We start from the raw sequence: 72089 nt of genomic DNA, 5'->3' as shown, positions 1-72089 counted from the left end.
CACTACTAGATCAAGGGAAGTGATCTCACATGGTTGCTTTGTGTCAAAGATTGAACCTAGGAATGTCAAGGAAGCCTTGACTGATGAGTTCTGGATCAATGCCATGCAGGAGGAGTTAGGTCAATTCAAGAGGAATGAAGTATGGGAACTGGTTCCTAGACCTGAAGGAGTAAATATCATAGGTACAAAGTGGGTATATAAGAATAAATCTGATGAACAAGGGGATGTTACTAAGAACAAAGCAAGATTAGTAGCTCAAGGATATACTCAAGTTGAAGGGGTGGACTTTGATGAAACATTTGCTCTTGTAGCTCGCCTTGAGTCCATTAGATTATTGCTTAGAGTGGCGTGTATTCTGAAATTCAAACTGTTCCAAATGGATGTAAAAAGTGCCTTCTTGAATGGCTACTTAAATGAAGAAGTATATGTTGAACAACCTAAAGGATTCACAGATCCAAATCTTCCACAACATGTGTACAGATTGAAGAAAGCCCTCTATGGGTTGAAGCAAGCTCCCAGGGCTTGGTATGAGAGACTCACAGTGTTCCTCACTAACAATGGATACAGGAAATGAGGTATTGACAAAACTCTATTTGTGAAGAATGAAGGAGGGAAGCTTATGGTGGCACAAATATATGTAGATGACATTGTTTTTGGTGGGATGTCAGATCAGATGGTTGAACATTTTGTTAGACAAATGCAATCTGAGTTTAAGATGAGCCTTGTTGGAGAACTGACCTACTTTCTTAGGCTACAAGTCAAATAGATGGAAGACTCTATCTTTCTATCTCAAAGCAAGTATTCCAAGAACATTGTGAAGAAGTTTGGCATGGAAAATGCAAGCCATAAAAGGACACCTGCTCCTACACATGTGAAAATCTCCAAAGATGAAAATGATGTCAGTGTAGATCAGAGTCTATACAGAAGCATGATAGGTAGTCTGCTATATCTCACAACAAGCAGATCTGAAATTGCATTTGCTGTAGGTGTTTGTGCTAGGTATCAAGCTGAACCAAAAGTCAGTCACATAAACCAAGTGAAGAGAATACTGAAATATGTCAATGGCACCAGTGACTATGGGATATTGTATACTCATGGATCTGGATCTATGTTGACTGGTTACTGTGATGCTGACTGGGCTGGAAGTGCTGATGATAGGAAGAGCACATCAGGAGGATATTTCTTCTTGGGGAACAATCTAATATCATGGTTTAGCAAGAAACAAAATTGTGTATCTTTATCCACTGCTGAAGCTGAATACATAGCAACTGGGAGTAATTGTTCTCAACTGGTCTGGATGAAACAAATGTTGTCTGAATACAATGTCACACAAGAAGTCATGACATTATACTGTGACAACCTGAGTGCTATAAATATTTCCAAAAATCATATTCAGCATAGCAGGACAAAGCACATTGATATTCGTCATCACTTCATCAGAGAACTTGTAGAAGAGAAGATCATAGCTCTGGAGCATGTTACTACTGAAAAGCAATTAGCTGACATTTTCACTAAAGCTTTGGATGCCAATCAATTTGAATGTTTAAAAGGGAAGTTGGGGATCTGTATTCATGAGAATCTATAGCAATCAAAGGAGTTTGTGGTTAATATCCCAGAGAATATTTCTGACAAAAATAGCAAGGAGTTTTGCAAGGTGGTTGTAAGAAGAAGATGGTACTTCCTCAGATTAAATGGTAATGGTTCTCCCTGATTTGAAGACTCTGTGTGCAGTGATGAAGACTGGTGTGGTTGTTGTGTGTGCTATTATGGAAGTTGGTCCCCCTGATGTTTTGATGCTGAAGAATTTGTTTCTTTTTGTTTAAATGTGTAATTTGTGGCAGTCCTTATTGATGCCTTTATGTAATATTTTGGACTCTTAATGAGTTCCATGGATTTTTCATTATCTCAGCTGTCACAGCTGTGTATAATGTTGGTTTGTATCTCCTAAAAATTATCTTTTAACATGTTATATGTTATGACATCTATAGTGACATTCTCTGCTAGGCTAATTGACATTTATTTTGTCTAATTGGTCACCTTTGATCAAAATTTTGACTAAAAAGGGGGAGAAAAGTGATGTTGGAGATGTGGAGCTGTGAAGATGAACAACTATTATTGAAGGAGATGTGTTTGTTGTAAGACAGAATGTTGTTCTGTTTACAAATGTCAAAGGGGATGTCTGATGTGGTGCACAGGTGATAATATGTGGTGCACAGGTGATGTTGAAGGAGATGTCAGAATGACATTCTGACTGTTACAGGTGTTGTGGTTACAAATGTTGTTATTATCAAAGGAGATGTTTGTATTGCACAGATTTAGGGGGAGAAGTAGTACCCTTGTGCATTTATGTGTCTTACTAGTTGCCTCTATAACTAGTAATTCTGTTTGTGTTGCACAAATTTAGGGGGAGAAGAAGTACCCTTGTGCATGTGTGTGTTTTACTAGTTGCTATCTAGTAATTCTGTGTTTGCTTCTGCTGCTGTTTAAACTGTTGTTTAACTGCTGATAGTTTTCTTGTGAATAAAAAGGACAGATATATGTTTTAGCCAAAATTTGCTAAAGGGGGAGTTTGTTGGTTCTAAGTGTTGGCAACAATTTTGGTAAAACAAATAGTGTTCACAAGATGTTGTATGTGATGTCTTAACATAAGATATCTATGTACCTGCTGGAGTTTAAATGGAAAACATAATTATGCAGGATTGTTTCAGGATGTCATACACGATGTCATGACATCTGATATTATGTACCTGCTGGAAATTATAAAAGGAATTATGGAATTATGCAGGATTGTTCCAGGATGTCAGACCCGATGTCATGACATCCTGTACACAGAACATTCATTATGAATGTCTGGTGTTATGTGATTGTGCATTTAATGGCAATCTATGTATGATTGAAGATCTGATTTGCAGGCGCATTCAATCATTGATTACAACCTGATTTACTTATTTTCCAAGGAGATCTAACCAGCTGTTATGAGAAGATTTAATTGGAAAATAGTTTTAGGGTTTTCAAGATGTCCAAGCCCAGCTGAATGCTTCTATAAATAGGACATGGAAAACCTGATTTGATACACAACCAATACTGAGCAAAATACTGAGAGAGAGCTAGGGTTCGTGTCTTGTTTAGTCGTGAGACTTGTAAGCCATTCAAGTCATCCTTAGATGATTGAATTGGTCTGATTTGTGGTTGTAATTTGTCACTCAAAACTTGTAAGCAAGAGTGTGTGTCTACTTGATCAAAGTTGTGAAGCAAGATCAAGTGTGTGTCTACTTGATCAAAGTTGTTAAGCAAGATCAAGTGTGTGTCTACTTGATTGAAACTGTGAAGTAAAATCAAGTGTATGTTATTGAAAAGTGTCTTCTTTTCACAAGGAATTGTTGTTCAAAATCACAGGGGTGATTGAAGGGAAGTGAGTGGGTTCTCATATCTAAGAGTGCTTAGGTAGAAATTGCACGGGTAGAGATTAGGTGAGAGAGACTATAACTTGTTGAAGTGTACGGAGAGTCTTTGAACTGATTCTATTTAGTGAATTTCCTTCCTGGCTTGGTAGCCCCCAGACGTAGGTGAGTTGCACCGAACTGGGTTAACAATTGCTTGTGTCTTTTGCATTACCATTCTATATCTTTCCTCTGTTTATGTTACTCAGATATTAGTGTCGTGACATTACCTTCGATATCTCATATTTGATACCAGAATTTCACTACCAAACACTTTTATCACCAAGCTTCCTTCTTCTTGCATCAAGAACATGCTTGTAACAAATAGAGCCAAACACCTTCAGATGACTCACTGGTGGTCATTTACCACTCCATACTTCTCCAGAAACCTTGTTCTTTAGTTTCTAGATCAGGCACTTGTTCAGAATATAAACAACAGAATTGAGTGCTTCACCCCATAAATATTTTTGCAAGTTATTTTGTTTCAACACACATCTTTCCATATCCAATATGGTCTGATTTCTTCTTTCTGTTATTCCATTATGTTGAGGCGTGTAAGGAGCAGTCACCTCATGATCGATACCATATTCTACATATAACTCTTCAAAAACTTGGATGTGTATTCGCCACCTTCATCTGCCCTCAGAACTTTGATCTTCTTTTCACTCTAGTTTTTTACAAGTGTTTTGAATCTCTTAAAGATTGAAAATACTTCGTCTTTATTCCTGATCACGTAGATCTAAAGCTTTCAACTATAATCATCGAAAATGAGACAAAATACTTGTTTCCACCAATGGTATGATCCTTAAATGGGCCACATATATTTGAATGTACTACTTTTAGTATGCAAGATGATCTCATTGTCATAGTCGAAATGAAATACTTTATAGATTGCTTCCTTACTAGGCAACCTTCATAAATTTTTTCGGGCATTACAAAACTTGGTATACAAGTTACCATATCTTGAGTAATCATTTGATTGAGTGACCTAAAGTTAAAATGGTCAAATCTCAAATGCCACAGCCAACTATGCTTACAGTCAACAACTGTTTTTAGACATTGTACCTCGGTTAAACTAATCATGGTCTGAAATGTCCTATTCTTCGACATAGGACATATTAAGACCAAATTATTTTGGGTGACGAATAATTCTAAGGCTCCATTTTTCATAACCACTAAGAACCTTTTTTGACTAGTTGTCCAACACTTAGCATATTACACTTCATTCCAAGTATATAAAATACATTTTTTATCATAACTTTTTCTCCATTACGCATTTGAATAACTATGTTACCAATACCTTCTGCTTTCAACGAGCTATTATTTACAAGCCTGACCTTGATCTTCTTCGGCTCTTCGAAATCTTCTAACCACACTCTCCAACCATTCATATAATTTGAGTAGCCTGTGTCGAGGAACCATATCTTTGAGTCGACATGCTCATCTGAGATTGCAGCCATAAGCATCATACCTTCATATCATATAAATCTTGACGTGCAAGGTTTGCTCCTTCGTCATCCTTACCTTTTGCCGCTCCCTTGTCTTTCTTGTACCAACAATTCTTGGCCAAGTGACCCCACTTTTCACAGTTATAGCACTGCCCATTTTTATTCTCATGTTTGTCTTTTTTATATGAGGTTCCTTCTCCTATTTTCTACAATTCAGAAGCCCAATCACTAACCTTATGATTTTGAGGATTCACCCAAGACTTCTTGCTCTGAGTCTTGTTTCATTTCCATGGAACTTATTGGAACCTCCATGCTTCTTCCATGTCTGAGCCTGCAGTGCTTGTATAGAATATGGAACTCATTTCCTTTCGATAATCCTTAACTCATATGCCTCCAACGAACCAACTAAATATTCTAATTTCAAGGTTTCAAGATTATTGGGTTCTTAAATGACTTCACCATAACCTTTCATGAGATAAACAAGATTCTATACCTTCGAGACATAGTCTACAATCTTTTCATCTTCTCCCATCTGCAGTAACTCATACTGCCTTCACAATGCCTGTAATCTGACAACTTTAACCTTCTCACCACCTTCATAATTCCTGACAAGAATATCCCATGCCTCCTTTGCCGATTTAGCATGAGAAATCTAATTAAAATTCGTTGTATCTCTTGCAGATTGAATACAAAATGCAACCTTGCAATATTTCTTCTTGACATCCTTGTGAATGATTCTCCGAGCATCATTTGCGTTGTTAGCAAGATCAAGAACGCCATTAGTAACCACTTCTAGGGTTTCATGAAAATCAAACAATGTTTGCATCTGTTTTCTCCATCAGATCCAATTCTTGCCATCAAGATTTTGAAAAGAATTGGGAATATCATTGCTTTCATTCATCTTTGCATCAAACACGATTCAAGATCTCCAAAAAAAACACAACCATTGATGTGCAATTCTTGAATTTTTGATCAAGAAGAACGAACCATAAACTCTAGATACCAATTTATTACTTCTTATGTATTTGGGTGGGAAAAAAATGAAAAAGAAAGAAAATAATTATATTAAAAAATATTATATTGAGAGTTATCTACACGTATCTTTATATATGCAATAAATTATTTATAATCTAAATAACTAGCATTACAAAATAACTTAACCTCTAATCAAATAAATAATTTGGATTGTATCTGAACAGTTATTAATTATTTTTCATTCTGTTTCTGCTTTTGTTGTTTCTGTTTTGCTTGGCTAACTCTTATACTTTCTTTCAACCTATTGTTATGTACACTTAACTTGTGTCTATCGTTTATCTATTATATTCTATTTACTTTTGTTAAAAAAATCAATTTCAATTAATTTAGGTTTCAATGTTTCATGCAAAATACATATATTTGGACTTTGGTGCTGAGAGTTTTTTTTCACCAACCACACTAGCTACCCTTCAAGGACAGCGCGCTATGGTGGATTTTTTATTTATTTATTTGTCTCTTCAGTCTTTATGGAATTGGAGTTTCATGTGTAAGCGTGATCTTATAAAATCAAGGATAAGATAATAATAAAATTTAAAAGAGAAAATTTTATAAACCTATTCCTGATTTTTTTAAAGAATTATGCTATTCCTACAACCTTACACCAAAGTGTTTTTTATTTTTTTAATAAATAAAAAAATAATATTTATAAAAAAAAATTTTATTTTTAAATTTATTTTTATAACACAAATATAAAATATATTATTAACTATTTTATTATTCTATTAATTATAAAAATATAGGTTATTAACTACATATTTTATTTATAATTCATTAATCAAATTCACTATTTCATTAATCAATAAAATATATAGTATTAATCAAATTCTGATATTAAAATATGAAATAACTTATATTTTATGGTTAATACAATAATAAAATTGGTTGATAACCTATATTTTTGTGGTTAACACAATAATAAAATTAGTTAATAACAAATTTTATATTTATATTATAAAAATAATTTTAAAAATAAAAATATATTTTTATAAATATTATTTTTTTATTTAATAAAAAATAAAAAATATTATTCACTATATAAATACGATGAACATACAATAAACAATGTTTGGTGTAGGTATTTGATGTATATTTTGATGTAAGAATAACAAGCCTCTTTTTTAAAATACAAGTTCATTCTAAATTGTTGGTCAATAATGCATAAACCCGTGGTATTAAATGGTCTATATATTATATATATAATTATATGATTTTATTTTGAATATATTGTAAAGATAAGGTGTTTTGAATAATAAGTAATTTTATAGTCATTTGAAAATTTGTTGTCACCTAAAAGCTTACTCCACAACTTCCTACCAACTACAAAATGACCTTTTTTAAATTAAAAATAGCTGTTGGTGCCACTAAGCATAAAAGGTTTTCTACCTTTGAAGCTTAGACGCTTTAGTGGTTTGATATATATATATATATATATATATATATATATATATATATATATATATATATATAATATATATATATATATATATATATATATATATATATATATATATATATATATATATATATATATATATATATATATATATATAATATATATATATATATATATATATATAAAAGAAGAGAAATAGTTAGTTGAATGAGAGAATACTAGATTAAAAGATTAAAAGAGAGAATAACATATAAAAGGAAATATCAAATCAAACAATGTATTAATACATCCCTCAATAACATTTTATTCTTACATTTTTTTTACTCAGGTTGCCATGTGATAATGTGATTTAAGAGTCTATATAAAAATATATTTAATTGAATTTATGGGGAATTTGATAAGGATGACCGAGATGGAGTTGAAACAATTTGATCTCAAATTAATTTAATTAATCAAATATTAGTGGTGAAAACCGCAAGCAAGCCTTAGTTGGATTCTTATGCTTTTAAATTTTTTAATTAAAAAGAATCCAACTCAATTCAACATTTATCATAAAATCGAAACAACTTTTATATAAAAAAAATAAACATTAATTGTATTTAACTATTTAAAAAGAACAAAATGAAATTCAAAGATAAACGTGACAAAACAAAATTCAAAAGTAAAAACATAATTCAAGGAGAAAAATGAAGTAATTAGCTTCATTTGATAAAAAAAAACAATTGGTAGAAGAATGAATCGTGATTGTACCTCCACTTAAGCTGATAAATGCTTGTTGGACAAATAAATTTAAAGCTTTGGAGATTTTCTTAAAAATGTTTTTTTGCATTCATATAACATATTTTAAATCAACACATATTCATTCGAGCCAATTAATTTGTGACTTAAATCAAGAAATTATAGCAGACGTAATTTGAACCATGTAATTCTTTGATTTAAATTATAGTGGTGTTTAGAAGAGCATTGTTGAAACTATATTGTTTCTCTTTGACAATCTGAAAAGCTGAAACTACGTAGAGTATTGGACAAGGAAATATTTTTCTATATCAAAATCCGATGATATTCAAAAGCTACCTTTATCATAAACTCCTTATCAGCTTCTGATGAATAAATAACCTCTGAAGCATGACAACCTCTTATACTATGAATAAGACTAACTACCTTTGATGTGCACACAAGCGAACGCTTCGTGGTAACTACCTCGGGCACCTGTCCTAATATGTGTTATAGATATGAAACGTCTCCTGGCATGTGGAATGAAACTGTTGGGTAAAAACTCCTCATTTTTTGGTTATTTTGTAGTTATTTTATTTACTTTTTGTTTCCTTATGCATTTATGTTGTGTTGTGTTTAAAATTTCTTTTTCACTCAAAAACACTCTATTTATATCAGAAACACACACTTAACTATTTCACTACCTACACTTTTGCGTTCTCTAATTTCTCTGAAAAATTCCTTTTCAAAAAGATAACCCTAGAAACCCTAAAAGCTTCTTTCAATAATGTGTCATCTTCAAATCCTCAACATGCAGACATGATTGTCGAATCTAGAAGAAGTATGACTATCAAGCCCAAAACCATGAACTTGAATCAAAGTGATTTGAAGCTCTTGATAGAACAAATTATCGACTTTGACTCGTTCAATCAGAATGAGTATGATCTTTGGAGCTTCTTCAGAATTCAATAGTGGTCTCAAATCTTTGAAATGTTGAATGGACCAACTTATCCTTATCTTGTGAAAGATTTCTGGGTTAGGGCATAAGTTTTTGATGAGCTTGTTGCATCTGAGGAACTTAGACTTCTGATGGAGAAGGACAATTATTTGAAGGGGAAGAGCAGAAAAGAAGTGGGTTCGAAGAAGTTTGAATATGTTGAAATAAGATCTACTATAATGAGTGTCGATGTGGTCATCACTCAGAAAACTATTGCTAAAGTTTTAAGTGCACCAAACTCTGGAAGGTTTGTTGTGGGCATAAAAAGAACAGTCCTAAAGCAGATGCTATCAAGAGGTGTTTATTGATAATGCTGAAAATCTATGTTCTTCTGACTTTGAAAATGTCAAGAACATGAATAAAGATTCCAGGATTCTGTTCAAGATTTTAATTGGTTGTTTGATCCCCGGAGAAGGAAGTACTGATCAGATTTCATGGGATCACAAACATTTCATTTTCTACCTGAAGAATGAAGATAAGATAAATCTCTCTAAATAGATCTTCAATAATCTATGTGAAACAATCAAGGATAGCATAAAGCTTTGCAAGAAAAATGTGAATATGCTAGATTATTGTCATAATTGTTTTATCAGGGTCGCCTAATCGAATCCTTTAAAACTTTGTCTGACAACGGGGATCTGGAGGAGATCCATGGGAATATATTATTTGCTTCTGTTCTGGATAACATGAAGCTTATGAAGAAAAGTGATGTTATTGCTTCAAAGGTAACTCTTTCGGTTAGATGTACCAATTCTAATTATCTTGAGGATTATCATGTCATCACTAAGATGGATAACCCTGTAGTAATCAAGAATTTCATCGAACAGACGTTCAAGGAAGGAAAGTCATCAGATACAAAGATATTCTTGACAAGCCTGCTAATGTTTTTAAATCTTCTAATAAGAGGAAGAAGATGGCTTCAATTGTTCTGAAGGATGTTCAGAAACTATTTAAGAAAAGAGTAGTTCATCAGAAGGAGATCGAGAAGGAAATTAAAGAAGTTATTGCATCCACCAAGCTAATGCCTTCCAAACTAGAAGTGGACAGTCTCCCAAGAAAGTTTCTTTTGTTTATGTCATTTCAGAAGCACCTTTAAAGAAGAAGAGATTGAGGAAGTTATATAAGATTAAGGAGGAAGAAGAATAAGAAGAAGAAGAGGAAGTTGGTGTGCCCCTTATCAGGTAAAAGAAAGATGCATATGACACTACTTAGAAGAGTGTAATTGAGCCTACCTTCAAGTGTGCTCAACTGTTAGCATTTATTATCTTAGATCAGTCAGAGAAGCATCTAGAAATCTCTATTGTTGGGAATTAAGAGGTTGTTGTTATTGATGAATTAGAATCTGTTGAGGTTCAGGCTGCTAGTCTGTTGTAATTGAAGCTTCTGATGTTCCTAAAGAAGTTGTCTCATAAAATATTTTTGCTTCATAAGCTATGGTGTAATGGGTATTAATCTGATATTAAGCTCTGGATATGATTTTTATTACACCACCCTTAACCACAAATCTCCAACCCCTCACCAATTTCCTCACCCAATCAATCTCCAAAACACACTTCACTCTATGTTGATGTATCCACTGATGTCCATAATCAGTTAATCGTATTCTCTGATTATCAAGAACCATTATCCCTAAACGCAATGCTTGAAGTCGTCATAGATATTTCTAGTGAAAAAGTTGGTTCTTTTAGCTCTGAGTTTGAGTATGATGAAACGGGGTATGAAGCTCATCTTGACCTCAAATATACAAAACCTTCGCATGTGATCATTAAACTTACCCTACCATTCATATTAAAAAAAAATCTCCTCAAGACCAACCTTCTAACCAAACATGTTCTGCTTCTGAAGATGAACATGTAACCCTTGTCCAACTTGAAATTACCTCCCCACCAGAAACTCAACCACTATCTCATCCTTCACCCCAACATCTCCTTATAGAGAACCTAGCCATGTTCAGAATCAACCTTTATATCAAGTTGTATCTGAACTTGAGAGTGAAACTGAACAAGTTATTCAGAACCTATCTCTAGTTCAATTTGCTTTTGAACCTAGAGGTAAGTCTGAACATATCCCTTTTGACCACTTTCACCCTGAAATCTCTCTAAAACTAAATGACTTTGCAAACCAATCTTCTGAAATCGGACCCTCTCATACAAACACTTCATCCCTCTTACAAACTATCTAATCCAACATGGATGTAATAAAAAATATATTTTAGATAAAGTACAGAGTCTGGTCAATGAGAGACGTTTTGCATATGGCCCATTATTTTATCAAAATAAGTTTAAATTAACTTAGATATGACTTATGGGGATCTTACTAAAGCTAGAGGAAATATACCTGAATGTATCGCACTCTCGAACATACAACATAGTCTCCATCGAACTTTATTTTTTCCCAAAGGAAATGGAAAACATCGATAAAACCCATGGGAAAGAGATATGTTGGGTAAGGAAGTCGGTTATGCAAGGGGAAGGCATTATCACCCCTTACATTCATGGTACTCCATGGGAACCGTTTTGATTGATCGTGCTCGAATAGGTGTTATAACTAAATATTACTCGCAAAAGAATGGGGGAAAAGGAAAAGAATAGATAAAGTGTCCGGTGAGGATTAGGGCCCTCATGCCTACGTATCCTCATAATGCAATGAGGAATTCAGAGCTTCGTAGTTCAAAGAAATAGTGGTGGGAGATGAAAAGAATTGTGATCAAGGTATGGTCTGAACCAAAGGATTGTGTTGTTTGAACTCCAACAAGGGTGAAAATATGAACCCAAGAGTAAAACTGGATTTAATCGATAAGTGGACTAGTAAGGCTGCCACTATATGGTATAGAAGATGAATTAAGTGTTTGGGTATGATCCAAAAAAATCTTGGTTCACAAAGTGACGCAAGATGGAGCATAAAAAGATAATGTATTTGGCTCAATGAATAGGGTATATCACATGAAGTGAATGAAGGTAGAGTGTGACTGCATCATGGAGATGAACGGGATGAAGTGACCAAAGTCACATAAGTGAGGGATTTGGTAATAGGTGAATGACAATGTATAGTTTGAAACCAAAGGTGAAAGTATATATTGGAATCCATAGGAGAAATGGAATTTGTACCATAGAGGGAAACAATGTCTTAGCCAAAAAGGAAGAGATTAAATGTATGGGTGTGAGCCAAACAACTCTAGGTACAAATATGGACTGCCGCTATATCGTCTTAAAATGGTATATATGGAATTTCAAAGAAAACTGTGTTTCTGATTTCAAAGAAAATCGTGTTTCTGATTTCAAAGAAACAAAACGTTAATGAGGTGAACGATTTATGATCGAAGGTAGATAATGGATTATGAAAGGTAAGAATGGTGCCCTAAGGAGGAATGAGGAATAATTAGGATTATGTTCACCAAGGACTCACATCCTCGTGCCTACATATCCTCACTATGCAATGAGAAAATCAGAGCAACTGTAGTTCGTGGAACCACGAGAACAAAGAGATATGGAAAGTGATGAAAATTATAACTTGCACCAACATAATGGTATCAAGGGAACCCACAAATGGAAAGTGAACTTGGAACCAAAGAGTAAAACTGACATTAACCAATATGTGGACTAGTCGGGCTGCCACTATATGGTATAGCAAAAAACAAGGTGAATTAAATGTCTGGGCACGATCCAAACAACTCTTGATTCACAAGATGGGTTGTCACTATATCGTCCTAAAAGGGTATATGTGGGGCCCAAAAGGAATTATTGTTGAGTACAACGGACAATATATCACCGGCTGGGGAATAAATAGTTCGAGATCAAAGAAGAATAGTATCTTAGATCCATGAAAGTGATAGACTCTGAATCAAAGAGTAAACATGCGTCTTATCCAAATAAGAATGAATAAAATGTTTGGGGACGATCCAAACAACTCTTGATTCATGAGGTGGATTGCAGTTATATCATCCTAAAAGTATGTACATGAAGTCCAAGGAGAAGTATATTTGATCTCAAAAAGATGATCTTGACTGAATGAATGAAGAATGATGTGATCGATAAATAGGGTAGCTCGCGAAGAATCTGGGCTCTTCTGCCTACGTATCCTTATAATGCAATAAGGAAATCAAAGATTTTGTAGTTCATCCCACTAGGGTTGTAAGCAAAGATGATTGATGAGGCAAAAGAAATGATTGATTGAATGTGGAGTAGACTTGATAGTTATATGGTATGAACCACACTAAAGTCTATGAGTAAAGGTGGATACAGTGAGAAACTGAGTCAAGCGTCCTGCATCCAAAGATATCCAGAATGAGGGTAGGAATTCTCCATTCTCATCCCTTATCTACTACTTAAGGCTCGGGTCATGCTTACGGCTGTAGGGGTACTTAGCAGGTTCGATCTGTTTAGGCACGATATCCCCAACGTTAACCAGTATATGTAGAAAATTTGAATAAGACGTAGGAATCAGATCATAGTGAGGACGTATCTTTTCTTGATCATTGTTTCCTTTGCTGATTTGCTTCTGCTTCAGTTTCTGGTTGCTTTGAGCAGGCCTCTGATGCGATAGTAAATGCTGCTCTTGAGGAGGAAGTAGCAAAATGCTTGCAGACACCTTCTATTTGTTATCTTTCTTCATATTATCTTGAACCTGTTCACCAATCACAACTTGATTTGGGAAGTTCGTTGTCATGATATCCAAGAATAACCCCAAGATCATGTCAGCTCTGTCAATGCTCTTAGTCTCTTCCATGATCCTTGGATGACTGGTGTCGGCGAATCATTTTCTTTCTGACGGAGGAATGGATACGGTGAGTTTTCTGGTTAACATGCATGAAATGTGAATGAATGAACGCATATGTTAGGGATGGAATGAAAATAGTTAAGAAACATCCATAGATTCAAAGCCTTAATGATATAACAACCCAGGTTCAAAGCTCCAACATACATACAACAATGCAATAACATAGGTTAACAACACCAATAGTCCGAATAATTTGTGTATACTTCCTAATGCAGGATCAAAGGTCCAACGTCCATGAGAATAAGGTATGTAGAGTCTATGGTTTCCTGCAAGAAAAAACCATATCCCCCTCACAGGTATGGACTATGCTCCAAGGTGGTCCCTAGAAGGTCTCCCAGAGTCATCGACTCGAAATGAAAATACCCTGCTGTAGTGAATGCTCACAGGATAAAAGTACTTCCAAGTGAATCTAGTATGGGTGTGTCTCTCGTGACAACCCAACGCGCGAAACGCATGTGTACGCGACTATCCACGAATCTATCGTGTGTGTATACTAAGCTTGGGTATAGAGCTTCACTCATATAGTATCAACCCCAACCCAACAACAACATATAAAAATCCAGTGTAATAGAATGTACAGAAATGTAAGACAATAAAATAAATGACGAATAATATAAAGTGAGTAAGGTATAAAGATGAACACCTAAAACTAGCGAGAAAGAACCAAAACTAGGCTCGACTCCTTTCAGCATCTAGGAAGTACTCCAAGCAACGAAGCATCCCTAGCAGAGTCTCTAGCTGAAGTTAGCGGAAATATACCCGAACGTATTGCACGGTCGAACATATAACAAAGTCGCCATCAAACTTTATTTATTCCCGAAGGAAAGGGAAAACATTGATAAAACCCGAGGGAAAGAGATATGATGGGTAAGGAAGTCGGTTATGTAAGGGGAATGTATTAGCACCCCTTACATCCATGGTACTTCATGGGAACTGTTTTGATTGTTCTTGCTCGAATATGTGTTATAACTAAAGATTACTCGCAAAATATGGGAGAAAAGTAAAAGAATAGATAAAGTGTTTGGTGAGGATTTGGGCCCTCATGCCTACATATCTGTTGGTGTAAGCCCTAGAGGCCAATACTTTTGGTACTTGTATCGAATTATTTATTAATAATAAAAGGCTTTTTCTTTATTACGTTTGTTTAATAAAGTCCCTAGAATAGCTAGTCTGTTTAATGTATCAAGTATGACTTAATCATGAGATCACATTAAACATAAGGACACTATTCTTAAAGTATCCGTAGTCGAGCTTTATTGTGAAGTGGGATGACATTAAAGCATTAAGACTATTATGTATATAGACTGATGATCACATCTCATGGATCATGGATAAGGAGTTATCAAGTCTTAAACATAGGTATGAATATTAAGAGTAATATTTATACCGGATTGACCCGCTATGAGAATACTATATAGAAAGTTATGCAAAGTGTCATAAGTTATTCTCATGGTGATAATGGTGTATACCACTCTTCGACCTGAAACCACTATGGACCCTAGATGTAGAGTCGAGTGCTTTATTGCTGATCAAACGTTGTCCGTAACTGGATAACCATAAAGACAATTGATGGGTACTCCACAAAGCATGCTGAGGGACATGAGTGTCCTAGATGGAATTTGCCCATCCTGCGTAACAGGATAAATGTCTATGGGCCCAATATTGAACTGGACAAGGATGACACGGTCTATGCCTTGTGTTCAATATAGACATAAGGGCAAAAGGGTAATTATACACATAAGTATTATCACAGAAGGAATTGTCAGATCACATGACATTTTCGTGTCTTGGGTAGCAGTGATGTGTTGCTAGATACCACTCACTGTTTATTATGTTAAATACATGATTTAATATAATTGTCAATGCCGCGAAAACCTACAGGGTCACACACAAAGGACGGATTGATGAGAGATAGAGTAACTAAGGAACACCGTAAGGTACGGTGCCCTTAAGTGAATTGTAGAACATCGTTAAGGTACGGTATACTTAAGTAGAATACGAAATATGGTAAGGTACCATGAGCTTAAGTGATTTTGGACATATTATAAGATATGGGCCAAAATACACTTAAGTGGGCTTTTTAGCTTGAAGCCCACACAAGTGGTTCTATAAATAGAACCCTTGTGCAGAAGCATTTATAGCGGTTGCATTATTTTCGTTCTCTCTCTCTCTCTCACTCTCTCACTCAAAGCCTTCATTCGTACCAGCTAGCACTGAGATTGAAGGAATCCGTTCGTGTGGACTGAGTAGAGACGTTGTCATCGTTCAACGTTCGTGATCGCTCCGTGGATCTGCATCAAAGGTTTTGATCGTCGCAAGAGATCTGCACCAAAGGTTTCAATCGTCACAAGAGGTAAATATTCTATCACTGATCATGACCATTCGTAAGGATCTCTAAAGGAGAAAATTTTAATTTCCGCTGCGTTTTGGATCACAATTATCCTTCAGTATCCTCATAGTGCAATGAGGAATTCAGAGCTCCGTAGTTCAAAGAACTGGTGGTGGGAGATGAAAAGAATTGTGATCAAGGTATGGTATGAACCAAAGGATTGTGTTGTTTGAACTCCAATAAGGGTGAAAATATGAACCCAAGAGTAAAATTGGCTTTAACCAATATGTGGACTAGCAGGGCTGGCACTATATGGTATAGCCGAAAACAAGATGAATTAAGTGTTTGGGTACGATCCAAACAGCTCTTGGTTCACAAAGTGACGCAAGATGAAGCATAAAAGGATTGTGTATTTGGCTCAAAGAATAGGCTATATCACATGAAGTGGATGAAGGTAAAGTATGAATGCATCTTGTAAATTAACGGAATAAAGTGACCAAAGTCACATAAGAGAGGGATTTGGTAATAGGTGACTGACGATGTATAGTTTGAAACCAAAGGTGAAGGTATATATTGGAATCCATGGGAGAAATAGAATTTTTACCATAGAGGGAAACGTCGTCTTAGCCAAAAAGGAAGGAATTAAATGTCTGGGTATGAGCCAAAAAACTCTAGGTACAAATGCGGACTGTCGCTATATCGTCCTAAAAGGGTATATGGAATTCCAAAGAAAACTGTGTTTCTGATTTCAAAGAAACAAAATGTCACTAAGGTGAACGATTTATGATCTAAGGTAGATAATGGATTATGAAAGGTATGAATGGTTCCCTAAGGCGGAATAAGGAATAATTAGGATTATGCTCGCCAAGGATTTGCATCCCCGTGCCTACGTATCCTCACTGTGCAATGAGAAAATCAGAGCAATCGTAGTTCGTGGAACCATCTGAACAAAGAGAGATGGAAAGTGATGAAAAATAAAACTTGCACCAACATAACGGTATCAAGGGAACCCACAATTAGAAAGTGAACTTGGAACCAAAGAGTAAAACTGGCATTAACCTATATGTGGACTAGTCGGGTTGCCACTATATGGTATAGCCAAGAACAAGGTGGATTAAATGTCTGAGTATGATCCAAACAACTCTTGATTTACAAGATACCGCTATATCATCCTAAAAGGGTATATGCGGGGCCCAAAAGGAGTTATTGTTGAGTACAAGGGACACTATATCACTGGCTGGGGAACAAACAGTTCGAGATCAAAGAAGAACAATATATTGGATCCATGAAAGAGATAAACTCTGAATTAGAGTGTAAACATGTGTCTTAGCCAAAAGAGAATGAATTAAATGTTTGGGGATGATCCAAACAACTCTTGATTCAAGAGGTGGACTGTCGCTATATCGTCCCAAAAGGATGTACATGGAGTCCAAGGAGAAGTATATTTGATCTCAAAAAGATGGTATTGATTTAATTAATGAATAATGATGTGAACGATATATAGGGTAGCTCGCGAAGAATCTGGGTTCTCCTGCCTACGTATCCTTATAGTGCAATAAGGAGATCATATTTTTCGTAGTTCATTGAGAGTCTGACTTGAGGCCTCGAGCTCCACAACTTACAGAAAAAGTCTTATTAAGAGACCAAAGGTCTTTTGGTCACTCCAATTAGACTGTGAAGGATTATACAAGATCAAAGGATTTAGTGGATCAAAATTTCTTTTGATCAACTTGAATCGAGGGTTTGAGTTGATTTTGAGAATTAGGTTAATCCTAATCTAAGGGTTAAAATTATTAAAGGGTTATATCTAAGGGAACACGTAATTGTTAAAACTTGATTAAAATTCTATGTTAAAATTAATTCTAGGAGATCATGCAATCATATGGTCAAAATACCAAAATAACCCTAAAAGGGTAAAAAGGTCATTTTTCAAAATATCAACTAGGAACAAAATTTAAATTATGATTAAAATTCTAACAAGAATCTAAAATGATCAAGTTCTAAAAATGATTTTAACCTAATTATTTAGAAACTAAATTAACTTCTTAAAATCAATTAAAAATGAATTAAACATATTTACTTCTAAATCCAATTAGCTATTAGTTAACTATTCACTAATCAAGAATTTAATTGCTAATTAAATCCTAATCATTAACTAAATTCCCTAATGACTAACTAATCTACCAATTGTTAATTAAATCCAGCACCAACAAAACCCAAGCCCAATCAGCAACTGAAATCGGGCCTAGAGGAAAGGAGGGGGTGCATGTCCGTTAGCACATCGGTGTGAAAACGGATTGGGTGTGGTGCACCGAATGAACCTTAAGCCCATAACCTTTCTTGCAAAAATATTCAATGCCAAGCGATCACGAGGGTGCAGGGAGCGAAATGCATAAACGTTTGGGCCTTAGGCCCAACCTTCCAATCTAGGATCCATTCCCTTCATTCTTTGACCTATGTGATTGAAGCTAAATATTCAATGAATTCAAACCTGTAAAGAGACTCCAAGGGATGGCAAAACGGGCTCGGCCCGCTGGTCATGCCCGTTTTACCCGCACTTTTGTGCGGGGCGGACCAAAGATTTAGGTCCTTACCCTCAAAAGTCTCTGTCCCGTCCCGCCCCGTTTTTTTCGCGGGCTTTTGTGGGAATATATATTTACATAAATTTTTGCATTTTTAGATTTAAATACTGCAGTGCCCGCGAGCTTTCCCCGCTCCGCCCTCACTTTTTGATCCGATTTGATCCGATTTTCCATATCTTCTCTTTTCCCCCTTCCCAATGTAGCTTCTGTTTCGGATTATGAAGCTCTAAGAAAAATGGTGGAAACGATGCCTTCTCTCTTGTGATTGAAGCCTTCGCAAATCGAAGATTCAGTTGAACTCTTGCCGGATGAAGGTTCGGTTGAGGCTCTTGCAGAATTGAGGTTCCGTTGAGGCACTTGCAGAATCGAGGTTCTGTTGAGGCACTTGCTGAATCGAGGTTCCGTTTAGGCACTTGCAGAATATTGGAGTCTAATTCTTGGTGAGAAAATCAGAGTTTGAACTTGGTGAAGACTTCAGAGAGAGAACTTGGTGAAGGTTGAGCTCCTTTTATAACCTTCTGATTCTGATGATTTTATTACTCCCTCCCACTCCATCCATTCTGTTAGATAAGTTTGTTAAGATTAGTTGAAAAGTGGTTAGTTAGTTGAAACAGTTAGGAGGTTGAAATGTTAGTTAGAGGTGAGTGAAGGGAAATCGGTTAGTTGTTCGGAAACTCAGTTAGAAGGCGGTTAATTATGTCAATGCTTGAAATTCTGTTAGAAAATTTGTTGACATTGGTGTTAATATATTACTTAAATTGGTTAACTATTATTATGATGAAATTCAAAACTGACTATGAGATTTAAAAAAGAGGTTAGGCTATTAGTGTCAGAATCATGTTAGTTCTAACTTGGCATAAGGTAGCTTGTTATGTTGCTTGAGTTTGGATGTTAGCATGTGTATGGTTCTGTGCTTACGACGAATTATTTTTTAATGTTTAGATTATGTATGTTGAGATGGTTTATGTAGGTTGGATGTGCTCCTTGTGAATCATAAGCAAATCCAAATACTGCTTAAGTCATGGAAGTTTGGATGGTTATGGGTAATATTGTGCTACTGATATTTGTTATGTGAATGTGAATAATAGCCATGAGTTAGTAAAATTCGGTGACAGTTATTGAATATCCCATTGAAATGTTCATCATGCAAAAAACTGTTAGTTTAACTTATTAATTAATCTGCAGTTTGGAATAGCTAGGTGTTGGAGAAATTGGCCAGTTGTTATATTAATTGGATACTTATAGGAATTATGAAAAGGATGCATGATGTTAGTTAGCTCAAATGTGTTGGAACTTTAATGTAATAGCTAACTGTTTGTGTCTTAATTCAATTAGAAGTGCCATGCTAGCAGTATCAATGCAAATAGGCCAATGGTGTTTTGATTTGGTGATGATGAATGGAAGTTTAGATTGAAGTTAAGATTGTATTGTTGGTAAAAATCAAATAGACTTGCTAATGAACTTGGTAAAGTTTGTGTGAACACATAATAGTTGATGAATCGGTTAGGGTTAAATGCTTGTTAATGATTTAGTAAATGCTAATGATTGGTAATGAATGCTAATGATTGATAATGATGAATATGCCATGCTTTTTTGTATTATTTTGCATTTCTGATCTCATTTCAAATTCTGATCTTGATTCACTAGCTTGTTTTGCTAGGTTTATGTTCATCAATCAAGCATGCTATGAAGTGGACAATGGTTGGACAACATTTCATGGCATCCAAGTTGTAATTTAAAGTATCCATCATGAAATGGTCAACAAAAGATCAAGAGTTAAACATTGAATATCGGATTAGACATAGGATGAGGATTTAGGGTTTTAGGATGAAGAGGGGTTGAGTTGACTTTGGTCAAAGTTGACCAAAAAGTCAATAGTTGACTAAAGTCAACATTTGGTCAACATGTGTTTTTTTGTGTAATTTTTGTAATGTATGAACACTTCTGATGGATTGTAATGATGGAATTGACATTTTGAATGAAATATGACACCCTGAATGGATTTTATGTGAACACGACTTGAATGGGAATGAATTGATGAATTTGAACATGAATCTTATATGAACTATTTAAAATGAATGGAAATGAACAATGATTATGACTTGATCATGATTTGTAAATGATACGACTTTGAATCAACTATGATCGTAACTTGTAATTGACATAAACATGGGTTGAACCAACGTTTTGTGAAGGACTGGAATCAAATCACGGATCCATGAATGGACCATTAAACATGAACCAAATTACATAGCAATGATTGAAAATATCAATGACAAGCATGACCCCAAAACCAAGGCCTATTAATAGGTGAAATAAATAATGACCAAATGCAAATAGGCTAGGCAAAGCAATGGCAATGGCTAGGCATGAGGATGACTAGGTGACATAGTAATAGGCACAAACCAAAGGATACAAATACATGATGCACACGTGGGATCAACAACAAGGAACCAACAAGAATAACCATGAACAAAAGGTTGTAGGATGAAGCTTGACCAAGCAAGAGAATCAAGAACCAATGGTAGCAAGGAGCATCAGATGAAACTGGGGTTATGGACCCATGATCAAGTGGGAGCCCCAAATTAGGGTTTATGAGTCAAGCTAGATACGCAGAAGGTCAAACACAAGATACTATAGAAGAAAAGCCAAGAGTTAGAGTTGGGATGCACAGATGAATTTCAAGGTGTAGGCCTCAGGAGTTAAGGTCCCAAAGAATCGAGCAGTTATGGTTTCAACCCATATGATGAGAAAAACCACTATCTTCAGGCCAAAGCCCTGATTTTTGTTAACCACAAGCTTGAACCTATGATGTTGGTTAGAATGTGTTAATCATGAATGAATGATGCACATGAATAAGTCATGAGTGAGTCTTAAGTCATAAGTCCAATGAAAGGCAAAAAGGGAGGGTAAATTTTGGGGTATAACACTTACAAAACTCAACCTATGGACTATTAGACTCATAGGGAGCTTACAAACCTCAGACTCTGATGTTGTCAAGTTAGTTAAACTGGCCAACCATTGTTCTTAAATACATTTCTTTGTCATCATAAAAAAGGGGGAGATTGTTCGAACAAGATTGTTCATATCTTTTGAATTTTGATGATAACAAAGTACTTAAAGAACAAATGGGTATACTAACATATGTATAATTAATATATAAAAACTTGGAATTTTTTGAACTATTTTGTGGTTTTGTTGTTGAATTCCCGATGTTTTGCACCGAATGTCATATAAATTGCAACTGGCTTTGGTATCCTTGATGTGTGTGCTAAGTGTGTAGGAAATGGTGCAAGAAACTAAAGGAAAAAAAGAAAACAAAGAACAAGGAACAAAGCCAAGATGGGAAGTTTCAGCATGCTCGTCGAGCGAGAGCTGGCGAAGGAAAAGCGAGCTCCCGGGGTGAGCTATGGTAAGCTTGGGGCGAAGCCTTCCAGACTTTGGGAATAACCAAAATTGCGTCTTGGTCGCCCGACGAGGGCTTGTGATTGTGAGTTCCCCGTGAAAGGTCTTGGTCCGGGCGAGTGAAGATATTTTACTGAAGGTGGTTTGCTGATTTTCTGCCAGTTGGAAGGCACGAAAAGTGACTTTCGTCGGGCGAGACAGTAAATTCTCAACTTTGTATAAATAGGTCCAAATCATATTTTTGGGCTCTCTCTTGGTTTTTCTGGTCCTCTCAGCAAATAGATAGTTACGGCTGAAGAGAAAACCCATTTTTAGGGAGAGTGAGGCTTAGAAAACAACAAGTGGGAGGTGCTTCTTGAAGATCTGGAGTTCGCTTCTATCGTTGGGAAATCGCAGTGGGTGCTTGTTCCTCTTCTTCCTTATTTTTGTATCTAGCTACTATGTGTGGCTAAAGCCGTCTCTTGTTGGGATTGGATGTAATTTTACTATTATAGTATGTATTTTTTATAATCATGGTGTTGTATACAATCTATTCATGAATCTCTATTGATGTTATTCTTGCTTAGATATTTATCTTATAATTTGAACTGTTACTGAGAAGTACTCTTCGAATATAGATCTAGGATAAGCATTCTTTTAGATTCTAAACTCTAGACATAGATTTAGGTTTAATATTCACCGTGAGTATCGATTCTTAATGATTTGTATTGTTTAATAGGCTGAGAGATCATCGATTAAACAATAAGGTAGAAATCTCATTGGAAGTTTAGATATGAACTCTTTTGTGAGTGATGCGTGATGATATTGACAAATGTTTATGATTGTGTACAACTGATTGGTAAAATATGTATTTGATCGGTAGATGAAATTCAATCCTGACACGTTTTCACCTCTCTAAAACTTTATTTTTATGTCATTTGTTTTACATAGCGTAACTTTAAAATAAACTCGCAAACATAAGCTTAAAATCTTATTAACGGTTGAACGGAATTGATATGGCATTAATCCCTGTGGAGACGATAAACAAATACTTACCCAAGATTGCAGTCATACTGCATTCGAACAAAATGGCACCGCTGTTGGGGATTGGTGTTTAGATATTAAAGCATTGCAATGGTTATGTATTTTTAAGCTTAGTACTTATTGTCTATATTGTATATATATATTTTGTTTCCCGTCATGTTTTCTGAAGTGATTGGTTAGAGGTAACTGCGGGAGAAGGAACCAACAACTAGCCAAGCACAAAGAAGCAACAAAAGGGAGCATCTACTTGAAAAGCGTCGAGCTAATGACATTAAAGAAGCATTTTTTAGGAGGCAATCCAACTTAATAAGTATTTAATAGCTTTTCATTAAGTAGTTTAATTTGTTTCAAGTAGATAGTATAATTGTTTAGTTTAATTTTAATAGTTTTAGAAATGTTTGTGTTTGTTCTCAAAGTTTATTTTTGAATGGATTCAAAAAGCATTTAGTGATTATTTCAAGTTTGAATGTTTCAACTGGCATTTGTATGGTAATGATATGAGCTAAAAAATTATTACATTGTCAAGGTGCGCGTTTATTGATTTCTAGACCATAGCATGAATATGAAACTTGTAATTTGTACAAATATCATGCCATTCATTCTTTTGCAATACACGTTCATATTTGAATCACTTTAGATCATAACCAAATGTGAGAAAACTTATGCATAGTAGACCAACAATTCTTATTTTAACTCGTTTGGATTATGTTTAATCTTGCATTTGTGCTGAATTGTATGAAAGCATGAAAATGATCAAGACATTTTGTTTGATTTTGAGCACAACCACTTGACTAAAAATTAACCTACCTTGTGAGTGAGTGAGTATTCGTTAACCCCTTTAAGCCTTAGTACCAGGATCTATATAAATTTTGAACTGAGTGATTTTTCTTTTGGATGCAAAGAGTAGTTCATCATTGATTTTAGATTGGATTCTAAGAATTTTTCTTGAACCCTCAACCATAAATTGTGGTTTGAATTTTTACCCTTGCCTTAGAATGTTTGAGAGCATTCACATTACAATGTTGGTTGTATTCAAGTTGGGGAGAAAATGTTGGTTGCTATGAGGTTGAGAAAGATTTTTTTTTTGAAAAAGATAAAAAAAGAAAGAAAAGAAAAGAGAAAAAGAAAAGAAAAAAGAAAAAGCCTTGAAAAAGAAAAAATAGCAAAAAGGTTTTGTGCTAATAAGTTGTGTGAATGGGTGTAACAATTGAGCAATTAGAAAGGTGAATGTAATTTGTGAATACTTGAGATTGTAAGAAATGATCACTCTCATTTGATTAGGAAATTTTTTGTTTCAATTACCTTGAGATAAGACCATTATTTGTTACCCGAGCCACATTACAACCCTTTAAAGTCCTTAGTGATTTGTGCTTTTATACTTTAAATATGAGTTTTTTTAGATGAATGCATAATTTGATCATGATATTAGCAAGATTGTTAGGTGTGAGTTAAGTCCTTCATGTTTATTTTTCATCCCTTGATGAATTTGTGTGTTAAGTGTGATTACTTCTTGAAATATGTATTGCATTAGAATTTTGACATATGTTTTATGCTTAGAATTTGTTTCATAGTCATGGTGCCGTTGTAGTATAGTGGTAAGCATTGCTTTGCTTGTACTTTTGAAGTTTGAACCATGCATTTGTTTTCTTAAAACTTGTTGATCATGATTTTTTGGTAGTTGCTCTTGTTTCTTTAGGTTAGTAAAATTATTGTTTGAGGAAAAATAAAGTTTTAAGTTGGGGAGAGTTTGTTAAGTGCTAAATTGGGATATAATTGATATATAAAAATTTGGTATTTTTTGGACTATTTTGCGGTTTCGTTGTTGAATTCCCCATGTTTGCCACCGAATAAAATATAAATTGCATTTGGCTTTGGTATCCTTGATGTGTATTCTAAGTGTGCACGAAATGGAGCAAGAAACTAAAGGAGAAGACACAAAACAAAGAACAAAGTCAAGATGGGAAGTTTCAGCATGCTCGCCGAGCGAGAACTGGCGAAGGAAAAATGAGTTTGTCAGTGAGCTATGGCGAGCTTGGGGAGAGGCCTTCCAGACTTTAAGCAGAACCAAAATTGTGTCTTGGTCGCCCGACGAGGGCTTGTGATTTTGAGTTTGCCGGGAGAGACCATATTTGTCGGGCAAGATAGTAAATTCTCAACTTTGTATAAATAGGTTTGTTGTACCCCAAAATTTACCCTCCACTTTCTCATATTTCCATCCAACCACTTGACTTGGAGACCAGTTGCATACCTTAGCAATTCATTCATATGCATCATTCATTCCATTAGTGGATCACCATAGATTCAAAACCCTTGGCTTGTGGAGCTAGGGTTTGCATGAGGAATCATTTCAAAGGTATGACTTGGAATTTCATCAAAGTAGGGGATTTAAAACCCTAATCCTTGATGATATGAGGAAGGGATCTCTTGAAGCTTCTTTGAACCTTTGTAAGGGTTCATACATTGGAAGACTGGTTGTTAAAGCACTAAAATTGATTCAAAGGGATCAATTAGGGATGTGGGCCTCACCAAGACCCTAATAAAGAAGGGGATAGCCTTATTGAACTTTGTGGCATGACTCCATCCAGTGACATCCAAAACCCTAATCTTGAGGGACTTTGTGGCTTGACTCCATCCAATGACATCCAAAACCCTAATCTTGAGGGACTTTGTGGATATCTGACATTGACTTCTGAACCCTAATTTGGGAGGTTCATCCATTGAAGACTTGCTTGTGAAGCTTAATGTTTGATTCAAAGACCCTGGTTGGAGGGCATGCTTCATGTAACCCTAATCAAGGAGGATTTAGTCCTAAGACTTGACTTTTCATCTGGATAACCCAAAACCCTAGTTTCATCCACTTATTCACCCTATGTTTGTTTGAAGCCCTTGCTTGATCCTTGTACCCCATAACCTCTTGTTTTTGGTCCATTCATGGTGATTACATGGTTTGATCCCATTCACTTGGGCCTAAAAAACCAAGACTTATCAAGGTTTGATCCCATGGTTTGATCCCATTCATGTTCATCCATGTGCATTAGAATATTGCAAGTTCAGGATACTATTACCTTGCTGCAAATTCAGAACACCTTGGCTTAACATTCAAAATTTGTTGCTCTGCAAACTGTTATAACAAGCTGCAATTGGCATTGAACCAGACATGCATGCTGCAACATTCAGGACAACAACAAACTTACATTATGGAAATACAAGTCATCAAGCCGTCATGCATAGACTATGAAATGTCAGCCAAAATAATGCAAAGCTAAGTCAGAAATGCGATTAACCATGAGCAATGCACAATGGTTCAACAATGCCTACCAAATGAACCATGCTTAAAACCAAGCTCAAAGGTCAGAATTAAAACACAAAACATGCTTACATCAAGTCAGCAAGGTCATAAACTATAACAAGCTTGAAGTCTAGGACATGTCAGAACAAAACCTTGCGTCAAGGCATGAACATAAGATTGTATTACCACAATGCAATCCATTAAGCACAAGCCACCAACCAATGAACCGAACTGCAATGAATAATTCAACAGCATAAAACAAGGCCTTGCACCATGATTTTTCCAGCAAGCCACTCCAAATGGCATCATGTTTCAAAACCTGCAACATTACAACAAAAAAATGTAGTAGAACAGAACAAACAACATTGGCAATGCATCAATCCAGCCACCACCAAGCCTGGCTTCAAACCTGCAAGTCCCAACAAATCTGCAACAGAAGAGGCAAGTGAATCAACTCACAGCATTGCAGCAACAAGATAAGCATTATCTCATCCAACATTGAACCAAAGTCAAAATGACAATAGCCACCCTGTTGCACAAGACATAATAATACCTGCAGAATACACAACCAAGATCACTCCCACAATGAAACATTTTAACCTAACAAAATCCTTAACAATATCAAGGTATTTCAATGCATTGAGTTCAAATGGAAGGGATTTTCCACAAGGAATGTTACAGCATGACACCAAGTGCAAAGTAAATATTAAACCTACAAAATAATAAACATCAACAAGGGCCAGCATCCAGCATTAAGCCCCATCTCTCATACCAAACAGGATGTGCTAAAACCAGAGAAATAGGAAGTCAAACCAATATTGTAGACTTTTTTACATTGCATAGAAGACCAAGGAGAATGCAGTCATAAGCAATAAAAATAACTGGCATGAATGTCATCACCATCCTGCATCCAATCCTGGAATTAGTCACAACTATACCAAGGTTAAGCATGACATACATGGAATTGCAAAAAGGGAATCAATCACTATTAAACCTGTTTGTGAAATTTGAACTACACAACCATAAGAACTCACCAAAACAGGATCTCACCAACCATGACCATTGACCTGCTTCAACCTCACCATGACTTAATGCATCCACACACCTCTGCCTTGAACTTACAGTCATGCCCTACATCCACACAGAATGACCTGTAGCAACATCCATCAAGCCTTGATACTCCATCATCACCATGAACATGGTGCAACTTGTAACATTAACATCTTCAGATTCAAATTGATCGAAAGCAACACCCATCAAGCCTTGATACTCCATGATCACCTTGATACTTCAATTCTCACCTTTAGATTAGGTTAAATCTTAGTTTCCAATTAATTCAAACCTTCGGATTCAAATTGATCGAAAGCAATTTTGATCAATTAAATCCTTTGAACTTGTATGATCCCATAATCTAAATTGAGTGGCCAAAAGACCCTTGGTCACTTAATAGGACTTTTTATGTAAGTTGTGGAGCTCGAGGCCTCAAGTTAAGATTCTAAATCAAGGCATCCTCGATCATATTAAGCAGTGGATAATACAAGCACATCAAAGGTGGTATCTTCAATAGCTTGCTAAATCAAAGTTAGAATTGTGTGACATGAGCCTTAAGTAATAGAGAAGGAATGAGACTGGAGAATTACTACCCTCATTCTGAATATCTTTGGGTATGGTACGAATAACCCAACGCTCATCGTATTCACTTCTATTCATAGACTTTAGCCTAATTCCAATCCTACAATTGGCAAGTCTCTCTCTCTCTCCTCACAAAGCAATGTAATAATGCAAGGACTTTGCCAACAACTTATCAATCATGACGCGAGTTGTACGACACGAGCCTTAAGCAATGGAGAAGGAATGAGACTGAAGAATTCCTACCCCCATTCTAAATATCTTTGGGTACGAGACGCTTGACCCAGTTGCTCATTGTATTCACCTACATTCATAGACTTTAGTGCAATTCAAATCGAACGGTTGATAAGGTCTTCATCAATACGAGAAACAACAAAGATTTTCTTTCATCAATTTGAAAGTTAAAATGAGAATTACATGTCACTAGCCTTAAGTAGTAAAGAAAGAATGAGATTGGAGCTTTCCTACACTCATTTTGGATATCTTTGGATGCAGGATATTTGACCCGTTGCTTATCATATCCACCTTTACTCATAGACTTTAGTGTGATTCTTATCTGATAACTATTAAGTCTATTCCACTATTTCCATCAATCAATCAATCAATCCTCTTTCCTCCTTAATCATCCTTTTTTCAGCCCTAGTGGGTTGAACTACGAAAACTTTGATTTCCTTATTGCACTATAAGGATACGTAGGCAAGAGAATTCAGTTTATTCGTGAGCTACCTTATTTATCAATCTGCCCTATTTATTAATCAATCATTCTTCATTCATTCAATCAATATTATCCTTTTGAGATCAACCATACTTCTCTTTGGACTCCTTATACATCCTTTTAGGACGATATAACGGCAGTCCACCTCATCAATCGAGAGTTGTTTGGGTCATACCCCCCAAAATTTAATTCAATATTTTTGGGTTTAAAAAGCACCTTGCTCTTGGATTCAAAGTTTGTCTCTTCTTGGATCCAAGATACTATTCTTCTTTGGTCTCAAATGTTTGTTCCCCAACCAGTAATATATTGTTTTCTGGTACACAACAATACTTTCTCTTGGGTCCCACATATACCTTTTTAAGACGATATAGTGGCAGTCCATATTGGGAATCAAGAATTGTTTGGTTGGCACCCAGACACTTAATTCAATCTTTGTTTTTGGCTTTACCCTATAACGATAGCCATGCTAGCCCACGTACTTATAAATTCCTATTTACTCTTTGATTCCAAGTTCCATCCATTTGTGGGTTCCCTTGATACCATTTTGTTGGTGCAAGTCATACTTTTCACATCTCTCTCTCTCTCTCTCTCTCTATATATATATATATATATATATATATATATATATATAGATATATATATATATATATATAGATAGATAGATAGATAGATAGATAGAGAGAGAGATGAAAACTATAATATATATATATATATATATATATATATATATATATATATATATATATATATATATATATATATATATATATATATATATATATATATATATTATATATATATATATATATATATATAATATATATATAGATAGATAGATAGAGATAGAGAGAGAGATGAAAACTATAATTATAATATATATATGGTGCAATATATATATATATATATATATATATATATATATATATGGTGCAATATATATATATATATATATATATATATATATATATGGTGCAATATATATATATATTATATATATTATATATATATATATATATATATATATATATTATATTCTCGTGGTTCCACGAACTACGATTGCTCTAATTTTCTCATTGCACAATGAGAATGCGTAGGCACGAGGAGTCGAATCCTTGGAGAGCATACTTCTAGTTCTTCTTCTTTCTATCTTAGGGCACCACTCATATCTTTCATGATCCATTATCTACCTTCGATCATTAAACCGTTCACCCAGTGACGTATTATTCCTTTGACATCGAAATACACTTTCTTTTGGATATTCATATACACCCTTTTAGGACGCCTAACGTAAAGTCTGCATTTCTACCTAGAGTTGTTTGGCTCATACCCAGACATTTAATTCCTTCTTTTTTGGCTAAATATCAGATAGTGGCAACCATGTTGTTCCACGTATCGTTTAACGTTGTTTCCCTTTATGGTACAAATCTTATTTCTTCTATGGATTCCAATACACTTTCACCTTTCGGTTTCAAATTATACTTCTTCAGTCACTATTACCAAATATTCAATTCTGTGACTTTGGTCACTTCACTCTGTCCATCTCCATGATGCACCTATATTCTACCTTCATTCACTTCACGTGATATACCGGTTATCTTTGAGACAAATACACTACCTCTTTATGCTCCTTCTTGCGCCACCTTCTGAACCAAGAGATGTTTGGGTCATACCCCCAAACAGTTATTTCTTCGTATTTTCGGCATTATCCTATCGCGGCAGCCATGCTAGCCCACGTACTAGTAATAGACACCTTACTCTTGGGTTCATGTTTTCACCCCTTGTTTGAGCTCAAAATACTATCCATTGGTTTAGACCGTACATTGATCACTCTTCATTTCACCTCCCACCACTAGTTATTTTAACTACGGAGCTCTGAATTCCTTATTGCACTATGAGGATACGTAGGCATGAGGGCCCAAATCCTCATCGAGCACTTTATCTATCTTCTTTCCTTTTCCCTCATTCTTTGCGAGTAATCTTTAGATATCACACCTATTCGAGCGAGAACAATCAAAATGGTTCCCATGGAGTACCATGGATGTTTGGGGTGAAAATACCTCCCCCTTGCATAACCGACTTCCTTACCCAACATATCTCTTTCCCCCGAGTTTTACCAATGTTTTCCCTTTCCTTCGGAAATAAATAAAGTTCGATAACGACTCTGTTATATGTTCAAGCGTGCGATACATTCAGATATATTTCCGCTAGCTTCAGATGGCGACTCTGTTGGGGATGCTTCATTGCTGGGAGTACTTCCTATTCTCTAAAGGAGTCGAGCCTAGTTTAGGATGTTCCCTCTCTAGTTTTAGGTGTTTATCTTTATACCTTGCTCGCTTTATATTATTCATCATTTACTGTTTTACGCTTCTACATTTCCTGTTACATTGGATACCTATATATGATGTTGTTGGGTTGAGGTTAATACTATATGAGTGAAGCTATATACTCGAGCTTAGTATACACATAGGATAGACTCGTGAATAGTCGTGTACACATGTGTTTCGCGCATTGGGTTGTCACGAGAACCACACCCATACTAGATTCACTTGGAAGTACTTTTGTCCTGTGAGCATTCACTACGGCAGGGTATTTCCATTTCGAGTCGATGACTCTGGGAGACCTTCTAGGGGCCACCTTGGAGCATAGTCCATACCTGTGACAGGGATATGGGTTTTTCTTGTAGGAAACCATAGACTCAACCTACCTTGATACTCATATTGCGTCGAGCTTTTGAACTTACAACAAATGGCATATACATATTATTTAGAATGTATCATAGTTTTGAATATGCGTGATCTATATCATTCCATCATGTATTATCATTCATTATGACAAATCTTTTTGCATATGCATTTCTTTTCCAGGAATCCAAGAGCCCCCTTGTTGACTAAGCATCCGAGATGAAGCTTGACTTCTGAGAGAAAGAGAACTCACAGTTACAAGTTTGTGGAGCCTCAGTTGATTGTTTTGAGAGGATTAGGGGCACTTCTAGTTCTTAGAAATAGAGATGAATTCAATAAGTCTTATGGCAGTCTCCTAGGAATCTTGAACGCTGAAGACAATACCACTGAAGTGCACACTCTGGTGCAATTCTATGACCCTCTATTGAGATGCTTTACATTCCAGGATTACCAGTTAGCACCCATATTGGAAGAGTCTTCACATATTCTAGGTATTAGGATCAAGAACCGAGTCCCTTACGTTTGCACTAAGGAACTCCCCAAGTACCGAGTCCTTGTTGAAGCCCTCCACATAGGGAAGAAGGAAGTGGAGTTGAACCTGAAACCTAAGGGTGGAATTCATGGCTTCACCTCAAAGTTTCTCGTGGATAAAGCTACCACCTTCGTCGAAGCTGAGATTTGGATGACTTTCAACACTATTCTAGCTCTACTAATCTATGGGATCATATTGTTTCCGAACATGGAAGAATTTGTGAATCATGTTGTACCCCTTTGTTGTATAGATGGTTTATTTCGCATCTACCCAGCAAAGGTCCTTTCATTGAAAACAAAGACAATTTGAAGTGATCCCAGCGGATCATGTCCTTGAACGTCGAAGACATTTCCTAGTATTCTCGAATCTACGACAACGTCAAACTCATCCTCAACTATGGTGATTTTCCTAATGTACCTCTTCTTGGTACAAAAGGGGGAATCAATTACAACCCGAGGTTGGCATTGCGACAATTAGGATACCCCATGGTAGATAAGCCTGATCCCAAGAGTGTAGAAGGCTTTGTCTTATATATGATCCAAAATTAATCAAGAAGATTGTCAAGGCTTGGGGAGAAATTTATCCTTAAGGAAGAGCAGAAATGGGTAAGAAGAACTGCATTTCCAGGGACGCTTACACTAGATAGGTGAAAGACAGAGTCAAAGAGATAATGCTACCAGTTCCATCTGAACCATCCATGAGCATCAAGCCTCATGAACTCGTGATCAATCAAACTTTTGAAGTTGATGAGTTGAAAAGAACTATCAAGGCCCTAGAGAAAGAGAACACTGATCTCAAATATAGACTTGGTAATATCTCTTTGGAAAAAGAAACTTTGAAGTTCAACCTGAATTAGAAGAGAGATAGGGCACGTCGAGCAGACCACGAGGTGCAAGCTGAAGTGCACAAAAGAATAAAAGTGGGTGACGCACTCAAAGGAACTTGTGCTAGCTTATGAGCAAAGAAGAAACAACTAGCTGCAACTCAATACCAGGCTTGTAAAGCGGAGCTTAATTACAAAGAACAGATCAAGAAACTCCAAGACCAAATGGAAGCTTGCAAGAAAGGGATGAAGGATTAACAAATCCGCACCAATCACGCAAAGACCTAGAAGATACCAACCTACCCAAACAAAAGAATGATCGTCTGGACTAACACAATGGACATCTTCAGAGGCATTTATGAGAAGTATTCTGGATGGACTTGATCACACCTTACCGCATAACTTCCCCGAAGGGAGCACGGTATTGGAGGGAAAGGAGTGCATGCCTGACCCCACCCGTTGAACAAGCCATAGAAGACTTCCCAGATTTGTTTTTGTCAAAGTGTTTCTGCATAGTTTCCCTTAGGCTTTATTTCCATTTCATTCTTGTTTGTAAGATGATATTCAATAGGTTTGATGTTGAGATTATTGTAGCCTGTCGGGCAGATTATTGATGTGTACTTGTATTCCACTTTCATGATATTTGAATAAAAGAGTTTCTTGGTTATTGACTCTACAAACTGTCTCTCTCCTATGCTTCATACTTGCTTATGTTGATGAACAAACTCAAGGGTTCCTTGGAATTTTTTCTTTACAAAAGTGAATGTAAATAAATATGCATATGTCAATTTTTTTTACATGCATGCATGCATCCACGCATTTATTTGTCATAAATATCCAGAAAACAAAATGCTTACCGTCTCCATCTTTCCACAGCAAAAATGATGACTCGTCATCGCCATTTTACCCGCACAAACAAATCAAGGATAATGGCTGATTACGAATCTGACAATGTTGTTGTTCATGAATCTCTTGCCCATGTTCAGGGTGAAATGAACCTCTTCAGGGGCAACATGGAGACCATTTTGGAAATCCTCCAAACTCAGAGGGCCTCTACCTATGCTAATCATGTTGCTGCCAACGTCACCCATGATGTTGGGGTGACCAATGCTACTGCTATTGTTGATGCTACTGTCGAAACTCCGACGGAGACCGTAGCACCAACTAATGGGAACCGTCAGTTGGTTCCTATTGATTTGAATAGGCCTGCTGCTGCCTATCCCTGGGGGGGGGGGGCTGAACTTTGTTGCCCAATTTACTAACGGGGGTACCTTTTCCCTCATCAGACTCTTGTCGCCCCTACTGCTGTCGGGAATGTTGACTTCCCCTAGGGTGTGCCCACAGTTTAGACTCCTCCATTTGATGCTGCCAACCCTGAGGACAACCAAGGTCAGGTTCCTATTGAAACTCCTGACAACGAAGATGAATATTGAGGCTCGCGCCTACACTTTCATGTTCCTTCCCAAGATGCTCAACCTGCGAACATGAACCAGTTTCAAGCTGCTCCATTTGGTTACCCTGGGGCAACTTTTGTGCCAATGTTGACTTATGCACCTAACAATCCTGCACTCTAGTATGTGCAGACTGGGGCACCTCAGGCTCCTAATGCTCAGGCTGGAGGACAATTTCCTCATATGGTGCATGTCGCTTAAACAGTGCCTCCCGGTTTCTCCTACCCGCCGCAGATCTTGTTTGCTCCTCAAATTGCGCCTGTTCAGGTGATGGCTCCAGACACCTCTCGACCAGCCAGTCAGGTCTCCATCCCCGCTGTTAATCTGGCCCGACCGAAAAATTATCTGTTGTTGGACGATAGAATAAAGGCTATCGAAGGTTTCTCGGCCTTCAGCATTAACGCACGAGATCTTTTTTTTGGTTCCGAACGTGGTGCTTCCACAGTAGTTCAAAGTGCCAGACTTGGCGAAGTACAAAGGGCTAAGCTGTCCTCGAAGTCACATTACGATGTACTGTAGGAAGATGGCATCGTACATTAACAATGACGGTTTGTTAATCCATTGCTTCCAACACAGTCTATTTGGAGCTTCTCTGGAGTGGTATATGGGTTTAGAGCGTACTAAGATTAGATCCTAGAGAGATTTATCTAAAGCGTTTCTAAAACAATACAAGTATTACCTCGATATGGCACTGATAAGGCTGCAATTACAAAATCAAGCATAGAAATCTAGTGAGACCTTTAAGGAATATGCTTAGCATTGTCGTAATATGGCTTCCAGGGTCAGATCATCTTTGTCAGATAATGAACTTGTTGATATCTTCATGGGCACGCTTCAAGGGCTGTATTTTGAGAAGATGATCAGGAGTTCTTCTACAAACTTCGTAGGTATGGTAAGTATTGGTGAACATGTTAAGGATGGGCTGAAATATAGGAAGATCGTAGATACCACTGCTCAGCAAACTACAAATAAGAAGTCACATGGGGGCTTCATGAAAAAGAAAGAAGGGGAGACAAGTGTTGTGACGACAAGTGTTCACCCCTAGTATCAGTTTCCAATGGCTCATATGTCGTACTATCCATATCCTTATGTTGTTGTTGCTCAGTATCAGCAACCTCCGTGTTAATATCAACCACAGAACACCAATAAACAACCAACACCTACTTAGAAAAATCAAAATCAACGTGACAACAGGGCAAAGACTTAAAAAATGTAAAAAAAAAGAGAAGATAATTCCTTGGCATGGAAAGGACTTTGTACAAAGGACTTAGAGACTCATTAGGACCCTTGCAAAAGGCCTTGGACAAACATTCAACTCGAACATGGATGGAGCATTCAAGATTCAAGATAAATTGTAATCTTTTATGTGCTTTCTAGTTTAGGACACAATTGCACACACAAGACTTTCTCTTGAGCTACCTGACAATGAGACCTTTTATTTCCTGCACTCCTTTGTACTTTACATGTACCCCCTCCCCTTTCCGATGTATGCTTTTACTTGGTTTCTTTTATTGCTTCATAGTTACCCCTTAGTCATTAGGAACGTTCACCCATTCGCAACCAATAATCAAACCCTTGATCCAACATCAAGCGGTCTTTTCTTAAATCAAAACTAATAAGCAAACCCTTGATCCAACGTCACACAGTCTTTTTCCAAATCAAATTCAAAAATACAATAAATGGCGATTAGGATCGTACGTCACGAGCCTTAAGTGATAAAGAATGGATAAGATTGAAGTTTTCCTACACTCATTTTGAATGTTTCGAACACAAGATGTTTGGCTTGGTAGTTCGAGGTATTCACCTTTATCCATAGTCTTTAGTGCAATCCGAAATCGATAACGCTTTCTCAAAAACATAAAACAACTTAACACATTCAAACCTTTTGTTTGAGCCTTAGGGCGACACCATCGAAAACCCTTCTTCAAGGTAATAAAATCAACAAAACAAACAAACAATTTTAAACCCATGAACTACGAAGGCTCTGATTTCTCACTTCAACAAGTGGGCATACGTAGGCACGAGGATCCATTCCTTAGCGAGCACACTAATTTAAAATCTACCTCCACTCTGCAAACCTATGGCAAGCAAACATTCGATAAACAATACACACGTAAGTGTAAACATCCTAGATGGTTCCCATTGAGTACCATGGATGTGAGGGGTGCTAATACCTTCCCCTTGCATCACCGACTTCTGAACCTGTTCTTGGTTGCGATGACCATTATTTGGGGTTTTCTCGATATTTTCCCTTTCCTTTGGAATAAATAAAAACCGATGGCGACTCTGTATTCTTCGCGTAACGACAGTGAGCATGCGAGGACATGTAATGAATGCCTTATTATACAAGTATTTGACCCAAATCAGATGTGTTGGATATTGTGTAACATCCCAAGTACAAATCAGATCTGTTGGATGTCGTGTAACATCCCATGTATAAATATGTGCATTTGAATTTATTTCTGTGGTAACCCGTGTTACGGAGCAGGTTATGTGTTTTTATGTGTGTGACACCCTTGTGGTTATGTTTTCTAATTAAAATATCATATTATGGTTTGGGGTATAGAAGGGTATTACACCGCTTCTGGCTTTTGATTTGAATTCACGCTCACATTTGGCTTTGCTAAGCTTTGGGATTCCAGGCCCAAAGTCTTGCTTCTTGCACCTGTGATCACCTTGCACACACTCTTTTACTCTTGCTGAAGTGACATTGGGCTTAGCTTGGGCTTGTGTTCTTCTCTACTATTTTCACCTCCCATTATGAATTACACTTGTTGCATCATGAGGCCCAATTTCTGTCCATCACACCATGGAATCGGGCCTACACCCCCACTGGTTAGGCCCATGTTCTGTTGTTTTTACATTATTTTGTTAGTTAGATTTAGATTATTCATAATTAGAACTTTAGCTTAATTAATTTTAATTAGGATTAATTCTAATTAGTCAACAATCTTAGGATTACTCTAGATTTGTAGAATTTTAATTAGGATTAATTAGATGTTTTAGGATTTAATTAGATGAGTTTTAGAATTCTTGACTAATTAGGATTTTATAATTTTGAGTTGATTAGAGTTTAATTAGTATTAAATCTTGTTTGGCCTAATTAGAATTTAGTGCTTTTCGAACATTAGAGTTAATTAGGATTAATAGAGATAATAAGAATTAATTAGATTCTAGAAATATTATTCCCTTAAGTTTAATTAGGTTCTAAATTTGATTAAGTTCAGTTAGCTCCTTTGGAATTAGATTTAATAAAGTCGTTTAGGATTTAGATTTTAGACTTTTAATTGATTTTGCTTGGTTAGAAATTCATTATCATATTTTGTGAATTGACCATTTTATCTTTTAGGGGTTATTTTGTCATTTTTACCATACAATTGCATGTTCCCTTAGAATTTTTAACATAGGATTTTAATCAAGTTCGAACCACATATTAATATGATTCCTTAGGATAGTTTAATGCAATTCTCACCTTTAGATTAGGTTAAATCTTAGTTTCCAATTAATTCAAACCATCTGATTCAAATTGATTGAAAGCAATTTTGATCAATTAAATCCTTTGAATTTGTGTGATCCCATAGTCTAAATTAAGTGACCAAAAGACCCTTAGTCACTTAATAGGACTTTTTCTGTAAGATGTGGAGCGCGAGGCCTCAAGTCAATATTCTCAATCAAGGCATCCTCAGTCATATTAAGCAGTGGATAATACAAGCACATCAAAGGTGGCATCTTCAAGAGCTTGCTAAATCAAAGTTAGAATTGTGTGGCATGAGCCTTAAGTAATAGAGAAAGAATGAGACTGGAGAATTCCTACCCCCATTCTGAATATCTTTGGGTATGGGATGAATGACCCAACGCTCATCTTATTCATCTCTATTCATAGACTTTAGCACAATTCTAATTCTACAATTGGAAAGTCTCTCTCCTCACAAAGTAATGAAACAATGCAAGGACTTCGCCAACAACTTATGAATCAGAATGTCAGTTGTATGACACGAGCCTTAAGCAATGGAGAAGGAATGAGACTTAAGAGTTCCTACCCCCATTCTGAATGTCTTTGGGTACGGGACGCTTGACCCAGTTGCTCATTGTATTCACCTTCATTCATAGATTTTAGTGCAATTAGAATCGAACGGTTGATAAGGTCTTCATCATCAATACAAGAAACAAGAAAGATTCTCTTTCTTCAACTTGAAAGTTAAAATGAGAATTACATGTCACGAGCCTTATGTAGTAAAGAAGGAATGAGACTGGAGCTTTCCTACACTCATTTTGGATATCTTTGGGTGCGGGATGTTTGGCTCGTTGCTTGTCGTATCCACCTTTACTCATAGATTTTAGTGTGATTCTTATCTGATAACTATCAAGTCTATTCCACTCTTTCCATCAATCAATCAATCCTCTTTCCTCCTTAATCATCCTTGTTTTCAGCCCTAATGGGCTGAACTATGAAAACTCTGATTTCCTTATTGCACTATAAGGATACGTAGGTAGGAGAATTTAGTTTCTTCGCGAGCTACCTTATTTATCAATATGCCCTATTTATTAATCAATCGTTCTTAATTCATTCAATCAATATCATCCTTTTGAGATCAACTGTACTTCTCCTTGGACTCCTTGTACATCCTTTTAGGACAATATAACGGCAGTCCACCTCATCAATCGAGAGTTATTTGGGTCATACCCCCAAACATTTAATTCAGTCTTTTTGGGTTTAAACACCACCTTGCTCTTCGATTCAGGGTCTATCTCTTCTTTGATCCAAGATACTATTCTTCTTTGGTCTCAAACAGTTTGTTTCCCAGCCAGTGATATATTGTTTCCTGGTACACAATAATATTTTCTCTTGAGGCGCATATACCCTTTTAGGACGATATATCAGCAGCCCATCTTGGGAATCAAGAGTTGTTTGGTTGGCACCCAGACACTTAATTCAGTCTTTGTTTTTGGCTTTACCCTATAGTGGCAGCCATGCTAGCCCACATATTGGTAAATTCCTGTTTACTCTTTGATTCCAAGTTCCATCCATTTGTGGGTTCCATTGATACCATTCTGTTGGTGCAAGTTATACTTTTCATCACTTTCTCTCTCTCTCTCTCTCTCTCCTCTCTCTCTCTATTATATATATATATATATATATATATATTATATATATATATATATATATATATATATATATATATATATATATATTATCTCGTGGTTCCACGAACTACAATATCTCTGATTTTCTCATTGCACAATGAGAATATGTAGGCACGAGGATGCGAATCCTTGGTGAGCATACATCTAATTATTCTTATTTCCGCCTTAGGGCACCACTCATATCTTTCATGATCCATTATCTACCTTCGATCATTAAACCGTTCATCCAGTGACGTCTTATTCCTTTAACATCGAAATACACTTTCTTTTGGATATGCATATACACCCTTTTAGAACACCTAGCAAAAGTTCGCATTTCTACCTAGAATTGTTTGGCTCATACCCAGACATTTAATTCCTCCTTTTTTGGCTAAATATCAGATAGTGGTAACCATGTTATTCCACGTATCATTTAACTCTGTTTCCCTCTATGGTACAAATCAAATTTCTCATATGGATTCCAATACACTTTCACCTTTCGGTTTCAAATTATACTTCTTCAGTCACTATTACCAAATATTCAATTTTGTGACTTTGGTCACTTCACTCTGTCCATATCCATGATGCACTCATATTATACCTTCATTCACTTCACGTTATATACCCGTTATCTTTGAGCCAAATACACTACCTCTTTGTGCTCCTTCTTGCATCACCTTGTGAACCAAGAGATGTTTGGTTCATACCCTCAAACACTTATTTCTTCGTATTTTCGGCATTACCCTATAGTGGCAGCCATGCTAGCCCACGTACTGGTAATAGCCACCTTACTCTTGGGGTCATGTTTTCACCCCTTGTTGGGGCTCAACACACTATCATTTGGTTTAGACCATATATTTATCACTCTTCTTTTCACCTCTCACCACTAGTTCTTTGAACTACGGAGGTCTGAATTCCTCATTGCACTATGAGGATACGTAGGCATGAGGGCCTCAATCCTCATTGAGTACTTTATCTATCTTCTTTCCTTTTTTCTCATTCTTTGTGAGTAATCTTTAGATATCACACCTATTCGAGCGAGAACAATCAAAACGGTTCCCATGGAGTACCATGGATGTTTAGGGTGCTAATGCCTTCCCCTTGAGTAACCCATCATATCTCTTTTCCCTCGGGTTTTATCGATGTTTTCCCCTTCCTTCAGGAATAAATAAAGTTTGATGGCGACTCTGTTGTATGTTCGAGCGTGTGATATATTTGGGTATATTTCCGCTAGCTTCAAGGTCCAAATCAGACTTTTGGGCTCTTTCTTGGTTTTTCTAGTTCTCTCAGCAAATAGGTAGTTAGGGCTGAAGATAAAACCTCATTTTGGGGAGAGTGAGGCTTAGAAAACAACAAGTGAAGGGTGCTTCTTGAAGATCCGGAGTTGGATTCGCTTCTATCATTGGGAAATTGTGGTGGGTGCTTGTTCCTCTTTATCCTTCTTTTTGTATCTAGCTACTATGTGTGGCTAAATCCCTCTCTTGTTGAGATTGGATGTAAGTTTACTATTATAGTATGTATTTTTATTAATCATGGTGTTATATACAATCTATTCACGAATCTCTATCGATGTTATTCTTGTTTACATATTTATCTTATGATTTGAACTATTAATGAGAAGTACTATTCGAATATAGATCTAGGATAAACATTTTGTTAGATTCTAAACTTTAGACATATATTTAGGTTTAACATTCATTGTGAGTATCGATTCTTAATGCTCCGTATTGTTTAATAGGCTGAGAGATCATCGATTAAACAATAAGGTAGAAATATCATTGGAAGTTTCGACATGAACTCTTTTGTGAGCGATACATGATGATATTGACAAATGTTTACGACTATGTACAACTGATTGGTAAAATACGTATTTGATCGGTAGATGAAATTCAATCCCGACAAGTTGTCACCTTTCTGAAATTTTATTTTTCTGTCATTTATTTTACACAGCGTAGCTTTAAAATAAACCTTGCAAACATATGCTTAAAATATTAATAATTATTGAACGACATTGATATCACACCAATCCCCGTGGAGACGATAAACAAATACTTACCTAAGATTGCAGTCATACTACATTCAAACACCTAGTACATCTAAAGGTTCTGTGAACAATGCCATTATTCGTTGGACAGTGCTTCTAACCAGATGCATTCTACAATGTCTCTTTTGACATGCTTCTTCACTAAGTTTTCTCTTATGATTAACCAACCCTTCAACGACTCTTTATCTACCTCTATAAAAGGAAGTTGAAGATTTGAAGAAAGGCTTACAACAATAATGCAATACAATATCCTGAGTATAACTATAAGCTTTCATTTGTAGCTGTTATTGCATAAGATCTTAAGATTTCTTATCTTTACTTATCTTAAAATTCTTAAGAGGTTGGTAACCTTTATGGTTATTGCATAACTACTATACTTATGATTATGTATCTAAGTATAGTGGTTATCTTTTCTACTAAATTATTTGTTTAAAGTAGAGGAAGTCTCTTGCCTGTGTGCTTGAGCAGTGAAGTCTCTTGTCTGTGTACTTGAGCAGTAAAGTCTCTTGTATGTGCACTTGAGCAGTGAAGTATTTTTCTAGGTTGATTGAGCAGAAGTCTCTTGCAAGGTTTCTTGAGAAGATGTCTCTTTCTAGGTTGATTGAGCAAGCAAAGTCTCTTGCAAGTGTTCTTGAGCAAAGTGTAATTTGTTGATATAATGAGAAGCTTTTGTTGAGGCAAGGGGACTGGACTACTCTTAGTTGAGGACAGGAACCAGGATAATATTTGTGTGTTAATTGATTTTACTTCTGATCATTATTATTTTCGCTATTGTTACTATTTCTGAAATCATACTCTGAATGTTGTTCAGATTCTGAAGTTTCATTATTAGAATCGAAACGATTTTGGATACATAATTCAACCCCATTTCTTGTGTGTTTTTCTCATATTCAATTGTTAAATCTATTTCATCTTCATTCAAATCCTTTGAAACCATATTTTCCCTTATACAAAAACAACCATTTGAACCTAATAAACCATCTGAAACCATTACCTTTGAACATCCCATTTATGCAACCATTGTACTTTAATCTTCCACTAATAAACCATTTGAATCTATATAACTACAAATTTCTGAACCAATCCCTCACAACCTCAACCAAAACAACCTGAAAATCCCCCCTCTAATACTATTTATTCCATTCATACATCTTTTAAAATTATTATTCCTGAAATTCATACGTTTCTAGATTCAACACCAACACCACCACCTCAAGAAAATGTCATAGATAAACCTATCATTGACACCTTTATGGAACATATCTAAAACAATTCCCCCTCCACTACTTACTCCTCAGATAAGCCTATTACAATCTTATCTGACTCTGAGGATAAAGCTGAAGTTGAACTTGAACCTGATGTTGATGAACTAGTGTTATACTTTGAGTCTGAAACAAATTATCATCTATGCTCTTTGACGCAAGCTTGCACAAATTATGGCAACCCTACTGAGAGTGATGCTATCTGGTTTGAATTCATAAGATGGATATAATCTCGTTCCTGGGAGCTGAGAGAACTTTGTTATAAATATGCTCATAAGAAATTCCATGAAAACATTTCTGGTATCATAGAGCCACTTATGGAGTTTTTCACTCCAAAACCTCCACCTGCAGCAAAATTTGAACAAGAAATTAAAGTTACTTCTCCTCCTGAATCTGAGATTGGAAATATTTATGGGACAAAGCCTTATGAAAGTGTATTTGTTCCTCTAGTGTTAAAGACTTTGGAATAACTAAAATAAGAGAATTAAGTAGTTAGGTCTCGTTTGTACAAACAAGATGATATGTTCAAGGAACAAGCTCAGACCAAAACCAAGATTGAATGATTACTTCAAGTGATTTTGTGAAGACTACCACCCCCAACCTAAATCCAAAACCTTTTTTTTATATTTCTTTTTGTTTCTGATTAATGTTTATGTATCTATATCCTTTATTTCAATGAACTTTCTTTTGTCTATTTTATTTTATTTTATATTTTTTATTGATGACAAAGAGGGAGAAGGGTATAAATAATTTTTATATACTTATTTCCATTCTAATCCCAAACATTTAACTCTAACTCTGACATTTCTTTTTTCGACATCTGACTATGATAACTAAATGATCTAGGGACTTCAAAAAAGCTCACCAATGTTACTAAGAAGAACTTGTAGTTAACCTCATTATCCAGATTTTAGCTTCATAATTAACCAGGATTTCTAGAAAGAAGAAACATATATATGGCTTTGAACCAAGCTCTGATACAAGCTATTTTCTAACCAAGCTCTGATATAAGGAATATGCTTCACCAAGATATGATTAAACCAAGTATAAAAGTTTAACCAGACTATGATATAAGACAGATTCTTGATAACCAGACTTTATGATACAACAGATTATAATACATGGATTCAAGGAATCTTAAATTAAAAGAAATTTCAACCAGTCCTTCTCGTACAACGAAGTTTTCACTTTCATGCTGATTGAGATGTTTTATGTATTAAAATCATTTTAAGTCTTAAACTCAGGGGGAGCTTGCAAACCTAACTCTGAAGATTTAAGTTGAGAAACATTTTTGATAGTATAAAACTCAGGAGGAGCTTACAAAGCCCACTTTAATGTGTTTTTATGTGATTAAACCAAGTGAAAATTGTTTATCAAAATATATGGTTTTGTCATCATCAAAAAGGAAGAGATTGTAAGAACAAGATTTGATTATGCATATGACATTATAATTTGATGATAACGACACATAGATTCATAAAAAACAATTTTGTACCCTAATGGTTTTGTTAAGTGTGCAAATATAAGATATAAGTTTTGACTCTGAAGAAATGACGTGTGACATCATCAGACTCTGAACATAGTGCAATTTGACTATGATATGTTTGCTCTACAAGATAATCAAGCTATAGATTATTCTCCGTAATGCTTATGGACATTGATCATCCAAAGCTTTATGACTCTGATAAGAGAAGCATCTGACGTTGTCAAGCTATGAAGTCTTGCACTCAACAACTCTGATAAACTATGTCACCAGACTCTAAAAACCATATTCTAATGAACTCGATCTAGACTTTGAAGACCAAAGTTTCTGAAAACTCTCTCATACAGACTATGACTCTTCTTCTCTGCATGCTTCATCAACTCTCTATCTGAAGCCCCAGAATAATTAAAGATAAGATCAAAAAGTTTTACATGAGAAAATAATACATAGTACAAGATCAATATTCTTTCGATTACACTTATTTTGTGGAAAAAGGACTGTACTATTTTACATTTGTGTCTCCCATTCTCACAGACTGTTATGCAAGGATACAACTATATTTATGTATTCCATTTCTATCCTCCAAAGTATCTTTCATTACCTATATAAAGGAGTCTTGGAAGAATGGAACAATGCGAACAATAAGAGAATATGATCTACGTGAACATTGCATACTATGAATCATTTGAGAGAAAGAATAGAAAACACATAAGAAACTTTTGTTCATAAAATTTCATAGAAAATAATTTTGTGTGAAATTCTTTGTAATTCATTTGTGTAATCTGCTTTCTTAGAAGCATCTTGTAACACACTTTGTTTCTCAACTTTTGAGTTGTATTTCCTTGAGTGACTAGGGTATAGTCAGAATTACTTAAGAAGACATTGTCAATTAGTATTTGTGATTGTAATCAAATTTGGTTATAATGGATTTAGTCCTTGTAATAAGGAGAAATCACCTTGGCAGGTGGGTTGCAGGTAGCATAGTTAACAGCGAACCATGATAAAAATAATTGTGTCAGTTATTTTTTATCTAAGTTTTCTCCTTGTAATTTGGGTTGCAAAATATTTTCATTCTAGAAACCCATTTCAAATACCCCCTTTCTTGTGTTTCCATTACCTTCAAGGACGACTTCCCTCTACCACACATTGACACGCTAGTAGATAACACTGCCAAGTTTTATGTCTTCTCCTTCATGGATGGTTTCTCAGGCTATAATCAGATCAAGATGGCACCTGAAGATATGGAAAAGACCATGTTCATCACCCCATGGGGAACTTTTTGCTATAAGGTAATTCCATTCGGTCTAAAGAACGTTGGGGAACCTATCAAAGAGCAATGGTTACACTCTCCCACAACATGATGCACAAAGAAATAGAAGTATATGTCGATGATATGATTTCCAAATCATAGATCAAAGAGGACCATATGGACCACTTGTAAAAGTTGTTTGAGCGCTTCAGAAAGTTCGGATTATGGTTGAATTCTTCCAAATGCACATTCAGTGTTCGATCCGAAAAACTACTTGGATTCATCGTCAGTCAGCAAGGATTTGAAGTAGATCTTAGAAAGGTCAGAGCTATTCAAGAAATGTATGCTCCGTGCACAGAACGAGAAGTCATAGGATCCATCAGAAGATTGAACTATATCTCCAGGTTTATCTCTCACACGACAACAACGTGTGAGCCCATGTTCCAATTGAAGGTGAGAAAAACAAGAAAGGGGGGTTTCAATTGTTTTAGAAATTAAAAGCTTTTTCAAAAATAAGAACACACAGAATTTTATACTAGTTCGCTTATAACATAAAGCTACTCCAGTCCACCCGACCAAGGTGATTTCGCCTTCAAAAAGGACTTAATCCACTAATCTTGAAAGATTAATACAACCAAACGTCTAAGAGAATGATCTCTTAGTCCTCTTAAGTATACAGACTGCGTAGTCACTTGAGGAACAAAAGCAATTTAGACAAAATAAATTTGTAATAGAGGGTGCTTCTAAGAGTAAGCAAGTATTACAGCAAAATATTTAAGCAAGGATTTTTCACGTATGAGCAGCAGCTCGTGAAAAAAAACTGAGAGAAAATGTAAAGAGTTTTCTGTGCGTTGTTGTGTATCTCTCAATGAGGTAGGATGTCCTTTATATAGTAATGAGAAGGATCGTTGGAGTGATGACAGAATATTGGCCTTTGATGAGCATTCAATGTCATTACTTTTGTGTTTCTTACCATAACCAATTTGTCTCCTTGAATAACTTCTTTCTAAAAATACTTCATTTCCATAATGAGACTTTCTTTCCGTTACTCTTTCTATATTGGTGAATCTTCATCAGAGTGTTTGTTGTCTCGGAGTTACACGTCAGAAGGAGATCAGAGCTTCTCAGAGTACTGGTCTTCCAGATCATCAGAACTAAGACTCGTGGATGTTTTAGAGCTTCTGGTTCTTTCTACTGTCTTGCTTTGCTCAGATCTGGAACTTCTTCAGCGCACTTCTTCCTCAGATGCTTCTAATCTTCTAGTGTTTTGTATCTGATCATGGTTTGTATCTAATAAAACAATCAGAGTCCTTTGCTTCTGTTCTGAGTCCTGCACACTTAGAAAAATTTCATTAGGGTGCCATTTTTGATTTCATCCTTTGTTATCATCAAAATCCTGGAATTCTATTGTAGAACTAATTTTGTTATTACAATCTCCCCCTTTTTGATGATGACAAAACAATCTTAATTTTAGAGATGAAACATTTTTAGATAAGAGTTTTAGATCAAATAGAAGTGGGCTCCCCCTGAGATAAGTCTGGGAGTTCAGAAGTTCTTACCGAAGCTTTCATGAAATGATGTTTCTAGATTCTCTTATGCAAATTTCTAAGTCAAAAAGGATTAGAAACAATTTTTAAACAATGTTTGCAGAATACTGATAGGATTTAGATATGTTTTCATCAGAGCTGTGTTTAGTTCTCCCCCTTTTTGTCAGAATCAAAAAGACTTAGATAAATGAAGGAAAGACACACACACACACACAACACACACACACATATATATATATAATATTATATATTATATATATATATATATATATATATATATATATATATATATATATATATATATATATATATATATATTCACAGATGTTAGAAACACAGACAACAAACAACAGAAAATGAGAACAAACACAACAGAAAGCAACAAGCAAATCAACAAGCAAAAGAATACAAAAAAATCCTAGGTGCCTAAGGGTTTGGAGGTGGAAGCATCCTCTGGAGCAGCTGGGTCAGCAGATTCTGAATGTTGACATTTACTAAATCCTGTTGATCCAATTTGGCTCGGACTTCTTTCTGCTCTTTCTAAAGATCTTCAAGTGTCTTGAGAACCAGAGGGACAAAGGTGGAAGACTCCCCCTGAGTCAGAGCATCCGGTTCTCCCCTGTTGGCAGACTCTTCAGCAAGACGAGCTTCAGCTTCAGCGGTAACTTTGGCTTCAGCTTCAGCAGCAGCAGCATCCTCAACTAGAGCTTTGGCTTCAGCTTCCTTAATCCTTTGCATTTCTTCTTTCCTGACTTTCTCTTCTGCTTCCTTGCGGGCTCGCTCCTCAGATTCTCTGGCTAGGCGCTCCTGTAGTCTTAACGCAGCGTCTCTGATGAAGTCGTTTCAGACTTGCTCAGAGAGGCCCTTCAGTTTGAAGGCTTCAGTGGTCATCCAGCCAATAACTCTGTTCCAGTGTGTCCTTATAGCTGAAGGATCATCACTGATGCCAGAGTTGATGGTCAGAGACTTGACCTTGTCAACTGAAGCTTCTGGAAACAACATTATTGCTTCCTCAAGGGTTGGCATGGTGTTTTCAGGTTCAGAGGCTAGGGGTGGAAAAGTGGGAGGGCTTAGGTTGAGTGTGGGAGTTAGTGGTTCAGCGGATGTATTTGGTGGGGGTGTGTCAGAGTTGTTTGGTTGAGTTTCAGCGTGAGTTGTTTCAGATGGTTAAGGGTCAGATGTGGTTGGGTTTGGTTGTTTTGTGGGTGATGAAGTGACCTCTGGTTCAGGTGTGGGTTGCGTTGGCTGTTGTGCGGCTAGAGCACAAGTTTGGAGCTGGGCTAGAGTTGGAGAGGGAGGGTCAGAGTGTTCTGTATCTGTGGAAATGTTGTAGTAGGGGGTGATTCTGGAGAAGAAGATGAAGATGGTGAAGTGGTTTCGTTCAGTATTTCTGCTTCAGAAACAGGTAAGGTTGTGGTGGCAAGGTTAAATTTCTGAGATGGTTGGTTAGATGTTCTGGTGGTTGAGGGAGAAGTTTCTGAATTGGTATATATAGGTGTTGGCTAAGGGATGGAGGAAGCAATATGATGAATTTGTACAAAGGGAGCGAGAGAAACAGACTTACCAGAAGGTCCAGGCAGAGGTGTTGGAGGTCTTGATCCGGAGGATTCTCCTAGTCTTGCCTTCTTAGCTTGCTTCGCCTTCTCAGAGGGTCCTCGTGGTCGCTTCGTGAAGTTTGGAGGCTCATCTGGCAGCTGGCTGATTTTGAAGTCTGAGATATCTACTCCTTGTTTTCTCAAATCATCTAAGTAATACAGGATTACCTCTGGAGGATCGATCTTTGAGAACAGATAGAGTCCATTTGGGATCTTCCTCTGATCTTTGAGAGCTTCCCAGGAGGTGTCCAGAGTAGGTTTGGCCCTTACTTGATCCAGAATCCCCATGCTCTTCAGATTTTTGGCGTTTAGAGCTCTTCCAGTGTCGATCATCACGTCTTCCATGAGTCTGAACTTTATCAGGTGGTCCACGAGACCGCTTTCAATCAGAACGTCAGAGATTAGCCTTCCCAGAGGGATGTAGTTTCTGGGCTTCATGTTGTTTCTTGTGTCACGTACAAAGTCTCTGAGGTACTTGAAGAGAAGTGCTGGAAGGAAGAGCTTCAGACCCTTGTGGATGCAGTACAAGATGCACTTCTGGTTTGAGTTGATGTAGTCTGAAGAGTTTGAAGTTGGGCGACGATGGATGGTGCCCAAGATGATCTTCAGCCAGACCCGGAGGTTCTGATGTAGTTCCTTATTCTTTGAGTGGTTGCCTTCAGCGTTCTGTTTGAAGATAGTTGGATTAATCTCATGGGACCTATATTTTGCCCTAGGATTAATGTTGTAGATCCTTCTTCCTCCATCTTTCTCCATGCCCAGAAGAGCAGCAATGGACTTCTCAGTGATCACCATTTTGACTCCCAGAACATAGGAGACGATGTAGTGATCATCAGCATCAGCGAATCTCCAGAGTTCCTTCACTAAATTTATGTAAACTGGACCATACAAACGTTTGAAGTAATTTCCCCAACCTTGATTCCCGAGTTCTTTAGTGAGGTCAATACCATTTCTGCGCATGTTGTCAAAGTCCACCAAGGATTCACATAAGACTTCCAGTTTCTCAAAAGCCGTTGCAAGATTGATGTGAGGCTCACGATCAAGAATGTGAGGCTCTTTGTAGATGGGAGTTGAGACAACACCGGTAACCGCTGGGTTTGGGTTGCTTGAACTTGGAGCTTGTTTGTTGGAATCCATTTGTTGAGAGAAGTTGTAGACTGATTGTTTTTGGGAACCCATGAATGTTGTTGAGAGCTGAGTTGAAGGTTGAAGAACTTGAAAGAATGCTGCAGAAATTCCTTGAGAGAGAGCTGAACTTGCAGAGGGTTATGAGTGCGTGAGAGTGAAAAGTGTGCAATGTGTGAAGAGAGGTGTTTAAATACCCAAATTAGGGCGCATGCAAAACGACACACAAAACAAAGTTTAGCACAAAAACCAAGTATGCACGTTTAGAGGGAAAATGATTACAGCTCATTAATGATGTCTAATCCCAACAGTCAGTACATTGCTCGAGGAGATCTCAAGAGACTGTTCCTTGATTACTGCTAGACAACTGTTTAGAAGTTCCAAGGTCAGACGCAAGGTACTCCACGTGTTTGCTTTATATGATCTTTAGGAATACCAAAGGATTAGTTCCTGGAGATTTCTAACTCAGATGACTTCTAACTTGGTAGGAGTATCAGAGTCAGAGGCAGAAACCCCTTTGTTTACATCAGAATTTTATTTTACAAACTCAGAGGCACATTTTATTCAGGGCAATTTTGAATGTTCAGATTCTTTAAGATAAGAAGGAATCTATCTTCAGCTAGGGGTTTGGTAAAGATGTCAGCCCATTGATGATTTGTATCAATGAATTTTAATATTACTACCCCTTTCTGAACATAGTCTCTGATAAAATGATGTTTTATTTCTATGTGCTTAGCTCTGGAGTGTAAAATAGGATTCTTGCTTAAACAAATGGCAGCAGTATTGTCATAGAAGATAGGAATGTTACTCTCAAAGATTTGCAGATCCTTTAATTGATTCTTCACCCAGAGCATTTGAGTAGTGCATAGTGATGCTGAAATGTATTCCGCTTCTGCAGTAGATAGGGCTATGGTTGATTGTCTTTTGCTGGCCCAGGATATCAGATTCTTTCCCAAGAGCTGACAATTTCCATATGTACTTTTTCGTTCCAATCTGTCTCCTGCGTAATCTGCATCACAAAAACCGGATAGTCTATACTCTAATGTTTTCTCATACATCAGGCCCAGGTTAGGAGTTCCTTTCAGATATCTGAGAATTCTCTTAACTGCTGTTAAGTGAGATTCTCTGGGATCTGATTGGAATCTGGCACAGAGACAAACACTAAATAGAATATCAGGTCGTGTAGCAGTTAGATAGAGAAGAGAGCCTATCATACCACGATAGAGCTTCTGATAAATCTTTTGACTAGCTTCTTCCTTTTCAAGAATGCAAGTTGGATGCATGGGTGTCTTGGCAGGTTTGCATTCAACCATTTCAAATTTCTTCAGAATGTCTTTTATGTATTTACTTTGATGAACGTAGGTGACTTCTGAAGCTTGATGAATCTGAATTCCTAGAAAGAACTTTAGTTCTTGCATTAAGCTCATCTCAAATTCTGCCTGCATTATCTCAGAGAATTCTTAACATACAGAGGCGTTAGCTGAACCAAAAATGATATCACCAATGTATATCTGGCATATCATGAGATCATTATTAATGTTTTTACAGAAGAGTGTAGAGTCAACTTTCCCTCTGGTAAAGTCATGTTCCAAAAGAAAATTACTTAATCTTTCATACCAAGCTCTGGGAGCTTGTTTTAGTCCATATAAAGATTTCTTAAGTTTAAAAACGTGTTCTGGATAATTTGAATTTTCAAAACCTGGGGGTTGGTTGACATACACTTCTTCTGATATATAACCATTAAGGAATGCGCTCTTGACATCCATTTGATACAATTTGATAGAATGATTATAGAGAATGAGACAAGTAAGCGAATAGATTCTAACCTGGCGACTAGGGCAAAGGTTTCATTGTAGTCAATGCCTTCTTGCTAATTGTAACCTTGAGCCACCAGCCGAGCTTTGTTTCTGACGACTTCTCCTTTCTCATTCAGCTTGTTTCTGAATACCCATTTGGTTCCGATAATGTGAGTGCCTTTAGGTTTAGGAACAAGATCCCAGACGTCGTTCTTTGTGAATTGATCTAGCTCTTCTTGCATGGCTAGAACCCAGTCATTATCTTGAAGTTCCTCATCACAGGAAGTGGGCTCGATCAGAGATACTAGTCCCATAGGAGTTTCTTCAGGTGTCTTGAAGGTAGACCTAGTTCGGATAGGTTCATCCTTGTTTCCCAGAATCAACTCTTCAGATATGTTGAGGCGACTTTTAGCATTCTTTGGTATTGCTTGGGATTTGGTTTCTTCTGAGTTTTGAGTGGCCGCTTCAGAAGCTTTGATCTTCTCGTCAGAACCTGCAAGAGTAATCTCCAGATCTGCAAGTTTCTCAACTAGCTTTGACTTTTCAGGGTCAAGCTTATCATCAAATCTGACATGAATTGATTCTTCCACAATTTTGGTTTCTGTATTGTATACTCAGTAGCCTTTAGAGCGTTCTAAGTATCCTAACATAATACCTTTTTGTGCTTTGGAATCAAACTTGTTCAGATGTTCTTTAGTATTTAAAATAAAACAGGAACATCCAAAAGGATGAAAATAAGAAATGTTGGGTTTTCTTCCTTTACACAGTTCATAGGGAGTCTTCTCCAGAATAGGTCTTATGGAGATTCTATTCTGAATGTAACACGCTGTATTTACAGCTTCAGCCCAAAAGTGCTTAGCCACATTTATTTCATTGATCATGGTTCTGGCCATCTCTTGGAGTGTCCTATTCTTCCTTTCTACAACTCCATTTTGTTGTGGAGTTCTAGGGCAGGAGAAATCATGGGATATTCAATTAGAGTCAAATAATTCCTCAAAAAATTTATTTTCAAATTCCCCACCATGATCACTTCTGACTCTAATGATTTTAGAGTCAAATTCGTTTTGCACTTTGGAACAGAAACTAGTGAATACAGAGTGAGACTCACTCTCGTGTTTTAAGAATTTTACCCATGTCCAGCGACTAAAATCATCAACAATGACTAGTCCATATTTCTTTCCATTGACTGATGCTGTTTTCACAGGACCAAATAGATCAATGTGAAGAAGTTTCAGAGGCTTAGAGGTAGAAACAATGCTTTTCTTTTTAAACGATGATGTTGAAAATTTTCCTTTCTGACATGCTTCACAGAGAGCATCTAAAGAAAATTTCAGCTTAGGTAGACCTCTGACTAACTCGAGTTTATTTAGCTGAGATAACTTTCTCATGCTAATGTGGCCCAAGCGTCCATGCCATACCCATTGCTCTTCATGAACAGGCATTAGACATTTTACATTTTGTTCTTTTAAATCTGAAAGATTTATTTTATAAATATTGTTTTTCCTCTTGCCAGTGAATAGGACAGAACCATTGTTTTGATTTATGGATTTACATGTTTTTTGATTGAAGATTACATCATACCCGCTATCACTTAATTGACTGATTGATAACAGATTATGCATTAATCCTTCTACATATAAAACATCAGATATAGAGGGAAGAGTACCATTACCAATAGTTCTGGAGCCTCTGATCCTTCCTTTCTGATCTCCTCCGAAACCTACGAATCCAGCGTCTTTAAGTTCCAGGTTTTGGAACATATACTTTCTTCCCGTCATGTGTCGCGAGCATCCATAGTCCAGGTACCATGACTGGTGTTTTAACTCTGCTGCATAAGATATCTGCAACATAAACAATCTTATCCTTTGGTACCCAAAATCTTTTGGGTCCTTTGTGATTAGTTTTCCCAGAGTTTCTTAACACTTTGGGTTTTCTAGCATTATTAAATTGTTGTACTTGTGTATGTGTATAGTGGTAGGAAAATGGAGATTTAGGTTGGTCATTAGTAGAAGTTTTATCTTCACTAGGATCATACCCAATTCCTCTTCTATTGTTCTGACTGACCCCATAAATCATGGATGCCATTCTGCTCCTCTCTATCCCATTTTCAGAAACTTTTGAAAAGATTTTTCATATTTATAAATTATTGTGTTTGAAGTTTGTGGAGCTTGAGATAACGCTTCTTCAAGTTTTGAGCAATTTTTCTTTGTTGAATCTCTTTCTAATATCAAGGTTCTGTTTTCATCTTTTAGTTCTAAAATTGTTATCTCAAGTTTGCCACATTCTTCTAATGTTTCTTCAAGAACACCTTTTATAGCTTTAAATTTTTATTTGAGTTTCTGATATGAGTTTAGAGTTTCAGACAAACATGATTCTAGGTCAAATCGAGAAAGTTCAGAAAATACCTCTTCAGATTCAGATTCTTCATCTGAAGTATTCTTGGATGTGGTAGCCATCAGTGCCACATTAGCCTGTTCATCAGAGTCGGATTCTGATGAGTCAAATTCACTGTCGTCCCAGGTAGCCATCAGTCCCTTTTTGGTTCTGAAGGAATTTTTCTTGAAGTTCTCTTTTCTGGAACTGTCTTTCTTTAACTTGGGACATTCGTTTCTCTAGTGACCTGTTTCTTTACATTCATAACACGTAACATCTTTGTTAGATTTACCTTTTAAGGTTGATTCTGATCGATCTCCTCTGGGTCTTGGTTTTCTGAAGTTATTATTCCTTTTTCTCCAGAGTTGTTTTACTCTTCTGGTAAAAAGGGATAATTCTTCCTCATCGTCAGAATCTTCCTTTTCAGAGTCATCAACGTCTTCTTCTTCGGCCTGTAAGGCTTTGTTTCTGTCAGACTTGCGCCTTTCAGATCTGGACTTTAGTGCTACAGACTTGATCTTCTTCTGAGGCTCATCTTCCTCCAGTTCTATCTCATGACTTCTGAGTGAACTGACAAGTTCTTCAAGGCTGATGTTGTTCAGATCCTTTGATAGCTTTAAGGCTGTGACCATGGGTCTCGACTTCTTTGGCAAGCTTTTGACTATCTTTTTGACATGGTCCGCAGTTGTGTATCCTTTATCTAGCACTTTGACACCTGCAATTAGAGTTTGAAATCTAGAAAACATTACCTTTACAGCTTCATCATCCTCCATTTTGAAGGCTTCATATTTCTGGATTAGAGCCAGAGCCTTTGTTTCTTTGACCTGAGAGTTTCCTTCATGAGTCATCCTCAGGGAGTCGAGTATTTCTTTAGTTGTTTCCCTGTTGGTGATTTTTTCATACTCATTGTAGGATATGGCATTGAAAAGTATCGTTCTGGCTTTGTAATGGTTCTTGAATTCGCGCTTCTGATCATCTGTCATTTTGCTTATGGGAATAGCAACTCCAGCATCTGTTACAGGAGGTTTGTATCCAACTGTGACAATGTCCCAGAGGTCAGCGTCATAGCCCAGAAAGAAACTTTCAATTCTATCTTTCAAGTAATCAAATTTCTCTCCATCAAAGACTGGAGGCTTAACGTTGTAACTATCTCTTTCATTGGTGTTGGCCATAGTTTTTCTCGTTCTGGATCTCTCTACACTGTTAAGTGTTAGATTAGAAAATCAATAACAGAGCCGTATCTCTGATGCCAACTGAAGGTGAGAAAAACAAGAAAGGGGGGTTTGAATTGTTTTAGAAATTAAAAGCTTTTTCAAAAATAAGAACACACATAATTTTATACTGGTTCGCTTATAACACAAAGCTACTCCAGTCCACCCGGCCAAGGTGATTTCGCCTTCAAAAAGGACTTAATCCACTAATCTTGAAAGATTAATACAACCAAACGTTTAAGAGAATGATTTCTTAGTCCTCTCAAGTATACAGACTGCGCAGAGTCACTTGAGGAACAAAAGCAATTTAGACAAAATAAATTTGTAATAGAGGGTGCTTCTAAGAGTAAGCAAGTATTACAGCAAAATATTTAAGCAAGGATTTTTCACGTATGAGCAGCAGCTCGTGAAAAAAAACTGAGAGAAAATGTAAAGAGTTTTCTGTGCGTTGTTGTGTATCTCTCAATGAGGTAGGTTGTCCTTTATATAGTAGTGAGAAGGACCGTTGGAGTGATGACAGAATATTGGCCTTTGATGAGCATTCAATGTCATTACTTATGTGTTTCTTGCCATAACCAATTTGTCTCCTTGAACAACTTCTTTCTAAAAATACTTCATTTCCATAATGAGACTTTCTTTCCGTTACTCTTTCTGTATTGGTGAATCTTCATCAGAGTCTTTATTGTCTCGGAGTCATACGTTAGAAGGAGATCAGAGTTTCTCAGAGTACTGGTCTTCCAGATCATCAGAACTAAGACTCGTGGATGTTTTAGAGCTTCTGGTTCTTTCTACTGTCTTGCTTTGCTCAGATCCAGAACTTCTTGAGCGCACTTCTTCCTCAGATGCTTCTGATCTTCTAGTGCTTTGTATCTGATCATGGTTTGTATCTGATAAAATGATCAGAGTCCTTTGCTTCTGTTTAGAGTCTTGCACACTTAGAAAAATTTCATTAGGGTGCCATTTTTGGTTTCATCCTTTGTTATCATCAAAATCCTGGAATTCTATTGTAGAACTAATTTTGTTCTTACACCAATTACTGCAAAAAGATCAAGCAATAGAATGGAATGCTAATTGTTAGAAAGATTTCGAGAAGATATGGCACTATCTACGAGAGCCTCCCATCTTGGTTCCACCTGTTCAGAGGAAGCCACCAATTATGTATTTGATTGTTCTTGAAGAGTCAATGGGATGCGCATTGGGGCAACAAGATGAACAAGCCGGAAAGAGCATGCTATTTATTACTTGAGCAAGATTTTTAATGAGTCTGAAACCATATATTCATTCTTAGAGAAAACTTGTTATGCTCTAGCATGATCCGTTCGTTGTCTGAGGCAATACATGATTTGTCTTACTAATTTTTTGATCTCTAAAATGGACCCAATAAATAACATCTTTGCAAAGCTTGTCTTAACCGGAAGACTTTCCCATTGGAAGATGCTATTGTCTGAGTACGACATTGAATACGTCACCCAGAAGGCTATCAAAGGAAGCTTATTGGCGGAATATCTCGCACATCATCTGGTGGAAGATTATAAATCCATAAAGTTTGATTTCCTCAACAAGGATATTATGGCCATAAAAGATTATGAGATCCCAGGTCTTGATGAGGGACCCGAACTAGAATCTCGATGGAGGCTCGCGTTTGATGGTGCTCTAAATTCCCTTGGACATGGCATTAGAGTTGTTATAATCTCCCGGGAAGGTGGTTACACCCCTTTTGCAACAAGATTATGCTTTGATTTCGCGAACAATATAGCGGAGTACGAGGCATGCATCCTCGATATTGAAGTTGCTATTGACCTCTAAATCAAAACTCTCGAAGTATATGGAGACTCGGCCTTGGTAATTTTTCAAGTCAAAGGTGAATGGGAAACCTGTAATGCCAAGCTGATCCCGCGTCGCAATTACATCGTAGAATTGATGAACTACTTTGATCATATTACTTTTCATCATATTTCGAGAGAGGAAATCAAATGGCATATGTTCTGGTGACATTATCCTCAATGTACCAAGTCAGATTCCACAATGAAGCTTCTCTCATCTAAATAGAGTGAAGAGATAAGCCAACACCCTTTCAATTAATTGAAGAAGAAACTGATGGAAAACCATGGTTTCACGACATCAAATGCTCTACAGAAAAACAAGAGTATCCAATAAATGCTTCATCTATGGATAAGAATACTTTGAGAAAGTTATTGTCCAAACTTTTCCTGAGTAATGGCGTACTTTACAAAAGAAACCATGACATGGTCTTGCTCCGAGGCGTGGATAGACACGAAGCAGCCAAGTTAATTAAATAAATCCATGAAGGATCCTTTGGAACCTATTCCAATGGGCATGCCATGGCAAAGAAAATTCTAAGGGTTGACTATTACTGGTTGACAGTGGAGACAAATTATTTTCACTATGCCAAGATGTAACACCCCGATTTAGAATGATAGATTATTTTATCTATTTATTTATTTTTAATTGTTTTATAATTAAATAAATAGTTATTTTATATGAATTATTTAGTTGGTTGGGTAAAATTAATTAAATTAAAATAATAGAAATAGAGGATTAATAAGAATGGGGTGAAAGTGTGAATTAAGAGGTTTAGTCAGTTGGGACAAATGTGTAATTAGAGAGAGATAATTAATTATTTTATAAAAACAAAAAATTAGAGAGAAATGACTCTCATTCTATCAGTACGTGAAATAGAAAAAGGTTTTGGGAGAGAAAAGTTGAAGAGGAGTGTTAGGACTTGTGGGAAGAACATCAATTCACCTTGCTTTTGCTGGAAAATTATGAAATCTAAGGTAAGGGGGAAATTATTCATCTATGGGTACTAAATCATGAAAGAGTGGAGAGGTTTCCTTAACCTCCAATAAGGTATGCTCTTAAATTGATGTTTTGATTAATTTTGATGAACCTTGATGGATGCTGTTGAATATTGATTGATTATTGACGAATTGTATGCTGATAATTACATTTTCACGTGATTGAATTGAATTGCAATGGTGTATTGTTGTTACATTGGTGTGTTCTCGAGTTTTGATGAAAATTTGGTATTTTAGGGTATAATTTTGGGTGATGGAATCATAAGGAAAAACTGTAGTTGTGTCAATTTAATTATGTTTGATCCATTGGTGATGTTAGAATGTAATTTGGAGAGTTTTTTATTGATTAATTTGGGACTAGTATGAGGTTTGAAGGTTTGGAAGTGGTTATGTAATCGTAACAGAGAAAACTATTGTTTTTAGAAAAGCCTTCAGTTGCAATCGATTGCACAAGTGCAATTTTTGGAAAAACCTTCAGAGTCAATCAATTGCACCCTGACTGCAATCAATTGCACAATATAAAATTTTGGAAAATATTTCCGGGACAATCGATTGCATCCAGATTGCAATCGATTGCACAGTATAATTTTGAGAAAAATATGTTTTCAAATTAGTTGACATATCCCAACGATTTTGGTCATAACTTTCATTCTGTAAGTCTGATTCCGTAAGTCTGATTTTGAACTAAATAGTGGTAGTGAGATTTAGGAATTATTGAACTATGGTTATGTGTGTACTATTGTGGTTTTCATGGTGATGTTATGACTCATTTAGAAAAATGATGAGTTTCGTTGATGATGAATTTATGTGATAAACTGCTAATATAATTGTAGGTTGTTTGATTGTTGTGTTTTGCTGACATGTGGGTTGAGATGCATGGTTTCGATGTGAAACTGCCATGTTGATGTTGTACAGGAAATTATGTGGTTCGATGTGATACCATTTGTGTTGTTGAGTTGTTGTGATGATGCATAATTCATGCATCATGAGTTGTTATTATTGTGAAAGAGGCGATTACAGGTTTCGATATTGGTGACCGGTATTTGTCCCAAGCTTGATGTTAAGGCTTGGAGCTTGGTGTGGGGCTCATGGGTTTGGAAAATGGAACCCATTTCATAATGGGAACCATTGTTGAGATCGGTACGGCATGCATATGACTCTATAATGTTGTTGAGAGTCACATTTCATATTTATTGTGTATTGTTGTGAAATAGGTAAAATTTGAATATATGTGTTGTGTTATATAGTGGATTATGTTTGAACTATATTGTATTTAATCTACTCTGATTGTTTATGCGCCGCTTATCATTTGAATGCATTTCTGACCCCTATTGCTTGAATGTTGTCCTCCATGGACATCTTGCAGATACTCGGGAGTAATTGTTGCAGTATGTGAAGTTAGCTTAAGGAGTTACTTCTTTAGTTTCGTTGTTTTACAAGTCTTGCTCTGATCTTTAATAGTTCACTGGCTTATGTTGAAGTGTTTAAGAGTTGAGTTTAATAACTCTTGTTTTTAAGGAAGTCTTATTTAAATGAGTTTTAAAGACTAAATGTTGAATTTATGTTTATTATCCAATTAGGAACGATACCTCTGAAACGATACTCTAAGTGAAGGTGAGCGTGCGATGACAGGTGTTGTATGATGTTAGTATATTCCAATGCATGTTTATTAATCATTGAATGATTTTAAAGGTTTGTCATTGGTGACACCTTAAATTGTCGTATAATTCTTAATATATAAGTTTTGGGGTTTAGCGTGTTACACAAGACATATCACAAATTTCAAATTTATATTATATGCCATCAACTCCTTTAAATGTTTTGACATCCCTTTGGTCATTCTCAATATGGGGCATTCATGTGATCGGTCTCATAGAGCCCAAAGCTTCCAATGGTCATCGCTTCATCTTGGTCGTTATCAACTACTTCACCAAGTTTGTAGAAGCTGCTTCCTACACTAACATGACAAAGCAAGTGGTCGCCCTTTTTATTAAGAAGGAGATAATATGCCTCTATAGAGTTCCTAGAAAGATCATCACTGATAATGGGTCAAACCTGAACAACAAGACCATGAAAGTGTTATGTGGGAGTCTCAAAGTTGAGCACCATAATTATTTTCCATATTGTCCCAAGATGAATGACATTGTTGAATCAGCTAATAAAAACACAAAGGAAATCCTACAGAAGATGGTAAAAACTTATAAGGATTGGCACGAGATGCTACCCTTTGCACTACACAGATACCATACATTTGTTCGCACTTCAACCGTGGAAACCTGTCATACGGTGAACTGACTTTTGTGTGTTTTTGCTTTGGAAAGCAAATGTCGCGGATAGCAAGAGTCGCCACCGACTTTTCTTTTATCCAATAAGGAAAGGCGGAAAAGAACAGGAAAGACCTTGATTAGATTTTGGGTTCGCGAGGTACATTATACAAAGGGAAGGTGTTAGCACCCTTTGTATCCATGGTTATCCATGGGCTCTTAATTGCTTGGTCACTTATGTTTTTCTTGTCTGAAAAAAGTGTTTGAGAACTGTTTAGAAAATGTTTTGAAAAGAGAGTTTAACTTTGTAATGATTCTTGTACGAATGTATACAAAGTATTTATCTCGTTTAATTTTGAAAGCTGTTTAGAAAAATATAACTTGGCAATGATTCTAGTACGAATGTATACCAAGTGGTGATTTTCTAATAGATGTTTTGCAAAGTGTGAGGTGTGAAAAGTATTTTAAGTTGTGAGTCAGCATTTAAGAGTTATACCTACCCAAGGTCTTTATGGGTATTTCCTATCCTTATGAAGGTAAAACTGTCCTTACTATTGAGAAGTAAGTAGTCTTGTCCTTTGGATGTAAGGGACATCGTAGGGTCATCGAAGGCAACATTTGTAAGGATACCTTAGCATTCGAAGGGACGATCATCATTTAACCGTAGGCTACAACGACGGGCCATCGAGGGACAAAATCATATATTCGCAGGCAACCTCCGAGGGACTATGATTTATCTTATAGTGACATGATGATTTAATCGAAGGGTCTTTGCTAAGTGTATCCCCACATTCACGGGACATGACCGTAAGGCAACAAAGAGAGGGCCAAGATCATATATTCAAAGGCAACATTTGTAATCAGTTAGGTAATTAGGATGAATCTCCACAAGGGTATCCCACAAATAAAGTGGAATACCTAACAAGCTACCTTCTTCAGGAATATGTGAGCCCTCACAAAATTCAGCAAACAGGTCAGAATACCAAATGGGGTGCAATCAATAGTTGCACCGAACAAAGGAATCACAGCAGTAATAATGTCAGGCAAATAATACACAGCTATGATAGGACATGTCAGATAAACACAGAACAGAACAGAAAAAATAATAGCGACTGTCATGTTCGCTACTGCCTCGCCTAGCGAAGGCTTGGCGAACACTCGCTACATGTTCGCTTAGCGATGTGCTAGCGAACGGCTGCGGGTTTTGAGTTTAATAACAGTACGATTTCAGCAAGCTCCAAACCCTATGGCATCCATTACATAAATTACATGGTTAAACATTCAAGACATCCATGCATACTTAAATCCACATGCAAAACCTAAGATACATTTATAAATTCAATCATAATGCCATATGTAAATTGGGAGCATAAAGCGGTAGTGGTAGTGCAAACCTGTTTGCAATTGAATTGCAATGTTGAATTGGCAGATCACTCTCAGGGTTGGTGTCAGATTGAGTTAGGCGGAGGTAACCTTTGTGCAGATGAATTTCCTTAAGGGTTTCCTTTAGGGTTGTTCTGAATTCTCTTGGTTAGCCTCCAGGGTTTTTCCGGTTGCCTCTGTTAGGGTTTTCTTGTTCCCTCTCTTTGTCTCCGTCTGTCTTTTCTGAATGAGGTCTTGGTATTTATAATAGTTTTTGTGACCTAATGGGCTCAGAATGAAGCCCAAAATTTTTGGTATTCGCAAGCTTCGCTAGGCGAGTGGTGCAGCGAAGAGTTCGCTAGGCGAAGGGTTTTGCTCGCCTAGCGAGCAAGCCAGTTTAAGTCATTTTCTGGATTTGGCCACCTGTGTGCTGGGCAAATTTTGGGGTATGACAGCTGCCCCTGTTCAATATTCTTAAACTGAGAGAGTTAGAATGGTATGTACGCCATTCGTGATCTGGAGGTGGAAGATTATTGAACACTTAGAATGCCCCAAAAATTTGCACTTGTTAATTAAAAGTTAGTCTTGATGGAGATGGGCTTAAAGATGCCATCCAGGGAGTTTGATGATGAGAGCTTCAGAGTGCGTCGTACATCAGACCAATTTGAAGACATGGGTGCCACACCGGGTCGTACGCTAGACCGTATAGTGAGTCATCCATTAGGCTGTCGACTTCGCTGGGGATAAAGGATCAGCATGGATCATACGCTAGATCATATCTGAGTTGCAGAATGAGCCGTACGTTAGGCTGTATCTAACGAAATAAGAATCAGAATGGATCGTACGCTAGATCGTATCCGGGTTGCAGAATGAGCCGTACGTTAGGCTGTATCTGACGAAGTAAGAATCAGAATGGATCGTACGCTAGATCGTATCTGAGTTGCAGAATGAGCCGTACGCTAGGCTGTATCTGACAAAGAAAGTAGTCGTACGCTAGACTACACCTCGGAATGTACCGTACGCTAGGTAGTATCTGAGGAATGAAGATCAGAATGGATTGTACGTTAGATCGTATCTGAGTTGCAGAATGAGCCGTACGTTAGGCTATATCTGATAATATTTGTGTATGCTGTATTTGCAATAAATGTCTGGGATGGGCTTAAAGATGCCACCATTAGGAGGATATCAGAGTGCTTGTCAGAATGGATGTTCATATGGATTATATCTGAAAGATGTATTTGAATCTTGAATGTAATCGATGAAGATATCCGTCTGAATGGATATTTATTTTGACTGTATCAGGAGGATAATTAACCTGAAAAATAAAGTTAGCTTCATGCCATGTCATGATGCATGAGATGTTTTATGATTTTGAAAATAAATGCGAACATTGTATGCATGCGTATGCTGTGAAATGATGTAATGAATGAATTATGCGCCTGAAAAGTTTTTCCAGGGGAAATTAAATCCCAATATTCTGGTTGGAGACATTTGTATTGATGACCCTTTCTTAGCTGGGGATACTTGATTTCTGTCTGATGATAGAAATATTCAACAGAGCCTGGCTGGGGATGGAAGAGATGACCAGTCTGTCTAGTGATGCCAATTTCTTCTGGGGAATAACTGGTTTTTGCTGGGGAATAGGATTAGCAACCGGATTTATCGAAAAGCATGATTAGACTTTATCCTCGACCCTAAAGTCTTTTAGTAACTGCTATTTCTATTTTATGCATGTATTTTCGGTAAACATCAATCATGTTCAAATGCATATATTAATTCGAATTGAATCAATGGACGTTTATGCAAACAAAACAGAGAAAATGCAACAAAAGCATCTTTTTGGAAATAAAATTGTATTGATTTTGAAAGAGGGCCTGTGAATAGGCAATTTGAGTACAAGGAGACAGAAATCCTAGTAAGAGGAAATTGTCAAGAAAACAAAGAAAAAGCTATGAAGAAAAAGTCCTATTGATTTTAATTTCACTACTGTCATTATGTCTTCAAGCCTCTCATCTCCTGCTGTCGGATAGAAGTGATTGGCTCGTTCAGTCCCTTTGACTTGGGTGAGGCCGACCGAGAACGGGACATAGTCATACGCTTTAATCCCTTATTTTTTCCTGGACCGCCTTTTCAAGTTTTCAGTCCACCAGGATACCCTTTTTTGCCCAAGCCGCCTTTTCAGGTTTTCGACTTGCCGGGTGTACATGCGTAGTATTTTTTAACTATGTCCATGTTCACGGGATGCGGGGACTCTTCGTCATCCATTGTAGCCAGCATCATGGTTCCACACTTCCTTTGATTGCCTTCTGGGTAGTATACTGGATATCATACTCTGTTAGAATCATCTGTCGTCCTGCTATTCTTCCGGAGAGAGCAGGTTTCTCAAATACATATTTGATAGGACCCATCTTAGAAATCAATAAAGTGGTATGATTCAACATATATTGTTTTAGTCGGCGAGCAGCCCAAGCCAAAGCACATCAAGTTTTCTCGAGCAATGAGTATCTTGTTTCACAGTCGGTAAACTCTTTGCTAAGGTGGTATATTTCATGCTCTTTTCGACCAGACTCGTCATGTTGCCCCAACACACACCCCATTGAATTCTCTAACACGGTTAAATACATGATTAGAGATCTTCCTTCAACTGGTGGCATCAGAATTGGAGGTTCTTGGAGATACTTCTTGATTTTATCAAAATCTTCTTGACGTTCATCATTCCATATTATCTCTTGATTTTTTCCAGTAATTTGAAGATGGGTTTGCAAGTAGCAGTCAAATGGGAGATAAATCGGGCAATGCAATTCAAGCGTCCCAAGAAGCCTCTGACTTCTTTCTTGTCCACTCTAGCACCCAGATCTACAGTTTCAATTGATTCCTCATGCGGCTGTATAGTTTTTTCTTCTTGCAGTAACAGTCTGGCAAGCTCTCCAGGTACTTCACAATCTTCCTCACTTCCATCCTCAGCTTGGTAGATCGGATTTTCAAAGTCATAATGAACAGTAGCAGAATTATTATCAACAGGATCCAGAGTGGATATGGATCTGCAATTGATTATGTGAGTGTGTGTAAGAAAACATAGCTTATTTGAAAGATGACAGGAAAGATAAGGAGCGCAATATTTGAATGCAAAAAGTCCATTGATTTATTGAATGTGAATATGCTTATGAAAATGACAAACCCTTGAAAAATTAGCTAAGGTGCCCCGGGCCTAGACACAATGCTTTAAGAAGTTCAATTGTAAAAATTAAAAATTTACAACACTAAAATAGCAATAACAATTACTCCTGACTAAAGGAAATCGGGATAGTGTCTTCAGCCTTCCAATTATTGAGTCCGTCACCAATTGTTGGGAAAATCCAGCTATCCAAGTCGCAATCACTAACAGCATCTTCTACATCACTAACAATCTTGTCATGATTAGGCATAGGAGCAGTGATGACATTAGGAGACTCCGGAGGATCAAAATCAATCTCCCCAGCGTCGATCATATCTTGAATCTTATTCTTCAACAACCAACAATCGTTTGTATCATGCCCGGGGCTATCGGAGTGATATGCACACCTGGCATTGGGATTATAACGAGAAGAAGCAGTGTTGGGTTTTGCAGGAGGATCTCTGAGGGTAATTAAATTTGCTTTTAGCATACCCTGCAGTGCTTGTGCTAAAGTCATATTGATCTTCGTAAACTGTCTTCTTGGCCTGTCTTGTCTGTGCTGGAAGTTTTGAGATGGCGGTGCTGCAATCGTAACTGCTCCAATGGTATGGTCACGATTTTTCTTGTTATGACCCCTTTCACCGTACACAGCATTTGATTCATTCTTTCCCTGATGGGGCTTTTTGGTGCTTGCAGAGGTAGCCGCCTGTATCTTTCCACTTCGAATGCCACTTTCAAATCGTTCACCTGTTAATATAAGTTCAGTGAAACCCGATGAAGAACTTCCCAGTAGATGGCTGTAGAATGGGCCAGTCAGTGTACCCATGAACATGTCCACTAGTTCTCGATCAATCATAGGGGGTTTGACTCTGCCAGCCAAATCTCTCCATTTTTTAGCATATTCTTTGAAGCTTTCTTTAGAGCCCAAAGTCATATTCTGCAACTGTAGCCGAGTAGGCGCTAATTCAGAGTTATACTGGTAGTGCTTGTAGAAAGCTGTCGCTAAATCAGTCCAGGTGCGGATGTTAGAGCTCTCGAGCTGATAATACCACTCTAACTGTGGGCCAGACAGACTCTCTTGGAAGAAATGGATCCATAGCTTCCTATCAGTGGTATACGGCTGAATCTTTCTTACATAAGCTCTCAGATGCATCTGAGGACAAGACGCACCATCATACTTAGTGAAAGCGGGGACCTTGAATTTGCGGGGAATGACCACATCAGAGACCAGATCTAAGCCTTCGAAATCCAGATCGGGCGCCTTCTGACCCTCCATAGCTAGCATGCGTTCTTCCAGCAACTTATACTTATCATCTTTTGGAGAGTACTGTTCATTTTCATAATCTTCATCGTCGTCCTCAGGGTCGAAGGGATCAACATTCTCCTCTTCCGAATCATTTTCTGTCTCATCTTCTTTATCCTTCGGAATTCCAATCTTGACTCCTGCGGCCTGTCCTTTAAGCCTTCTTCCCGGGTTAATGTAACTCACAGCTTTCTTGTCTTTCTTCTTCTCGAGCAAGAGAGCCTTCAGCTCCTTCTGCCCCTTGGATAAGTTCAAGATCATCTCCTGGAATTGAGCATTCTGATCCTGGAGATCTTTGACAGTTTGTTCGAGAGCCATTTTTCTGTTTGCAATAGGAAGACCGTGAGGACATTGATTCTTTAGAATACCTGTTATGCAATGTTATGTTATGCTATGCAATGTATGAAATGTTTTCAAGGACTTTTGGAATTTAACTTTGCGTAAACCACCAAGAAAGGAACTTTTATTAATAATTTTTTAATCAACGTTTATTACAACAAAAATAATAAAATACAATGAAAGCTCAAGTCTCCCAGGGACGGCTTCTTTTTGGGCGAAGATATGCATTGAGTCTTCGTTCCTCATTAAGCTGGCTGGTGAGCTCTAATACTTTCTTCCTTTCTGCACCAAACTGAGCTTCAAAAGTATCCCTTTCCTCTCTCAACTGGATCCAGGATTTCTTCAATTTTTCAACATTGGTAGGCATGTCTGGATAAGGAATGATCTGAGGGGCACCTCCTTCAACTTTTGGTTCGACAATCAGAGGTCCGATTGCAAGATATGGCATGGTAAGCTCACGAGCTCTGGCGCGTACCCATCTGAGATAAGGTTCCATAGGAATAGAGTTTTTCTATCCTAACGTGCTTCTTTTCACCATGCCCCAAGCTCGTACAAATCTTTGACGGAGACCTTGGGGATCGTTGTCATAGTCAAACATAGTGCCTTGAATAATTATTTCATGTGGACCATCTCTTCGAGCATAACCAAACTGACGTAGGGCTAAAGCTGGGTTATAAGTAATACCTCCTCTTATCCCCAGGAGTGGTACGTTAGAGAATTCCCCACAACGGTCAATGATGATAACATTTTCTTTGAGATGAGGACACCAACGGATGTCTAAATGGGAGAGCGACATTATCCTTTGAGACCATTTCAAATTCTACTCGTTCTTCAAGACTGATTGAGGAAGGTGCGAAATAAACCACCTAGATAATAAAGGTATGCAACACATGAGAGTCCCTTGCCTTTTCACAGTACGGGTGTGAAGGGAATGCAAAATGTCTCCAAGCAAGGTAGGCACAGGGTTATGAGTGAGAAATATCTTAACAACATTCATGTCTATGAATTGATCCGGATTAGGAAATAGCACCAAACCATAGATTAGTAGTGCTAGAACATCTTCGAAAGCATGGACATTCATAACTTTTAGGAATTCTCGGGCCTTATTTATCAGAAACTTGGCAAGTAAACCCTTAACTCCACTTCTTGTTACCCAATTAGTTTCAATGTCGGACTTTGTCATGTGTAAAGCTGCGGCAACTTTTTCAGACTTCGGACTCTTTTCTAAACCACTGAAAGGTGTTTGATCAAGGATAGGTATCCCAAGCAGCCTGGAGAATTCTTCTAATGTGGGTACCAACTGATAATCTGGGAAGGTGAAGCAATGATGTTTAGGATCGAAGAACTGGAATAGAACTCTCATCATATCTTCTTTGAAACCGGCGGTAACTAAATTGAGGAGAGAACCATGTTTCTTGATGAACTGAGCCTGATCAGGAAGTTCTGACACTAAATTCTTGAGTTGAGGAGAGATCGCTACAAGATTGATCCGGATGGTCTTCCTGGAAGCCATAGCCTGTTTAACAGAGCAAAGCTACATCCCTAAGTCCTTGAAATGGTTAGTACAATGTCATGATGTTATGATGTTATGATGTTATGATGTTATGATGTTAAGTAAATAACAAGCACAAGCAAGTCACACAACAATCATTCCTAAGTTTTAAGGTTTGCATGAGTTCCATAGGTAAGTACCCTCCCCACTGAAGTTTGGTTGGTTCAACCTGTCCTAGAGTGATAACCGGGTTCTAGAAGGATCTCTAATCATTGACCTTTCCTTAAGTCCACTTCAGTGCAACACCAAGTGGTTGACCAAAGCTTTCCTAAAGTCCAATCTCAAGGAGTGTAGTATCGAGTCTCAACCAACCCCAGTCGGAACCGAAGTCAGTTATCTCACTACTTTCTAATGGCTAGGATGAGTCAATTAGGGTTCTAAAGGTATGGTTAACGCTTAGATGACACCATGCGGACGCCAAATTTTTCCTCAAGTAAACATGAGGAACATCAGGACATCCAAAGTGTCACATTAACCGTAGCCATCATTTTAACCATTCCAGTATACGCCGGATAGTCGCGATGATCTCTTGCTACTTACCTAAGGTACACTAGATCCGGGTGTAGGACCTTTCACTCAAGCATAAAAATACCCAAGCAATCCCTTAAAAGTAAATCAGACAATTCAAATAAGTGATCTTGTTTTTTTTTAAGGCAACCTCTCTTCTCTTCCATCCCCAGCAGAGTCGCCAGTTCTGTCATACGGTGAACTGACTTTTGTGTGTTTTTGCTTTGGAAAGCAAATGTCGCGGATAGCAAGAGTCGCCACCGACTTTTCTTTTATCCAATAAGGAAAGGCGGAAAAGAACAAGAAAGACCTTGATTAGATTTTGGGTTCGGGAGGTACATTATACAAAGGGAAGGTGTTAGCACCCTTTGTATCCATGGTTATCCATGGGCTCTTAATTCCTTGGTCACTTATGTTTTTCTTGTCTGAAAAAAGTGTTTGAGAACTGTTTAGAAAATGTTTTGAAAAGAGAGTTTAACTTTGTAATGATTCTTGTACGAATGTATACAAAGTATTTATCTCGTTTAATTTTGAAAGCTGTTTAGAAAAATATAACTTGGCAATGATTCTAGTACGAATGTATACCAAGTGGTGATTTTCTAATAGATGTTTTGCAAAGTGTGAGGTGTGAAAAGTATTTTAAGTTGTGAGTCAGCATTTAAGAGTTATACCTACCCAAGGTCTTTATGGGTATTTCCTATCCTTATGAAGGTAAAACTGACCTTACTATTGAGAAGTAAGTAGTCTTGTCCTTTGGATGTAAGGGACATCGTAGGGTCATCGAAGGCAACATTTGTAAGGATACCTTAGCATTCGAAGGGACGATCATCATTTAACCGTAGGCTACAACGACGGGCCATCGAGGGACAAAATCATATATTCGCAAGCAACCTCCGAGGGACTATGATTTATCTTATAGTGACATGATGATTTAATCGAAGGATCTTTGCTAAGTGTATCCCCACATTCACGGGACATGACCGTAAGGCAACAAAGAGAGGGCCAAGATCATATATTCAAAGGCAACATTTGTAATCAGTTAGGTAATTAGGATGAATCTCCATAAGGGTATCCCACAAATAAAGTGGAATACCTAGCAAGCTACCTTCTTCGGGAATATGTGAGCCGTCACAAAATTCAGCAAACAGGTCAGAATACCAAATGGGGTGCAATCAATAGTTGCACCGAACAAAGGAATCGCAACAGTAATAATGTCAGGCAAATAATACAAAGCTATGATAGGACATGTCAGATAAACACATAACAGAACAGAAAAAAAAACAGCGACTATCATGTTCGCTACTGCCTCGCCTAGCGAAGGCTTGGCGAACACTCGCTACATGTTCGCTTAGCGATGTGCTAGCGAACGGCTGCGGGTTTTGAGTTTAATAACAGTACGATTTCAGCAAGCTCCAAACCCTATGGCATCCATTACAGAAATTACATGGTTAAACATTCAAGACATCCATGCATACTTAAATCCACATGCAAAACCTAAGATACATTTATAAATTCAATCATAATGCCACATGTAAATTGGGAGCATAAAGCGGTAGTGGTAGTGCAAACCTGTTTGCAATTGAATTGCAATGTTGAATTGGCAGATCACTCTCAGGGTTGGTGTCGGATTGAGTTAGGCGGAGGTAACCTTTGTGCAGATGAATTTCCTTAAGGGTTTCCTTTAGGGTTGTTCTGAATTCTCTTGGTTAGCCTCCAGGGTTTTTCCGGTTGCCTCTGTTAGGGTTTTCTTGTTCCCTCTCTCTGTCTCCGTCTGTCTTTTCTGAATGAGGTCTTGGTATTTATAATAGTTTTTGTGACCTAATGGGCTCAGAATGAAGCCCAAAATTTCTGGTATTCGCAAGCTTCGCTAGGCGAGTGGTGCAGCGAAGAGTTCGCTAGGCGAAGGGATTTGCTCGCCTAGCGAGCAAGCCAGTTTAAGTCATTTTCTGGATTTGGCCACCTGTGTGCTGGGCAAATTTTGGGGTATGACAAAACCCTATTCTCTTTGGTGTATGGGATGGAAGCATTGCTCCCTATCAAAGTAGAGTTCCCCTCAATGTGAATCTTGATGGATACCAAGCTTGAAGATAATGAATGTATTCAAAACAAGTTCGACCAGTTAAATCTTATTGATGAGAAACATATGAGTACTTTATACCATGGACAATTATATTCGAAACGGATCAAGAGGGCACTTGACAAGAAAGATCTTGCATATTGATCGGTCACCATTTCCATTGAATTCCCACCTTTTATCCGACATATTTTCATAACTTTGGTAAGATTTATGGTTGTTTTTAGTTGTTTTAAAGTCATTTAACATGTTTCGTTAGTTTATTATTGCATTGCATTTTGTTACATGTTTGTGTTAAAAAGTCTCTTTTATGCTTCAATTTGGTAGTGTTAGTGTTGCAGGTTGTTGCATAGGGTCAAAAGGACTAATAGCTGAGTGTTGGATGCTCTGGAAGGCCAAAATATGAAGATGCAGAAGGTCAACACGGGCTCCCGTGTACATCAACATGGCCCGTGTTGTTTGCCAGGAAGGAGCACTCAAAGAGGGGAGTCAGGGGGTTAACACGGGCACCCGTGTACATCAACACGGCCCGTGTTGATGCCTCTGTAGCTTGCTTTAAAAAACAAAACTTTTGAAGAGCACCACGGGTACCCGTGTGAATCCACACGGCCCGTGTTGATGGGCGCGGCTGAGAAATTTTACTTTATGTTGTGTGGATCTGCCCTGTTCATTAAGGGTATTTTGGACTTCTTGCTGGGAGAAAAAACCATCTGAGGCTATTAGAAGATTTTGGAGAGAAAGAGAAGGGGACTTTTTGACGTACGAGAGAAAAACATTGCACTGGAGAATATAGCTACTACGGAGGATTTGAAGACGGCGAGATTCAAGGGCATCAACCATTGAAGATCAAAATCTCCTAATTCTTTGTAATGTTTAATTTCCACACTATGATTTCTTTGAATACTATGAGAGGCTAAACCCCCCAATGCTAGGGGGTGGTCCTGATTTATTCTTATGTTATGAATTCGAACCATGGATTTTCTTATTACTATGTTACGTATTTCAATTCAATTGTGTGATGTTATTATGCTTTTGTATCGGAAAAATACAATTAGATCTATGACTATCAATAACATAATTGTGATTGTTAGGGTTTTCACACAATTGGGTTTATAATCGCATCACCTAGGACTAGGAACTTTTGTAAATCACCATAAACCTTGATATTGTTTATGATTAAAACCAATGATTAGTTGAATGGACATTTGAGTAAGAATTGGTAGTTTAATAGTTTCTTCATTATGGACTTAAGGAAGAACATTCTGAGGTTAGGTAATTGAATGTTTCATGTGTATTGAGGAAATCTTGACTTGAATTCATAACTAGTTAAATCAATCACTCACCCTAGCATGTTTCATCTTAATCAATTATTCTTTACTATCTTTTTGTGTTTGTTGTTATAAATTCCCAAAACCAACCAAACCATTGTGTTTTTGTTCAAATAGAATCAGAAGTAAAATAAGTATTTCCTACGCAATCCCTGAGATCGATACTTGGGAATAAAACTCCTTATTACTACATCGATAAAAATAGTACACTTGCTATTTTTCCGATCAAGTTTTTGGCGCCGTTGTCGGGGATTGCCAAAATACCTATTTTAATTTTTATTCTATTGAAATTTTGTTGTTCGTCAACCAAAATTTT

At 37.0% G+C, this 72089-nt stretch overlaps 1 long non-coding RNA gene across 1 annotated transcript; it reads left to right on the top strand.

The window, feature by feature from the left end:
• Positions 1-18616: 18616 nt before the first annotated feature.
• On the top strand, positions 18617-20727 carry LOC127097753 (uncharacterized). The gene is made up of 2 exons (XR_007793158.1): positions 18617-19210; positions 20375-20727. It is a non-coding gene; the product is annotated as an uncharacterized LOC127097753 (long non-coding RNA).
• Positions 20728-72089: the final 51362 nt, after the last annotated feature.

Source organism: Lathyrus oleraceus, chromosome 6, assembly GCF_024323335.1.
Source record: "Lathyrus oleraceus cultivar Zhongwan6 chromosome 6, CAAS_Psat_ZW6_1.0, whole genome shotgun sequence".
NCBI lineage: Eukaryota > Viridiplantae > Streptophyta > Magnoliopsida > Fabales > Fabaceae > Lathyrus > Lathyrus oleraceus.
Note: the sequence above shows the minus strand (reverse complement) of the source record. Positions and strands in the feature narration are given on the sequence as shown.